General features: G+C 36.7%; 1 protein-coding gene and 1 pseudogene across 2 annotated transcripts; both read right to left on the minus strand.

Moving 5' to 3' along the window:
• Window positions 1-20,218: 20,218 nt before the first annotated feature.
• HMGN5 (high mobility group nucleosome binding domain 5) lies at window positions 20,219-27,742 on the minus strand. Its single transcript, XM_082609925.1, is given in 7 exon segments — window positions 20,219-20,906; window positions 20,909-21,449; window positions 22,772-22,909; window positions 24,933-24,986; window positions 25,235-25,264; window positions 25,809-25,838; window positions 27,566-27,742. Coding segments are annotated over 7 exon segments (957 nt in total). The 5' UTR covers window positions 27,581-27,742; the 3' UTR covers window positions 20,219-20,757.
• A 3,226-nt stretch (window positions 27,743-30,968) lies between these two features.
• LOC309796770 (small ribosomal subunit protein eS26-like) lies at window positions 30,969-31,359 on the minus strand (annotated as a pseudogene). Its single transcript has one exon. The product of its transcript is annotated as a small ribosomal subunit protein eS26-like (transcript).
• Between the last annotated feature and the right edge of the window lie 40,730 nt (window positions 31,360-72,089).

The following is a 72,089-nucleotide window of genomic DNA, read 5'->3' on the forward strand; positions in this document are numbered from 1 at the left end:
TTTCCTTTTATAGAGAAACTAAAGATATTTAGGACTAAATATCTAAAGATATTTAATAAATATGTTTGGGGCTACACTAAGACATTTTTTATAAGAAAGCATGTTTTTGAAAAAAAACATAAATAGTATTTAGAAGCTTGCCAATCTACAGAATGCTAATATAAAAAACAGTTCATAATTGCTTACCTCTTAGTTTTTGCTAGAAATTAAGGCTTTTAAGTGTTGAGAATTGTAATTAAAACCACAAATATTAATAAGGAAAACATATTTGTATGTAAAGAAAATGAAGGTATAAAGAATGTAAACACAGGTAAGGGAAGAGAAAGTAATTTTTTCCTAAAGAAAGGTTAAAAAGAGGGAGAGAGAAAAAGGGGAAACATAGGACAAAATCTAAAGGTAAAAAAAAAGTGAGTTATAGAAGGTTTGTGGATAACAAACCCTGAGAAAAAAGTTCTGTACATGATCAAGACTGGCTAAGATTAGAGCAATTTTAACTGAGTAAATGAATTTTAGTATTAAAGGTAAGATGGTGCAAAATCTGAATTTGGTTTTCCCAGTTAAGAGAACAAAGTTTTCATTAGTTACCTTTTTATAACACAGGGAACTCCATTTCTCTGTACAGTAGAAATGAACACAACATCGTAAAACAACTATACCCCAATTAAAAAAAAAAGGGAACAAAGTTTCTTTTTAAAATTTTTTTAAAAAATAATTAATTAATTTCTTTTTGGCTGCATTGGGTCTTCATTGCTGCCTGCAGGCTTTCTCTAGTTGCTGCAAGTGGGGGCTACTCTTTGTTGTGGTGCACAGTCTTCTCATTGCAGTGGCTCCTTTTGTTGTGGAGCACGAGCTCTAGGCGCGAGGGCTTCAGTAGTTGTGGCGCACGAGCTTAGTTACTCCACAGCATGTGGAATATTCCCGGACCAGGGCTCAAACCCGTGTCCTCTGCATTGGCAGGCAGATTCTTAACCACTTCACCACCAGGGAAGTCCAAGAACAAAGTTTTAATGGAATATTGATATGCTCTTGACAACAGATTTTAAAGTTTCTTTACCTTTTAAGTTATGTGTTGTAACATTCTGTATTTGCCTTTAAAATCTTTTGTCACTTTACTTGGGTAGATAACTAAGTATTGGTTCACAGTGGACTATGATCTTGTTTGACCAAGTGTTTTTAAACTTTGATATCTTTGATTATCTTTCCAAATCAAATTCTAAGTGAAGTTCTTTTGACCTCTAGCTAATTTTGGGATGCTACAGAGGGCCCTGGAAACATCTGAAAGAGAGATACTAAACTAATTAGGCATATTTGTTGTGTCAAATTACATGGGAAACATTAAATGAATGATGATAAACCTTCTTAGGTTATGTTGTATGGATAAATGTCATTAATATAAATGTTCTAGAAATTATATGAAATTTCTAAAATTTAAATGTGTCCTGGCATAATGTCATCAGTCATAATTCTAGTTATTATTTTAATATTGTGTGTCACAAAAATTACTGAATTTTTTTGGCACTTGCATTGTAATCAGATCTTTAATGGTGTGTTTTTAAGTATTTTGTCATTTATAGACAGTTACTGTTTTACCTCTGATGCTTTTACAAAACGTTCAAGAAAGGACTCTTTGACAAGAACAGGTTTCTGATAACTTTTGGATCATACCACTGAACTGGGTAAGAAATTAAAGAATTCTAATGAAAAATCTGATGGCAAGTCCTTGGTGTGGCTTTCCCGGCCTTGTGAGGCATTTTAAAAGTTCAGTCTGAGATTCCTTATGAGAAGTTCCAGCACAGCCAATTCAAAAGAGCCTATATGATCAATTATATTTATAAAAACTATCAGACCAAGTTTATTGAAACCAGACATTTTGAAAACAAAATAGTCATAATTTGGCTACATTTAATAGAAATGAGGGTAACTTTAGAAAAAGTACTTATGTTTCAGTAAATATTAAGTTCTAGTGTTCTTAATTTCTTTGACATTTTTTATTTACTTCCTAAGACTCACTTCTAAGATGGCTCTATGTTGCCGTGTAACATTATTGTAAAGTTTCATTGAATTATTAAAAGAACACTCTAAGTTTCTGAAGCTTATCACAGTAAACTATTTTTTGGATGAAGATCAGGTGTTCCATGTCCTGCAACCAGGAGATTATGCATACTGGAAAATACATCATTTAAAGTGCTCTCTCCAACCTAGATTGAAGGACCATTATCAGGTACTCTTGACTAAGTCATGCACAGCAAACATGAAGGGAACTGAGTCTTGCATTCATATTTCTCACTTAAAAGGGCCCCTGAACTGTACTGGTCTATAGAGAGGACTTCTGACATCAAAATAACCTTAAAACAATGGTCAAACAGAGGAGAAATTATACCCACCCTAGGACGAGAGGAAGACAACATCAGAAGCAGACAACTATCCCAAGATTCCAGACATGACCTATATAGTTATTTATAGTATTTTTTTTATACTTTGGACGATTGCACATGAATCAAATGTTTTTCTATTATGGGCACAATCCTATGCAAATTTTAGAAATTAATCCAATTGTTGGCTTTATGGTCAATTACCTACATCCAGCACTTCAGTGTTACCTTGGTGAATTTCTACTCTCAAAGGTTGTAACTGAACGGCACTTAGGAAGTTTGTTCTAGAAGAAAGAAGTTACAGTTCTGTTCAGGCAACTATTGACATTACTAGATGGGATCCCCCCCCTCACCTGACTAAACAATCATACTTTCCTTGACCATGGTAATATATATGAATTATCTTTAAAGATTACTCAAGCTCAAGAATATAACTTCTTGATTATGGAAGGACTGTCTCTCAGTTATGAGATGGATTTATATGGCTAAAACCATGCTATGGCTATTTAAGCCTCCCCCCCCCACATGTTAGGAACAATTAAATCATACTAAAGATAATCAATCCATTAACACTAGAAAATTAAGCTGAGTGCCTTATGAACAATGCCAGTATAGTTGATTTACAATATTGTGTTAGTTTCAGGTGTAGAGCAAAGTAATTGGTATATATAGATAGACATATTTTTCACATTATTTTCAATTATAGGTTATGACAAGACATTGAATATATTTCCTTGTGCTACACAGTGAATCCTTGTTGCTTATCTATTTCATGTATAACAGTTTGTATCTGTTAATCTCATACTCCTAATTTACACCCCCATTTCTCTTTGGTAACCATAAGTTTGTTTCCTATGTCTGTGAGTCTGTTTCTGTTTTGTATATAGATTCATTTGTATTATTGTTTTAGATTCCACATACAAGTGATATCATATAACACTTGTCTTTGTCTGACTTACTTCACTGAGAATGCACTCTCTAGGTCCATGCAGGTTGCTGCAAATGGCAATATTACATTCTTTTTTACAGCAGAGAAATATTCTATTGTATGATCGTCTTAAACCAATTGTCTGTTATTGGGCACTTGGGTTATTTCCGTGTCTTGGCCATTGTAAATTGTGCTGCAATGAACACTGGAGTGCATGTATCTTTTTGAATTAGAGTTTTCATCTTTTTTGGATATATGCCCAGAAGTGGGATTGCTGAATCTTATGGTAGCTCTATTTTTAATTTTTAAAGGAATCTCCATACTTCTTTCCATAGTGGTTGCACCAATTTACATTCCCAGCAACAGGGTAGGAGGGTTCCCTTTTCTCCACACCTTTTCAAGCATTTATTATTTGTAGACTTTTTTGATGATATCCATTCTGATAAGTGTGAGGTGATACCTCATTGTGGTTTTGATTTGCATTTCTCTAATAATTAGTGATGTTGAGCACCTTTTCACATGCTTGTTGACCATCTGTATGTCTTCTCTGGAGAAACGTCTATTTAGGTCTTATGTTCATTTTTTGATTGGTATGCTTTTTGATATTGAGTTGTGTGAGCTGTTTGCATATTTTGGATATTAACCCCTTCTTGGTTACATTGTTTGCAGATATTTTCTCCCTTTCTGTATGTTGTCTTTTCGTTTTGTTTATGGTTTCCTTTGTTGTGCAAAATCTTTTAATTTTAATTAGGTTTCATTTGGGTTTTTTTGCTTTTTTTTCTCTTGCCTTGGGAGACTGATCTAAGAAAGTATTGCTATGATTTATGTCTGAGAATGTTTTCCCTATATTCTCTAGGAGTTTTACGGTGTCATGTCTTATATTTAGTTCTTTAAACTGTTTTGAGTTTATTTTTTGTAAAAGGTGTGACAGAGTGTTCTAACTTCATTGATTTACATGTAGTTGCCCACCTTTCCCAACACCACTTGTTGCAGAGATTACCTTTTCTCCATTGTATATCATTGCCTTTAAAGAAAGGGATTGGTATGGGACAGACTGTGTCAGATGACTGGGGATATACTGGGCACACCTGATGGAAGTTCCTGGCTTAAATATTTACTTATGACCTTACGAGTTCTACTAGCTATATTACTTATACACTGTCTATTTTATAAGATTATTGTTTCTTACATTACCCATTGTGCATACAAGTCTCTGACAAAAGTAATGATGTCTGAATGTATATATGATGAACATATATATGAATGTATATATGATGGTGAACATATATAGTTCTATATATAATTAATTGTAATAGTGCAATTCTAGATATGGAAGAATCAACAAGGGGAAAGTTTCTGGGTAACAATAGACTAGTAAGAGAGATGCTCCAGATACTTTTTTTAAGTTATTAACAGGGCTTAATCCAGAAATAGCCCATTGTGTGGACTATCAAATTAATCCTCATCTGACCTAGGAATGAGCTTTCCTAGCACCATGGGAGAAATTAGTCATGAAATGCCTCCCAAATTTCTGACAAATTTATCACAAACAGGGGACACTGTAAACAAAAATGTTACCTGCCATTTCAGTTCTACAAGGATCATATCACTAGCCACTGCGGTCACCCACCAACAGTGTACCCTGAAGGAAATTCAGGATGGAAAAAATAGGATGAAACATTCTGTCCTTTTGGATATACAGGCACCTAAATAGCTAAGATGCATATCTACAGAAGCATTTCAATGACTCCAGATTCTTACATCTTCCCATACATGGAAAAACACTAAAATCATTAACTGAGATATCTGATCTTCATTACTAGCCATGATATTTTACCAAGATGTATTCTTGACCCCAGGTATTTCCCAGCCAAAGAAACTTCTCTATATACTGGCTCTTCGCTTACCTCTTTGAAGCAGTTCCTCAGAGCTATCTCCCATCTATAGTCTTCAGTATGTCCCCCAATAAAACTGAATCTTACAGCTCTCACGTCGTGCATTTTTTCAGTCAATGGAATTTTCTTTCTGGTTCATAGATAGGGTGTTCTTGCTGTGTTCTCACATGGTGGAAGGGAAAGGGATCTCTCTGATGCCTCTTTTATAAAGACACTAATCCCATGCATAAGAGTTCCATTCTTATGACCTGATTACCTTCCAAATGCCCCACTTCCTAATATCATCATATTGGACATTAGGATTTCAACATACGAATTTTGGGAGGATACAAACTTTCCGACCGTAGCATCCTCCACTTTTCTTTATAGCTCTAAAAATCTATCTCTAAATACAAAAATGAAATCAAGTAAATGTGTTCCTGAATTCCTGAAACTTTAAACACTTTTGGATTGTGTATTCTCATGCTTATTTTACTCTAAAAGCTCTTTAAAATAGGATGCCATATTCAGTGAGTTCAAAATTAACATGTAGTATGGGCAGTATGCAGTTGATGTTACTCCCATACCTTCAAGCCTTGGAAAAAATAACATTCCAAAGACAAGCCTACGCCACATTCTCTGTTCCTGCCTATAACAGAGCCAGAGCAAGTGACACGAAAACTCTGTGTTGAGAACAGAGTCCTCATTCGACTATAAAATGTCATTGGGGATCCTTTGTTCTACCTTCTTGACCTTCCCAATGCACGCCTCTTCCTAGCTGGTCCCTGGGATTAGTCAGGTGGGCAGAGGCAAGACTACTTCTTTCCAAAGACAGAATGAACAAGCCCATCAGTCCTCAGGGGCTTGCAGCTAAAGGATGCAGACCCTTTCACTTTTGGCAAGAGGGCAGCTCAGGCTTCTCTGCCTCTCTGGTTCTTTGAAACCTGGGTAAAGCTGTGTTGTGTTATTCTACTTTCCTGGGAAACCTACCCACCTTTCCAGCCAAGCTCCTAGTTTTTAATCACCCAAGCTATATCTCCACTGGGCATCCCTGAATATGACTTAGCTCTGTATGTCTGGACTTAAAGGGTTAAGCTCACACTTTTCTCTCTTAGAATTACACCTCTCACACCACCCCCACAGGAAATAGCATGTGCCAATAAATGGACTCAACCTTTTTCAAAAAACAACAACAACAACAAAAAAACAAAATTAACATGTAGAATAAATGTGTAAGTACACAGAATTTAATGAATATTTTGATGTTTCAAACATAGTAAAGATATTTTTTTCTTTTCTGTTTGGATACTTCAAAACCAATTGTCTCTAAAAGTTTTTACTTTTGAAGTCATATAGTTTGTATTAATTTCAAATTTACTCGTCAGTGTAAACAAATCAATCCATAACTGTGCCTTGTCAAACAAATGACTGAAAATATTTTAAAATTGAATGCCAAACATTAAGAGAACATTGTCTTTATGCACATTTAAGCAAATGTGTTGTATGTATAAACAGTTGTAAAGATGTAAGACTATTTGAGAACAAGTAATACTGTTAGCATGTATCTCATGGAAAATCTGTGGACTTTCAGAACACTTTTATACTTTTAGTAAGAGTAATTTCAATCTTTATTTATTTTCCATTTGTCTCCTGCTTCTTCCTGTCCAAATTGGATGCATTTATCTCTTTCTCTTGTCTGATTACTGAGGCTACAACCTCCAATACTATTTTGAATAAAAGTGGCAAAAGTGGGCATCCTTGTCTTGTTCCTGATCTTAGAGGAAACGCTTTTGGTTTTTCACCATTGAGTGTTATGTTAGCTGTGGGTTTGTCATATATGGCTTTTATTATGTTGGAGTATGTTCCCTCTATACTCATCTTGTTCAGTTTTTTTTTTAATCTTAAATAGATGTAGAGTTTTATCAAATGCTCTTTCTACATCAACTGAGATGATTACATGATTTTACTGAAATTGAAATATAGTTAATTTACAATGATATGTTAGTTTCAGGTGTGCAGCAAAGGAATTCAGTTATATATATATATATATATATATATATATATATATATATATATATATATATATAATTTTTTCAGATTATTTTCCCTTATAGGTTATTACAAAATATTGAGTATAGTTCCATGCATTATATGGTAAGTCCTTGTTGGTTTTCTATTTTATATGTAGTAGTGTGTATATGTTAATCCCAAACTCCTAATTTATCCCTCCCCTTTCCTCTTTGGTAACCATAAGTTTGTTTTCTAAGTCTGTGTGTCTATTTTTGTTTTATATTTAAGATCTTTTGTATCATGTTTTTAAGATTCCACATATAAGCAATATCATATGATATTTGTCTATGTCTGGCTTACTTCACTTAGTATGATAATCTCTAGGTCCATCCATGTTGCTGTCAATGGCACTGTTTCATTCTTTTTTATGACTGAGTATATTCCAGTCATAAAATAATATTCATATATATATATATATATATATATATATATATATATATACCACTCTCTCTGAGAGTGCATTGGTAAAACCAACTTGATTGTAAGTCCAACAAAGTTAGCCTAGGTACCCAACTAACACAATCGGCTATACAGTACTGTAATGTAATAGGTTTACAATACTTTTCACACAAATGATACATAAAAAACAAACACAAAAAATAAAGAAAACATTTTTAATCTTACAGTATAGTACCTAGAAAAGTACAGAGGTACCAGCTACATCACCACTGCTTTTACCCTTGCTTCAGGACATCCTGGGCTTGAAATAAAGATACTGTACTACTGTACTCTATACAGTACTGTACAGTAAAGTACACAAAAGCACAACCACTTGTAGAGGGTACACACACACGACAGTGTAAGCCAGATATATGAACTAGCTTACGTGATTTGACATGTGAACGCAGGTTCACATCTTTGAAAGTTTGAAACTTGAAGGTATGTGTGTAGGGGACTTACTGTATATGGTAGCTCTAGTTTTAGATTTTTTTTTTTTTTTTTTTTTTTTTTTTTTTGCGGTATGCGGGCCTCTCACTGTTGTGGCCTCTCCCGTTGCGGAGCACAGGCTCCGGATGCGCAGGCCCAGCGGCCATGGCTCACGGGCCCAGCCGCTCCGCGGCATATGGGATCCTCCCAGACCGGGGCACGAACCCGTATCCCCTGCATCGGCAGGCGGACTCTCAACCACTGCGCCACCAGGGAGGCCCTAGTTTTAGTTTTTTAAGGAACTGTATACTGTTCTCCATAGTAGCTGCACCAATTTACATTCCTGTCAACAGTATAAGAGGGTTCCTTTTTCTCCACACCCTCTCCAACATTTACTTTTTGTAGACTTTGTGATGATGGTCATTCTGACTGGTGTGAGGTGATACCTCATTGTAGTTTTGATTTGCATTTCTCTAACAATTAGCGATGTTGAGTGTCTTTTCATGTGCCTGTTGACCATCTGTATGTCTTCTTTGGAGAAATGTCTATTTAGGTCTTCTGCCCATTTTTTGATTAGTTTGTGTGTGTTCTTTTTTTTTGGATATTGAGCTATACGAACTCTTTGTATATTTTGGATATTAACCCCTGTCAGTCACATGGTTTGCAAATATTTTCTCCCATTCTGTAGGTTGTCTTTTCATTTTGTGTATGGTTTCCTTTGCTGTGTAAAATCTTTTAAGTTTAATTAGGTCCCATTTATTTATTTTTGTCTTTATTTTCACTACTCTGGGAGGTATATCTAAAACAATATTGCTATGATCTATGTCAAAGAGTGTTTGGCCTATAATTTCCTCTAGGAGTTTTAGAGTATCCGGTCTTACATTTAGATCTTTAATCCATTTTGAGTTTACTTTTGTGTGTGGTGTTAGAAGATATTCTAATTGCATTCTTTTACATGTAGCTGTCCAGTCCCAGCACCACTTATTGAAGAGACTGTCTTCTCCACTGTATATTCTTGCCTCCTTTGTCATAGATTAATCGACCATAGGTGTGTGGTTTTATTCCTGGGCTTTCTATCCAGTTCAATTGATCTGTATTTCTGTTTTTGTGCCAGTACCATACTGTCTTGATGACTGTAGCTTTGTAGTATAGTCTGAAGTTAGGGAGCTTGATTCCTTCTGCTCTGTTTTTCTTTCTCAAGTTTGCTCTTGCTATTTGGCGTCTTTCATATTTCCATTCAAATTGTAAATTCTTTATTTCTAGTTCTGTGAGAAATGCCACTGGTAATTTGATAGGGATTGCACTGAACCTGTAGAGTGCCTTGAGTAGTATATTCATGTTGACAATATTGATTCTTCCAATCCAAGAACATGGTATATCTTTCCATCTGTTGTGTCATCTGCAATTTCTTTCATCAGCATCATATAATTTTTGGAATTGCATGTATTTTACCTCCTTAGGTAGGTTTATTCCTAGGTATTATATTCTTTTGTATATGACAGTAAATGGGATTGTTTCTTTAATTTCTATTTCTGATCTTTCATGGTTAGTGTATAGAAAGGCAACATATTTCTGTGTATTAATTTTGTATCCTGCAACTTGACCAAATTCATTGATTAGCTCTAATAGGAGGATTTTCTATGTATAGTATCTCATCATACACAAACAGTTACAGTTTTACTTCTTTTCCAATTTGGATTCCTTTTTTTTTCTTTTTTCTTCTCTGATTGCTGTATTTAGGACTTCTAAAACTACATTGAATAAAAGTGGTGAGACTGGACATCCTTGTCTTTTTCCTGGTCTTAAAGGAAATGCTTTCAGCCTTTCACCATTGAGTATAATATTAGCTGTGGGCTTGTCATTTATGGCTTCTATTATGTTGAGTTATATTCTCTCTCTGCCCACTTTCTGGAAAGGTTTTGCATCATAAATGAATGTTGAATTTTAGCAAATACTTTTTCTGCATTTATTAAGATGATCATACGGTTTTTATTCTTCAATTTGTTAATGTGGTGTGTCACACTAACTGAATTGTAGATATTAAAAAATCCTTGCATCCCTGGGATAAATCCCTCTTGATCATGTCATATGATCCTTTTACTGTATTGTTTGGTTCAGGTTGCTAGTAATTTGTTGAGGATAGGTGTTAAGTATTCACTAAATATTTGGTAGAATTTGTGTGTGAAGCCATCTGGTCCTGGACATTTGCTTTTTTGGAGTTTTACCTCAGGAAACAAGAAAAATGTCAAATAAACAACCTAACCTTTTACACCTAAAGTAATTAGAGAAAAAAGAACAAACAAAATCCAAAGTTAGTAAAAGGAAAGAAATCATAAACATCAGAGCAGAAATAAATGAAATAGAGGTGAAGAAAACAATAGAAAAGATCAATGAAACAAAAAGCTGGGTCTTTGAAAAGATAAAAATATTGCTAAACTCTTAGTCAGACTCATCAAGAAAAAAAGGGAGAGCTCAAATCAATAAAATTAGAAATGGAAAAAGAGTAGATACAACCGACACCACAGAAATACTAAGGATCATAAAAGACTACTACAAATAACTATATGCCAATAAATTGGACAACCTAAAAGAAATGGATAAATTCTTAGAAAGGTACAATCTTCCAAACCTGAACTAGGAAGAAATAGAAAATATGAATAGACTAATTACAAGTACTGAAGTTGAATCTGTTATTACAAACTTGATATAATTATCTCCCTTATATTAGATTTCTGAAAGAGTGCACAGGAGATTAAATTTTTCACTTTTCACATATGGAAGCATGCTTATTTTACTCCCATACTTGATTGATAAATTGTCTAGATATAGACTTCTAGGTTGTAAATTAATAATTCTGAAATCATGATTCATTGTTTTCCAGCTTCCAGTGCTGTTGTTCAGAAGTCCTTTGCCATTCTTATTCCTTCTCTTTTGTATGTGAACTGGTTTTTTTATGTGTGTGTGTGTGTGTACACACATGTACGTGTGCTCATGCAAACAGGCATGCATGCATGTATGCATGCACCTGCACAAAAGACAGAAAAGGGGTAAGGAGAGAAGGAAAGGAGAGAGAATGAGAATTGTAAGTTTGAAGGTGTCCTTTTAATCCATAATATACTAACACTTCCAGATGATGTCCTTTGACATTTTTCTTTTTTAATTCATTATAATGGGCACTTGATAGATCATTTAAATCCAGAAATTTAGTCCTAAAATGTTCTTGCATTGTTTCTTTGATAATTCATGTTCCATTTCTTTTTTAACAAAGCATCCCCAAATTTAATAGCATAAAGTAAATATTTATTATTATTTCTGAAGTTTTTGTGAGTTTGCAGAGATCACTTGAGTGGTTCTCATTAGGAGTCTTTCATGTGGTTACAGTCAAATGGTCATAGGGGTTGGAGTCATCTGAAAACTTGACTGGCTTACTGTCCATGATGACTTCTTCATATATGTGTCTGGCAACTTAGCTGAGATGGCTGAAATATCTGAGGGTCAGGCAGTCATTTCCTTCCATACACAGGCTTCTTCAAAACATGGTTATATCAGGGTAGTTAGATCTCTCACATGGAGGCTGGATTTCCCCAGAGCACACATTCCAAAGGTGAGTGTTCCAAGAATTAGGAAGCAAAAGCCACTCATCTTTTTAAATCAGTTGTTCTCAGCTGGAGGTTATTTTGCCCCTACCCCAGGGGATCTTTGGCTATGTCTGAAGATATATTTATTTGTCACAAGAGTAGGGGGGAGGGAGGGTACAACTGGCTTCTGGCTAGCAGAGGCAAAGGATGCTGTTAAACAGCCTATGGTGTACAGGACAGCGTCATACAACAAAGACTTATTCAACCTCAAATGTCAAAAGTGCCAAATTTGAGAAACTTCATCTTAAAGTTTAGGGTCAGAACTGGCACAGCATCACTTCTGCCACATTCTGTTGGTTAAAGCGTCCATAGGCTAGAAGTTTGGTCACTGGAGACTTTGGCACAAAAGGGGTCTGAATTCAGTGATACCAGGTACAACTAAGGATAAAGGTAAGGTGCTTCTTGAAAACATCACAGTGAATTAATTGAAAGGATACATAATAATCAATGAGACCATTATATTTAATTTTATCTGTCAAATTGGAGAGTATTTTGGATGAGTTTAACATTAAACCCATGAACTTTGAGTTAGCAGATTGCCCTCCATAATGTGAGTGGGCTCATTGCAATCAGCTGAAGAAAAAAAAAAAAAGACCATCTTCCCTGGGGAAAAGGGAATTCTCTAACTGACTGCCTTCATCTGAACCATTGGTTTCCCTGGTTTTCCAAGCCTCTGGTCTTCAGGCTGAAACTGCAATGTCGACTCAGATCTTGAGCCTATCAGCCCATATGACAGATTTAGACTTGCCAGTTTCCATAGTCATGTAATCATGTGAATCAATTCCTTATCTCTCATTCCCCTCCTTCTCTCTCTCTCACTCTCTCTCTTTCTCTCTCTCTGTATATATATATATATATATATTTCCTTGCTGTTGGTTTTGTTTCTCTGGAGAATCCTGACTAATACAGAAACACACAGCACCCCTTTTTCTTGGGTTTTCAGAATATCTGTAGTCAAACTTACACATCCATAGAGGAGTTTGAATGATTTCTCTCCAGAGAAACTCATTAGCTGCAGAGAGAAGGCTCGTAGAGAATGACATTGGTAGATCTTGCTCATGAAATGGGTAGACTCCTACAAATCATACCATAGTGCCATTAATTGACAAACTCCACTTAACCAGCTTTTTTAGCACTCATTGTTAAATTTGAATGTTACATATTTTAAATCACCAGGAATTTGAGGAAAGATTCTAACATTAAAGGCAGATACTAAAATAAGGCAAAAATGAGGAGGGGAGGACCTTGGAGGAAATATAGCAATCCAAAAAGAAGAAGAAAACTTAAACAAAAGAAAACCCAGAAACAAATGGTTGTAAAATTGATACCAGAAGACAGAAGAGAGAAAATGTTACATCAAGAAATAAGGAGACAGCGTGATATGAAAAAAAAGAAAGAACAAGGAAATAAAAGAGTATAAAATTCAATAGACATTTTGATGAAAATATAAAGACATATCCAAGAAAGAAGAAAAAGACAAAGAGAAGAAAAATAGGAGAGAAAAGGTTTGCTTTTTTAAAAAAATAGGGGATCAATCCAGAAGATCCAACATCCATGTAGTGGGAATTCTGAAAACAGAGAATGAGGAAATGGAGAATTATGGTAGCTAATCTGCAAAAATGGCTCCCCCATGAGCCATGCCCCCCTGTATTCATGTTCTTGCTTATATTCGTTCTCTTGGATTTGGGCTGATTTTTTCATTTTCTTTTTGACTAATAAAATGGGGAAGTAATACATGGCTTCCCAGGCTAGGTCATTAGAAAACTTGCAACTGGTGTCTGGGTTTCTTGCAACACACATTTTGGGGGTAGCCAGCTACCAGCCACCTTATAAGAAATTAGACCACCCTGAGACTACCATGCTGCCTAGGTTAAAAAAAAAATCCCAATAAGTTAGCCATGTGAAAAACCATCCAAGTGGTATCCAAGCTGAAGTGTAGACAGGTGATTGAAAACCATCCTAAATGTCTGCTCAATTAACCTTTTGGTTCACTCCAACCCCAAACACTATGTGTCTATAATTACATGGGAAATCTTAAGTGAGAACCTCCCAGCTGAGTTCAATAAACCTTTGTGTCTAGGTAAGTGGATTGGCACCTCTAATCACCTACAAGTACTAGCTTCTCCCAGGTCTCTGTCATTCCATCTTTTAGCCACCTTACTATTCTTCTATAGCATTATAATTATAGGGCTTCCATGGTGGCGCAGTGGTTGAGGGTCTGCCTGCCAATGCAGGGGACACGGGTTTGTGCCCCCGGTCCGGGAAGATCCCACATGCCATGGAGCGGCTGGGCCCGTGAGCCATGGCCGCTGAGCCTGCACATCCTGAGCCTGTGCTCCACAATGGGGGAGGCCACAACAGTGAGAGGCCCGCGTACTGCAATATATATATATATATATATATATATATATATATATATATATATATATATATATATATATATATAATTATATAATTATTTATGTGATTAAAAAATATATTGGTTTCTTCTGGTGAACTGTAAGATCTATGAGGGCAAGGAAGATCCCTATTTTCTTCACAGATATAACCCCCCTGTAACCTAATTGACACATAGTAGGTACTCAACAAATATTTATTGACTAAATGAATTAAAGAATCTAAGTTGTAACACTGGTAAGTGACGTCATTTCTCATTGAATTTCTAAGATTATTTTTACAAAACAAACAAAAAATCCTACTGTGTGGAAAATGCTTGCGGATTAAGCCTATTTGAGAGATGGTATAACTTAGTTCAAATCCTGGAAACCATGGATTTTCCACAAATAAAGCAAATTGATTAGCCTTTGTGCTTAGTTTCCTTATCTATGAAAATGAGGATAATAATAGTACCTGTCTCATAAGGTTGTTATATGTAAATATGTTTCTTTACATATATGTGTAACATATGTAACATGCTTAAGAAAGTGCCTGGCACATAGTAAACACTTTTATATGTGTTAAATATTTGAAGAAGTTATTTCACCTTTGGTCAGAATTCCTAATCTATGTGAAAAAATAGACTTTTAAGCCACTGATACTAAAATATTTTGAAATCATTCATCTCACTTTGTGATTTCCCCTTCCTCTCTTCTCTAGAAAACACACACATGTGCGCACACACACACACACACCCTCCCCCATTATCTGATCTGGAACTCAATTTCTATAACCACTGGAGTTCATTTATATTATTTAGTAAATTACACCAAGCCTGGACTGCAGATTACAGTTACTAAGGAATTAAATGCATATGTTGTCAAGTAACATAGTAAATCATAGTTTAGGTTTTTAAGGAATATTTAATTTTTGTGAATTTAACTTTTAACTTCTAAAGAAAGGAAAACCATTTTGATCTACACTATTATGTGGTATTTGATGTAAATATGTAAAGATAATGTTCATGGGAAAAACAACATTTAGAAAAAGAGAGTTTATAAAATATGTAATAAACAACCAGAATGAACTGTAGTTACAGAGAAAATATGTGAAAGAAAATGATTGTTACTCCATATAAAGCTAGACTTTTGCCTACTTACAATTTTCCAACCTAAGAAAGTCAACATAATCTGAAAGACTATTCATGTCAGGCAAATAAATTGATAGGTAATAATATTAAATCCATGTATTTTAAGAAAAAAGCAATCATACCTAGTGTGTAAATATCACATTAAAAAGCCTCTTCTGTATTCTAGAAAAATACCTTCATACAAGTCATTTACCTACTGCATGGTTTAGATTTAACTTAATTTTAGCACAGGAGGTCCTAAACTGCAGCTGATTTGGTGGGCTTTTTCTCCGTTCCTTATATGCTAAGCAACTTGTTCCAACAGTTCTGTTTTTTAATTTTGGACAATTGCCACAATAGTATCTTGAAGGCAATTAAATTTTTAGGACCAAAACATTATTATTTGATGATTTTCAAAACCCGATTTTTAAAGATAATATCAAGATTTATCTGTGTGATCTCAGTAGGTAATTAATAACACCTATGGTTTATGAGATTAGACTCCAGCTCTGACATGCCTGTGTTCTATGTCTCCCTTTCTTCATACCACCCTAAACATGGAATTTTTATAAGGATTAATAATGTTCAGCATGAAACATTTTAAATATTAAGGGGAAGCATTAAGGGCAGTCCTTATACAGCAGATATTCCCCTGAAGAATTGTGTATAAATACTCAGTTTCTTTTCATGCTATATCAATAAACTGAATCAGTTTCCCATCTAATTACAATATAATTTCAAAGTTTATTCCCATTAAAATTTTTTATTCTGAGACATGCCCTCAAGCTTATGAATGGGGCAAACCCTTTAAAGTAACAACAGAAAAGTTTAGATGAAAACTTCAGCACTACATACTCAGAAAATCAATTATTGTGTTGAATCAATCATATGCTACCAAAAACTTGTGTTGCCAATCAGATACTTAACAAAAGATGCTTCATATTACTGGAGAAACTCCAAGTGTACTTCTTGAACACCATTTCTCTGTGGGGTTCCCTGAAAATTTTTTACACCCTTATTTATTTCTCCCCATCTTTAGTGAAGATTGTTCTGTTTTGTAGATTTATAATTTATATTCGCTTTCACTTATAGTCATGGTGTGCTGTGTCTATAAATTAACACTCTCCTACTCCACTCCTCCCCTCACACCTTACTATCGTTGAGTCTTTTAGAAGAGAAATTGTGTGAAGCAAAATTTTGATGATAAAGGGAAAGTAGGATCCAATTAAAGCATCAAGAAATAAAACAATACAAGACCCGAGGAAGAAAATTCACTTTAGTATCATAGTGTGAAACAATGATCCTCCTATAGTATACCATGGCATTTTGTCATATGAGCACTTTATTAGAGTTAAGATAATGTTGTAAGGTGAAGGTGCCTACCTTCTTTATGTAGAGGGTATAATTTCACAGGAAAAATAAGATTACTCATTACCACAGTTCTGCCAGTCACCTGGGATGTATTTTTAAAGAGGAATGAAGGACTGTTACTTTTATTTTAGCCTTAGCAGTGAAAAGGATCAAGGTGCTTAAAACAACACATTTATGTGCTGGAAGTTGAGTACAATTTTTGTGGTTGCAGAATATGGCTAGAAATTGGGGGATCCAGGCAAGTTACCTAGATATTTAACCAGCCCATTTAAGTTGTTTTTTTATTACTGTAACATTGTAGTAAGTTCTGAGAGAGTAGGAAATGGTGCAGGGCCTTCCAGCCTTGGGAAAGAGGTAGAAGCAGAAATCTATGCTTTGAAAACTGGACTTCTGAACTTGTGTATTTCCTTTTTTTATTCTTAATATTTGTGAAGCCAGGGAAATTAGGCAGAAAGAAAGAAATAAAGGCATCCAAGTTGGAAAGAAAGAGGTAAAACAATCTCTATATGCAGATGACATGATCTTATAAATAGGAAAAACTCTGAAGAATCCACAAAATACCTGTTAAATCTAATACACAAGTTCAGGAAAATTGTAGGATATAAGATCAATATTCAAAAATCAGTTGTATTCTGCACACTAATAATGAACAATGCTAAATTAAAATCAAGAAAACAATTCCAGTTACAGCTTCAAAATGGATATACTACTTGGGAATAAATTTGATCAACGAAGTGCAAGACGTGTACATGAAGAGCTACAAAATATTGTGGAAAGAAATTAAAGGCACCCTAAATAAATGGAAAGACATCCTGTGTTCATGGATTGGAAGACAATTTTGTTAATATGGCAATGTTCCCCAAATTTATCTGCATATTTATTATGACCCTTATCAAATGTCAAATGCCTTTTTACTTTTTTCGTAGAAATGAACAAGCTGGTCCTAAAACTCATAAGGAATTGTAAAGGACTGGGAACAAACTTGGAGGACACATACTTTCTGATGTCAAAACTTACTCTAATGCTATGGTAGTCAAAAGTGTGGTACTGACATGAAGAAAGACCTATAGATCAGTGGTATAGAATTGAGAGTCCAGAAATAAACACATACATTTGTGGTCCATTGATTTCTGAACAGTGCCAACACCATCAAATGGGGAAATAGTCTTTTCAAGAAATGGTGCTTGTAAATGAATGAATTTGAGACCCTACTTCATACCATACACAAAATTTAACACAGGATGGATCAAAAGCTTAAATGCAAGAGATAAAATTATAAAACTCTTCATATGGGTCTATATCCTTGTGACCTGGGGTTTGGTAACAGATTCTTAGCTATGTCACCAAAAACACAAACAGCAAAAGAAAAAGTAGATAAATTGGATTTAATCAAAATAAAAAAAATTCTCTGCATCAAAGGATACTATCAAGAAAGTTAAAAGACAGCCCATAGAATGGGAAAATATTTTGCAAATTATTACAATTATTATTATAAGGGACTTATATCTAAAATATATACATGTCTTACAACTCTGTACTAAAAAGACAATACAAGTAAAAAATGTGTTAAGGCTTTGTTAGACATTTCTCCAAATAAGTTATCCAAATCACTAATAAGCACATGAGAAGATGCTCAACATCACTAATTATTAGAGAAATGCAAATCAAAACTACAATGAGGTATCACCTCACACTGGTCAGAATGGCCATCATCAAAAAAATCTACAAACAATAAATGTTGTAGACGGTGTGGAGAAAAGGGAAAGCTCTTGCACTGTTGGTGGCAATGTAAACTGATACAGCCAATATGGAGAACAGTATGGAGGGTCCTTAAAAAACTAAAAATAAAATTACCATATAACCCAGCAATCCCACTACTGGGCAAATACCCAGAGTAAACCATAATTCAAAAAGATACATGCACACCAATGTTCATTGCAGCACTATTGTCAATAACCAGGTCATGGAAGCAACCTAAATGCCCACTGACAGATGGATAAAGAAGACGTGGTATATACATACAATGAAATATTACTCAGCCATAAAAAGGAACTAAATTGGGTCATTTGTAGAGACATGAATGGACCTAGAGACTGTCATACAGAGTGAAGTAAGTCAGAAAGAGAAAAACAAATATCATATATTAACACATATATGTGGAATCTAGAAATATGGTACAGACGAACCTGCTTGCAGGGCAGAAATAGAGACACAGACGTAGAGAACAAACATATGAACACTAAGAGGGAAAAGGAGGTGGGATGAATTGGGAGATTTGGATTATACACTAATATGTATAAAATAGATAACTGATGAGAACCTGCTGTATGGCACCAGGAACTCTACTCAATGCTCTCTGGTGACCTAAATGGGAAGGAAATCCAAAAAAGAGGGGATATATGTATACATATAGCTGATTCACTTCGATGTACAGCAGAAACTAACACAACATTGTAAAACAACTATACCCCAATAAAACATTTAAAAATAATAAATAAAAGACAATCCATAGAATGGGAAAAAAAATTTGCAAATTATTACTTCTGATAAGGGACTTGCATCTAAAATATATACATGTCTTACAACTCGGCACTGAAAAGACAGTCCAAGTAAAAAAATGGGTTATGGCTTTGTTAGATACTTCTCCAAAGAAGTTATCCAAATCACCAATAAACACATGAGAAGATGCTTAACATCATTAGGGAAATGCAAACAAAAATTACCATGATTTTCATCACCCCCGAATCACCCCAGTAGGATTTCTATAATAGAAAAGAGAGACAATAACAAGTGTTGGCAAGGATGTGGAGAAATTAGAACACTCACACATTGCTGGTGAGAATACAAAACGCTGAAGCCACTTTGGAAAACTGGAAGTTCCTCAAAAAGTTAAACATAGAATTACTAAAATAATCCAGTGGTTCTCCTCCTAGGTATATAACCAGGAGAAATGAAAACATACATGTACACAAAAAATTGTACATAAATGTTCATAACATTATTCATAATTGACAAAGCATAGAAACAACTCAAATATTCTTCAACAAACAATGTAGTGCAATATATTATTCAGCCACAAAAAAGAAATGAAATACTGATACATGCTACAACATGGGTGAACATGAAAAATTATGCTAAGTGAAAGAAGACAGACACAAAAGGCCACATGTCACATGATTCCATTTATATGAAGTGTCCAGAATATGCAAACCCATAGAGACAGAAAATAAATTAACAGTTGCCAGAGACCAGTGGTGGGGCCGGTTGGGGGGAATGGACAGAGACAGCTAATTGGTAATTTGTTTCTTATTTTGGTGATGAAAATATTCTGTAACTGGATAGTGGATAGTGATAGTGGTTGCACAATATTGTGAATATAGTAAAACCACTGAATTGTATATTTTGAAATGGCTAAAATGGTGAATTTTATGTTATGTTTATTTTATATCAGTGCAAAAATTTTTTTAATGTTTTTGTGAACATCACAATAGAAAAAATGAAGCATTATAATATTTCACTAATTACATTTTTGTAGTTATAACAAACTAAAATAATCTTTGAAGAGAATTTTTATTAAGATACATCCAGTAAAATTTTGTGAATACACATATTGTCAGAACTGCCCTTCTGAAATAAACATTTGTATTTCTTTTAAAAATGGAATTACAATTTTATTTTTTCCCAAGCTAATATCAAAGTTACATTTGGGAAAGATAATTCTAATTCTTAGCATCACATGAAAATAGTTCACCTTCTTTATAAAAGTAACCTAGAGAACCACAAGAATGTTTGAGGAAACTCTTTTGGGATCTCTCCATTTTGTGAAATTATCACATATAGGAGTAAAATTAAAATTCAAAGAATTAACACACAACTTACAGAAAAAGTGTATTCACTTACAAAGTTGAAAACATATTTTTCTATATATTCCACTATTATAATTACAAAATTTATAGATAAATGTTTCATGTTAGGAACTTTGTGACTAATAACCAGTATGAAGATGTTATGAAATTAAATTAGTGCTAAAGAAAAGCTGTGTTTATAAAATATTTGATAAAAATATTCATCTCTCTTAATGTTACAACATGAAGGTACATATTACCAAATTATGAAACCATATAGGGCAGCTTTAAACAATACTCAGAGACTCTACATTTTTTCCATCTTCTTTTTTGACCTCTTTTCTTTCGGCTATTTCTTTTCCAATTTCAGCCTTGCTTTCGTCTTCTTTTCCATCTCCTCCATCTTTCCTGTCTCCTTTTCTTCCCCTTTTCCTTCTTCATTTTTTCCATCTTCTCCTTTCTCTTTTTCATCTTCCTTCTCATTTATACCTTCATCCCCCTTTCCATCTTCATTCTCTTTTCCATTTCCTTTCTCTTTTCTATCATCTCCTTTTTTTTCATCTTCTCCTTTATCTTTTTCATCTTCTGATTCTTTGCCATTTTCTCCTTTCCCCTTTCCATTTTCATTCTCTTTTTCATCTCCTTTCTCTTTTTTATTTTCTCCCTCTTTGCCCTCTTCTCCTTTCCCTTTTCCATTTTCACCCTCTTTTTCATCTCCTGTGTCTTTCTTGTCTTCTTCCTCTTTTCCATCTTCTTCTTTCTCTTTTCCACCTTCATCTTCTTTTTCATATTCTTTCCCTCTTCCATCTTCTCCTTTCTCTTCTTCCTTGTTTTGATCTTCTCCATCTCCTTTCTGACCTTCTTTTTCATCTTCTTTTCCTTCTGCTGTCACTGTTTCTTTCTTTTCTCCTCTTTCTTCTTTGATATCTTCAATTTTTTCTTCTTCTATTTCCTCTATTTCTTTTTTAGGAGCTGGTGTCTATATGTATAGAGAAAAAACCCAAGATTATATTTGTAAATTTGGAACCATTTCCCCTAAATACTTAGGATTATATCTGTTTTATGCAAAAAATAATACTTCATTCATAAGAAAGTAATTTTCCTGTGGAAAAGGCCTCCTAAACAACACATCATAAGGAAACCTTATAAGAAATAGGATTAATTAAAATATCTCCACACAAACATGCACAAATAGATATTTGGAACAATAAATTCGGGGAAACTTATTCATATAAATAATTTTCATTACAAATATGAGGAAACAGAGTAAATACAGAAAAAAATATGAGTAGCATGCATGTAAACAAAATATATTCCTTGAAGAAATAATATATTTTATTTCTATAATAGTGAGATTTAGGTTTATTTTTTAAAAAGTTACTTGAAAAGTCTTCTACCATATATCATAGAATCACTTACAAAAGATTTTCCATACATGCATAGGTCTAGTTTATAGATTTGGCACTAAATCCCATTTTCATTTTTTTTTAACTACAATACCTAGAAACATGGTATGCTATATATGTAAAGCAAGACCTATTGGAAACATACATAATGATTTGTTTTGCAATCTGAAGAGGAAATAAGAATCATATACGATCTTGAAAAGGTATTTACAAATAGCCCATGTGCTGACAAAAGCAATAAAGGATTGGTCTGTATTTAATAAGACAGTCATTAGATTATTAATAAGTCATAATCTCTGGCATTGTTCTATTAATATCAATGCTAACCCACTGCTCCCACTACCCATACCTGTAAATTCTCAAATTTTAAATTTGTTTTCTTTCTTTTCCCCTTAGAAACCATTATACTAGATGCTATAAACAGAATGTTTGTGTCCTCCAAAATTCATATGATGAAACCTAATGTCCAATGTGATGATATTTGGAGGTGGGGCCTTTGGGAGGTGATTAGGTCATCAGAGTAGAGTCCTCATGAAAGGGATTTATGTCCTTATAAAAGAGACCTCAGAGATCTCTCTCACCCTTTCTATCATGTCAGGACACAGTGAGAAAACTGCCATCCATAAACCAGAAAGCACGTCCTCATCAGACACCTAAAATGCTGGTGCCTTGATCTTGGATTTCCCAGCCTTCAGAACTGTGAGAAATAAATTTCTGTTGTTTATAAGCCACCCATCTGTGGTATTTTGTTACAGCAGCCTGGACAGACTGACACTATGGAGCCATACTCATTTAATATTTCTCAATGTTTAAACTACAAGACAAACAAGATTTCTTTCAGTGGCACCCACTGTTAAACTTTCAAATGAACAAAACTGTTAATATTGGAAGATACCTCTATAATGTTGGCTTCTCCATTTTCAGCAGTTTCACTGTTGTATTCTTCTTTAACATCTTCTTTCTTGGTTTCAGCTATGGCTTTGGCACTTGCATCTGTGTTTTTTTCCATCATATCATTTTTTATCTTCAATTTCTGTCCAGCAACACAAAACAATAAAAAAATAAATACACAATTTAACTGGTGTGTTGATTAAAAGGCCTGTTATTTTACCAGCTATTGTAATAATTTACGGAAAACCTTTAAAATATCCATATAAACTTAATATCAACAAAATTGTCACTTGAAATTTTCAGTGTCATTATAAACCTGAAATGGTATTAAAATGAATAATATTCCTGATATAAATCAAAGAAAGTTTCTTTTAGGTGAGAAACAACAAGTTAGAATGCTGATCAGTGGCTACACAGGGCCAATTGCAAGCATCAGGTTACACTTTGATAAATTAACTTTCTTTGACTAGAGGGGACCAGTTTACCCCTGTCATGTCTAATAATTAGCAACAAGGTTTTTGACTGCTGAGCCTCCATTGGTAATAATTAAGAGAAATACTATGTTAGGGAGAGCAGCAATTTAGATATATTTGAAAGAGGTCACCTGGGGACATTAGTGATTCAATGTTTGGGTCTACAAGTTTCTGAATGACTTGAATCATAATTTCTTTACCAAGAAAGCTCTTTGCCTAAGTGTGTATGTAGTAGAAAGAGCACTGGGTTCAGGGTCCAGCAAACATGTGTTTTAAATCTGGATCTGTTTCTTACTTGATGTGATCCTGAGCAAAAGCAGATATCTCTTTGTGTTTATTTCTTCATATGTAAAAGAGAGTAATACCACCTACCTACAGAGATGTAATAAGGGGCAAATGATAAAATATATGTGAAATTACTTTAGAAACTGTAAAATGCAATATAGATATGTTATTATTCTTTTAATACATGAGAAACTGAGAGCCAAGGAGGGTAAAGTGTTTTAAAGTCCATGATTATATATTATCTGTTTTATGCTATCACTGTCTTTTATTTTGAAAGGAAATAAACAGTGTTTATTATTTTAACAACTTATAAATTGAGTACTTAATTTTATAAATAGTGACGAGGAAATGCAAAATAGAAAAAAACCCAAAAAGAACCTTTCTCTTCAGTTGTCACTTACTATGATTACTAAACCTATGGCTTAGCAATATCTTTTAATGAAGTATTTCAAAACATCTTATGAATACAACTGTAATGTAGTTTCTTCAACCACAAAATTATGGGATTAGATGATCTCTAACGTTCCTCCTAGCTTTTGTGTGTGTGTGTGTGTGTGTGTGTGTGTGTGTGTGTTACGCGGGCCTCTCACTGCTATGTCCTCTCCCGCTGCGGAGCACAGGCTCCGGATTCGCAGGCCCAGGGGCCACGGCTCACAGGCCCAGCTGCTCTGCGGCACGCGGGATCCTCCCGGACTGGGGCAGAAACCTGCGTCCGCTGCAACGGCAGGCGGACTCTCAACCACCGTTCCACCAGGGAAGCCCCCTCCTACTTTTAACATTTTATGATGTTAAGAATTCAACTTATCCTTAAAACATCAATCATACCTCAATAAACCAGTTCTAAAAAAGAAATATGATCATATTATATTCACACATATTTACACATAAATAAATAAATATTGGGGAAAAAGTGAACTTAATATTGAGGCTATTTCTAATGTCTTTAACCACAACATTAGAGCACAGAATCCTGTATGAGATCAACTGTGTGAATTTGAAAATAATGTATGTGAAAGCACTTTGCAAACTGTAAAGTATTATCAAATGTTAGTTAGTATTATTCTCACAAAGCATTACTTTGGTTACTAGAGTTTACACCTTTTGTTTCCCCAGGAGTACTGGTATTATGACTATATGACATCAAAAGCACGCATGTTTTATGGGTCTAGCCAACTAATATTTTGTTTTGTCTCTTCCTAATGAAAATGCCGAACCAGCAGACAACCACAGAACACAAACAAATATTTCTGACTCAAAGGGCTGACATGTACCATATGGTGTAATGTATAATGTAATATATCACTAACTGTAAAGAAAATAAAGCAAAATGAGCAACTGTATGCCTTTCCAAAAAACTATTTCTGAAGAAAAGCAAGTTTCTCTCAACAATGCATGCTGAATATTTACCCTTGGAGTTGATTTTCTTTTGGACTTCAACTCTGGTGTAATGGGCACAGGTAACTGGGGGAAAAGAAGGAAGAAATCATAAATGAAGACAGATCACTAACAATGAAATTCAGCCTCGTAATTAAAATAAATGGGCATAGTTCAAACTGAACACTAAGATAAAAACATTTCCTTGGTGAGAAAGTTTTTCTTAAAACATCAAAAACAAATCTTGTATTAAATAACTAGTATTGTCTAGGATTCTCTGAATTTTAAAATTACATTTTACAATACACGGGCAGCTTTTTAAAAAGGCTACTTACAGCAGACAGTCTGGCTGATCTTCTCTTTGGCTATAAGTTAAAAATAATTATCAGTTAAGAGAATTATGGATACACGAAACTAGAAATATTTATATTGTGGTGAAAATATTTAGTGTACCACTACGTATATATTGTCATTAAGAAGCATTGTGCACTTGGTTTAAAAATATCATAGTAAAAATATGTTTTGATTTTTCCCTCCTCTGGACCCTTCATACAGCTAAGGAAAAAAGAATCCCAAATTACATTTCAATTGCTAGGCTAAATGAACACAAATCACTAGTAACAAGGAGTATATTTAGAAATGTAAATACAGCCCCTTCTTGCAAAATGACAAAGCAATTCTTTGGCTTAAAAGGAAGAAGCTCTCTCCAGATCTTAAGCACAAGGTCCTAAGTTCCATGGAGTTTGGAGTTTTCAATACCTACTATACTTCTGAGAGAGCTCACTGGCATACCATATTGGTACTCATATGGTACAAATATACTAACCAACATTTAGTTTTTAGCTGCTTATGTGTCAAGTTTATAAACCCAGTGAATTTTTTTCAGATTCTAAAACTAAAGAAACTCACCTCCTGCCTCATATCACCTTGATCTGCAACCTATACAGGGGAGAAAACCACACAGAAATAAGGTCATCGATATAAACATATACTGATAGATCCGAAAATATTGCCTATAGATTGCAGTTGCAATATAACAGCTTGACTTTTTCCTGGATTCCTGCTCAAGTAGCCATGTGTTAGTACCTAGTAGCATGCTGTCTACTAAAGTACAAATTTGCACCAAGATGCAAATGAATTCCCAAGACATAAGTTTATACAACTGATAGTCAATTTCATCCTTTTGTGTAAATTGCATCTCCTAAAAACAAACCTTTTTAATTTTAAAATCCACCTGTTGTAGCCAGGGTTAAAGCCAAAAGGTGTGGGAGTGGGCAGAATGAAGGAGGAGCTTCATGCAATCTCCCTGTCCGTTTAGCTTTATGCTCGAGATGCAATTGTACTTATCTGACCCTCTCTTCTAAATGGACTATTCTCCCCTCCAAGTTGTGCATACAACAACTACAACCCCCACAATGCCCTGGTGTGGGGGAACCCTCTTTGTTACAACGTCAATGCGTTATTCTGAGAAGCCGGCTGCGGATTTTAAAACTTCCCGCCACTACCTGCTACAAGGTTGCTGTCAGCTCTGTAAAATAGCAAGACCCATTGCACAAGCCTAGAAAAGCGCAGCGGCGGGAATCTCAGGCAGGGGGATGTTGATTAGAAACCATTGCTTTCCGTATCTGAGCAGCCCTTTAGCCTGGGAATTATCGAGCTATTGCACGAGTCATGCAGCCCCAGAGGACCGGGGAACTTCAGTCTTATTCCTATGTTCTAAAAATATGGAAGGCGGACGAATAGATAGGAATAATACCAAAACAATCATAACGCCTTACTTAGCACAGTGTTTTACAATTTTATCAAGCAACGAAACAGCGATCGATTTCACTTCTAAGGGAACCCCCCCAAAAAAAAACAACACCGAGCGTGAATTTATTTCCCGTCCAAGAGAGAAGCCACGATCTTTTAAGTGAGGGTTTGCAGGAGACTTGTAGCCCTTGAATAGCTCATATCAATTCTGCGCGTCTAAAGTAAACAAATCCATGCTACCCTAACATCAGCAATAGTTTATCTGCCGCATTTCTCTTATCATCCTTCCATCTTTAGACAGTGAGTTAGCTTGGAGAGTCCCAGATCTCTCAGATCCAAAGTTGCTAATTACAGCTGTGAATCTCTCCCTTCTCTAGGACAGTTTGAAGTCTGCGCCGCCTAATGGCACAGGATTACCATTACATAGCCATCTGGCATGACAAGAAGCGGAGGAGGGAAAAAAAGGAAAAAGAAAACGGGAAGAACAAAGGCAAATACGGGAGAAAGCCATGGCTTTCGTTCCCCCAAACTGGACGGTTCCCGGAGAAAAGCTGGAGGCTGAGGAGGAAACTAGTGCCTGGAAGTGTGGTTGGGAGAAGTCTTCCAATAGGGTAAGCGGAGGAAGGGGGTGGGGTAGGAAGCGACAGCACAGCGCTATGACTGTTTGTAATTCAGCATGGAGACACCTCTCAAGTGATTCTTACCCTTAAACAAAACAAGCCAAAAGTGAACTACTAGTTGCGTGAGAGACCATCCTCAACCTTACACCAGCCGATATTTGCCCTTCCCTCCCCTTCCATTCAGCACATCACAAAATCGAACTAGAAGCCAAAATGCTTTAAAAAATACATCTGCCGATTAGGAAATACGTATTTCAGTCTCTAATCCCCCTTCTATCTTCCTATTTCACTTACCTTTCTTTTGGGCATTGTTGCAGCTCTCTAGAGGAGATCTTAACAGCAGGAAAAAAGCCGAAAGCAGTCTCTACCCGACCGCTCAGAGAGCAACTGAGTTTTCAATGAATGAACTAATTGCAGCACGACCTGTGCTCGCCTCCAAAAAAAAAAAAAAATCCCTTGTTATTGGCAACATTAAACGCACCAGACGCAACCAGACTACGTGAATGGTTAGCAGGAGTGGGAGCCAAATTGGAGTGACAGGCTGTCAGGCCAATAAGGGGAGGTGACCAGCCCAGGGGGCGAGGCCCACGGATTTGCCCGAAGCCCTCGTACGCTGCCAGCTCCGACCGCTGGTGGGGTAGAGGAGCCCCCAGACTTCGTGGATGCAAAGTGCTGAAGCATAAAACCGGCGGGAAAGCTGGAATTGTCTTGATCGTTTTTTGTTGTTGTTGTTGTTTGTTTTTTCCTTTTATGTAGTAATGACAGGCGAAAGTCATTGCCCTTGCTTTCTCCACGGTCTCTAAAAGCCTCACTTTACTTCCTGGAGACAAAGTGCTTTAGAGACATTATTGAGCCTAGGCTCCAGTCTTTCCATTCTATCTTTGGCAGAAGGATGTAGATGAACTGAGAGGAGCACTCATTCAGAAAGTAGAAAAGAGTGGAGCTGTTTCTCAGGTTGTGGGAACTTTCCGCCAAAGCAGAATTGTAGTCCTGGCAGGATCAGGGTGCCAAACGGCGCGTCTCCCGCAGATGGAGAGCAACAAACTGGGAGCTGTAAGAGCAGGAGGAACCTGAAGGTGGGGACATTTGATAGATACCATTATCCCACTTGGTGGTAGTCCACCAGGAATTCAAAGGGACCCCACGTGAGGTTTGTAATACCAGGGGTCTATCCCGAGGAAAAGTGCTGATACAATGGATTATGAATCCAAAGGTGGTATTTAGTGAAGGGACTAGGGAAGTTGCCATACATGAAAGTGTTTGGGACTCAAGATAAAGCAATTAAAGCACTCACCTCTGGTGCAAATTTAAGGATATGCCCCAAACTCAGGAGATTAGGATGAGGCAATTGAAGTGAATCATGCAAGTGCAGGGCAGGATCTTGATTTTATTTAAAATTGATATTTTGTTCATCATGGACTTTTTTTGCATTAGTTAGGTCTTTAAAATAGTACTTTAAAAATGTATCTTCATTATCGAGTTTTGGGGTGCCTCTTATAACTTGTGCCTAAGGAGAGTGCCCCCTAACATCACCCTAGTCCTAGCCATCATTAGGTGGCTTTCTACTCTAAAAGAGGCTTCTATCTGCATTCCCAAGTTAGTTCCTGAGACCTAAAGTTTGTGAGAGTGGGGGTGGGGATTCGTGAATTAGGTACTTGAGGATACTTATGAGTAAAAATGTAGGATCCTGAAGCACCTTTTTAGAATGCCTTACTTTGGATTTTGTAACAGCTAATTGGGTTTAAACTTGTTTCAGCCACAGCTGAAATTAGGGCTTCCCTGGTGGCGCAGTGGTTGAGCGTCTGCCTGCTGATGCAGGGGACACGGGTTCGTGCCCCTGTCCAGGAAGATCCCACATGCCATGGAGCGGCTGGGCCCGTGAGCCATGGCCGCTGAGCCTGTGCATCTGGAGGCTGTTCTCCGCAAGGGGAGAGGCCACAACAGTGAGAGACCCGCGCGTAAAGCAAAAAAAAAAAAAAAAAAAGGAAATTAACCCTTTGAACAGTTACTTAAAGGAATAAATCTATTTGTGTTCATGTGGATTAAAACATTGCAATCATCAGTTTTTAAAATATTCATAGCTACTTTAGAATACCAAACCATCCCTTCAAACTAAAATATAGCCTAACAGAAGAACCCATTATTTTTTACCTTTACACATTCTTCCCCAGCATGTGTGGAATTAAACAGATCGGGTAGTAAACACTGTTTGCAGCTCAATTTCCCTCCTCCAACCCCATATTACATTCTGATTCAAGTAGGTAAATCAGAAAAAAAACATTTAAATTGCTTCCTTTTCCCACAGTTATTGGGATCATCCCTAGATTCTCTAGATGCCTCTTTAACTCTTATGATGAAGGCATTACTGGGTGAGCCTAGATAGGTTTCAATCATTTTATTTTCCAAGAGTTAGAAAGTAAACATAAAATTTGGGTTCAATATAAGGATTGCTTCATAAGGATAAGGAGAAACATGAAGAGAATGAAAAATGTGTCAACACTGGAACACACTCAACAAATTTGTATTTAGCATTATTTTGTGAGTTGGATTTTGTTATCATAGACTAGCCTACGAAACTGCTGTGGTATGCAAAGTAGCATTACATGGTTTCTGCCCTTAAGAATTTTTATAATTGTGTAGGAGAAAGCAAGCAGATGCAAACATTTGTAAATCAAGGTTGCTTGTATCATGTGAGTGGTACAATCTAAGTTCAATAATAAAACAGATGAGAACTATGGTTTAGGACTGAGATCACTGGAGAAGGTTTTTGTTGAGGAGGTAGTATTTGACTTGGCTCTGAACTGTTGGATAGACTGTTATAGCAAATGCAGAGGCAGGAAAACTTTGTACTTGCTCAGGGAACAGAATGACTAGTCCAGGTGGATTGAAATAAATGATCGTGAGGAGTCTTGGGAGGTAAGGCTTAGTTTGGAGGCAAAGAAGAAACGTGCAGGTCAGTGGGGTCTAAGATTCCTCTTAAGTTTGTGAGCAATTTCCTTTTTTGGTCCGTTTCCCTTCCTTGCAGTCTAACCTGTTGCATCTGTGATTTATGTCCTATCAGATTGAAACAATAGTCATGCATGCATACAAAAATTTTCTAAGGTTGAAACATTTCTCTAATTCCTGACCCCCCACCACCATGTTCTTTTTTCCAACCATTAACCAGGGTAGTCTTTCGTAGAAACCAACCTGCCCTAGGCTTTTTGCCTTTGCTATATTTTTACCTCCGATTTCAGCCCCATTGTCTTATATCTCTGCTTATCAAATGTCTATCAAACTGTTCAGACCCAAGTCAAATATCACTTCTTTGACAAAAGCCTTATCCAATCATTTCAGCCCTAAAATATTCTACCTTCTTGTTACACTACATAATTTAAATTGTACCACTCATATGACACAAGCAGGCTTTGATATTTTCTATTTTCTCCCCAACCATTCAGTCGTATAACTTCACGTTGATTTAAAATTTTATATACTTATTTCTCCTTACCTAAATATATTCTTAGCACAATACACTCTATATATCTCCTGTAGACTTTACTAAATTTAAAAACTATTTTTCTAAAATTGATAAATTATTCCTTAAGTATTTTTTTTTTTGTATAATTGTCAAGGTGAGAATTTTTTTTGGCTCATTAAAAAAATGCATTGGCTTATTTCTCTCTTTTTTTTAAGTATAATTTCCACTTTGTTGTCTTTCCAGGGAACAGTATTTCTTTAGTCTTTAAGGACTTAGCTCCTTACATGGGCTTTGGTGGATGTCGTGGGGCTGCACCAGCAGGTCTAAATCGGGATGGATGTGTTCGGTCCTTCCGGGCTTTCTGAGAACGATTCCTGACTACCTTGCTGTGAATGGCACAACTCACGCAGCAATGCAGTTTCACATACAGCTTGGGAAGCACATAGGCGTCGAAAACACTCGCTTCGGAAATATCCCTAAAGGCTGCGGCCTCTACGATGTTCTGAATGACGAACTTCTTAATAGCCTTATCCTTGGGCACGCAACAGGCACAATTGGTGCAGCGAATAGACTACACGTGGCCACGGCTCTTTTTGGCACGACCATTGTTCCTTCTTTTCTTGGTCATCTTGGAAGCGAGGAGGCAAAAGAGGAGCTATTTCTCTTTTTAAAATTATTTATTCATGACTATGAAGGTTAATTGCTGGCCAGTTCTCTACAGAGCTCTCTAATTTCTCCTGGGCATTAAGAATGCCTACTGCCATCCTCAAAACTTACAGGAACTGTAGCATGCCCATTTAGTAACCACTGGGAAATGACACAGGAAAATATGAACAGTTATAAAGGAAAGACACCAACATTAAATTGTTTGAGACAGAGAATCCAAAAGAAAATATTAAGTATCTATGAGAAAAGGGATGTTAGGCAGTTAAGGTAAAAGAGGTCATCAAATGTTCTATATATTCTAGCTTAAAATGATATATATGTGCATAATTCAAAGTATTTCTCCAAATAAAGCTTTGCATCAATGGCATCTCAAAAAAACGGATTGATTAGTAATGAATATCTTCTTTTCCATATTAAATTATGTTTAATTTTGGCCACATCCATTACCATTATTATTATTATATTTCTGAAAAATGAAAAAAGTCAGAAAACTACCTATTATTGTTTGAAAATAATGAGGTAAAACTTCCATTATATAATTAAAATCTGTGTTTTAAATACATTGTCACTTGGTATTTTCACAGGGCAAAATAAATAGTAAGACTACAGTGAGCCAAAATACATAAATACACTTATTTTGAGCCTTATATAAGATTGATCTGAGGAATTTGCTTAGATTGATGACAGCACTTACCTGAGACTCTGGAAAAATTATAATCCTGAAGACCCAAAGCTTCCCATATCCTATGTTTATTCACAGCAGGCCAGAGATTAATAAAATAGTGAATTAATGAGCTACGCCCGATATGAAGGATCTGGAAAGCATGTTTCCAAAGGTAAAAATAAATGAGGCTGCTTTCTAGGGGGAAAAGGAATATAATACAATTTTATGTTTTTAATTGCAAAATGTCTACCTATTTTTAAAGTAATTATTTGAAGAAATCCTATTTTTAGGCTCTCAGACCTTAAAGCTTAAAGGAGGCTGTTGAAGATTTTTTAGTTTAATCCCCTTGGAATACAGATGAATAAACTGTAGTCCAGGGAGTTAAATGACATGACGAATATCATCTATTGAATGCACAGCAGGCTTTTTTGGTTTTGTACTAAAAAATGTATCTATGGTTGTGATATTGACAAATGTACAACATATACAGAAATGTTAGTAACTATGTGGCATATTTAGTAAATAGAAATTTTGTTCAATTGCTGGCCATCAGCCTACTTCAGATACTTTTTTAATGCATATTCACTGGATCCTCCATTCATCTATAATCTTAAACTTGAATTCTCTAGTCAGTTTCAATTACCTCAAGAAAGTAGAAAACTTAGGGAAGAGAACTTCTACTTTCACGTTTTCTTCTTTTTCCTTTTTGGTCTTGGGTAGTTCCAAGGAATGTGGGTTTTTATCCTAGAACTTGACAAATACTTGCCTATGCTGTCCTCTTTCTTTTGCCAGCAAAGAAATTTTCAAATAAAATTGCAGATGAGCTTTCACTTTGGTTAAAATTATTCAAAGATTTCCAACTTCCAGTAGGTATCCTCATTTATTTGAAGAGTTTAAAAGTTTCTCACTTTAGGGATAAAGGATTCTGGTTCCCTTAAATTTACTAAATTCTATCTATTGAACTTTAAAAAAAATAAATTTAGTTATTTAGTTAGTTTTGACTGTGTTGTATCTTCGTTGCTGTGCACGGGCTTTCTCTAGTTGCAGCGAGCGGGAACTAATCTTCATTGTGGTGTACAGTGGCTTCTCTTGTTGTGGAGCATGGGCTCTAGGCACGCGGGCTTCAGTAGTTGTGATGTGTGGGCTCCAGAGAGCAGGCTCAGCAGTTGTGGCACAGGGGCTTAGTTGCTCCGCAGCATGTGGGATCTTCCCTGTCCAGGGATCGAGCCCTTGTCCTCTGCATTGGCAGGAGGACTCTTAACCACTTCCCACCAGGGAAGTCCTATCTATTGAACTTAATTTGTGTTTTGGTATGATTCATATCTGTTTTTGCATCAAATATGAGACTTTTAAAATCTTAATTTTTAAAAAATATTTTACCATCAGCTTTATATTACAGAAGCATAGATGTTGGTCCATAGCTTATAAACTACTAAATGTATATTGGGACACTTCTACAAGTTGTGTGAATATCATGGTATGCTAACACAGTGGCACCTTTAGTTTAAAACAATTATCTTTTGGCTTTTTGTATTTTAATTTATCTTAATGCTCCAGGCTTCTTCTATCTCATTAGAAAGCTAACTAATGCTGGTTATCCTTGTAAGAATAATTTATTAAAAAAGAATTAACAGGGAATCCCCGGAAGTCCTATGGTTAAGACTTGGTGCTTTCACTGCCGTGGGCTAGGGTTGGATCCCTCGTTGGGGAACTAAGATCCCAGAAGCCATGCAGTGTGGCCAAAATATATATATATATATAATAAAAAAATTGATAAATACCCCATGCTGCCCATATGAGACTGCAGCCTATTTTCAAGAAAAGATAGATTAGTTTTTTGGTGTAGTCCAACTGTCCATCAATGGGGGTTGATTAGAAACAATCACCTTTCACAGAGAAAATATCAGTGAACTGTCAAATAGGTTGTACATCGAAAACCAATGTATTCACTGCTAAAAAATTCAATTTGTATACTGATACCATTTTAATCAGAGGTTAAAGTTAAATGCTGGATTTTTAAGATGCTCATAGAAATGATTCTCTTAACTTTGTGTCATGCTAGGTTTTTTTTCCTCCCCTTTCTGTTTCTGGCCTTATATATCAGATTGCTCTATAATAAGCACCATGCAACCCTCCAAATTGTTTTATTTTATTGTAAATTACTTGAAGCCATCAACTAAAATTCATTTAAATTTAGACATATTTAAAGTGTGATAACATAAAGTTAAAACTAGTTTTCTTCAATTTTCAAACTGTAGATATAAATGTTCTGATGAAGTAGTAAACATAAAGTCAATTTTTATTTTGGGAAATTGGCAACTATATTATTTTACTCACTAAATGTATATGCCTTCAAGAGGATAAATGAACAAATAGCTGTACAACAAAGGTGCTAAAATGCTTTACAGTGTACAGAAAAGAAAGAAAGAGTGCAGGGAGGAAGAGAGAAAAGAAGATCCACTGGAGAAGAACCATTAAGAAATGATCTCATAAGAGTCATTTTGGGAGAATTATTTATATACATCTCTGTGTTCTTAAATTCTAAGGACATGGTGGAAAACATTTAATGCAAGGTTTTTCCTATTATTTTTAAAGGAATCATTCTTTTTTTGGTTTGTTTGTTGCTATCTTGTTTTTATTGTCAGTCTATGTTCAACTAGTTTGTTAAACAATAGCTGACATGCTTCATTCATTTCCCATTTACTTAAAATCTAGGAAATTATAATTTATATTGAAGTGAGTAACCATTCAAGCAAATGGGCATGCTCAATTTTTACACATTTTAGTGACAATAGTATGTTTACATATATTAATTATTTTAAATAAACTAAACATATCTTTGGAATTTCTTCCCTTTGTTTCAGGGTTAAATTGTCTAAATGCAAATAAGAAGATAGTTTTAAAAATATGCCCATAGTTATTTGTTGGATTATATATTGTTTAGTCTATTTCATGTATGGATTCATTGCTGATTCAAATTGAAGGAAAAATAGAATTGTTTCTTCAGTCTCCTTTTTTTTAATGTTCTAGTCCACTTTTAAATATATTGTAACATTAATTGCCATTCAGCACTTGATTTCTCCTCTATAAGGCCCACACTGGAGATTTTTAGAAAGTAATAAAATACATGCTATTTTTGTTCATGAGGTATGTTTTGTTCTGTGAAAAATATTATTTGTGTAACTCTTAAAAAAGGAAACATTGGGCTTCCCTGGTGGCACAGTGGTTGAGAGTCCGCCTGCCGATGCAGGAGACACGGGTTCGTGCCCCGGTCTGGGAAGAAGCCACGTGCCGTGAATCGGCTGGGCCCGTGAGCCATGGCTGCTGAGCCTGCGCGTCCGGAGCCTGTACTCCGCGACGGGAGAGGCCACAACAGTGAGAGGTCCACGTACTGAAAAAACAAACAAACAAACAAAAAACATTATTTTTTGAGTTTATGCTAACTTTTGCCCATAAAAGTAGTATCCTGTTATATTTAATCATATTAATTTCATATTTAAAATAACTGTGGCAGGATAATTTCTTTAAATATTAATTTGTATTTTGTTTCCATTTCAAGAATTTAGCAAAATCTTTGTGTTTCCTCCCCTCAGTCAGTTCCTGATGGCTATGCTTTGAGAATTACACTGGCTGAGATCTCAGAATTTGTGGAACTTGTCTATCAAAGGGAAGAAGGGGTCCCAAAGAATAGAAGAGAGAGAAAGAACCATAGTGTAGGAGACTTTGAATTTTCCTCAAAGCAGAGGCGCTGACAGGGGATGGAATACTGAGACCAGACACTACTTGCACATAGTGTCCCAGATTAAAATGTGGCTGTGGGATGCCAAATTAGGTAGTAGGAATACTGTAAGAGGGGTATTTCTTAGAATGATTGGAACAGAAGCTCTTCAGAGACAGGCAGCAAGAATCAGCACTGGAGAGCAGCACCACATTATACTCCTACCAACAGAGACGCATGACCACTTCTTTTACCTTGGCCAGCATTTAGTGTCTTAAAATGTATTAATTTCACGTCTTTAATTATGTGTGAAGTTGAACATCTTTATATAGGTTTGATGGCCATTCGTATTTTTTGTGTGTGAATTATTTGACCATATTCTTTATTTTTCTATTGGATTTTTCTCTTTCATCTTTTGAACATTTTATAGTGGTATGTTTATCCAGACAAGAGATTTAAGTTTTTAGGTAGTCTTATCACCTTTTCTATATGATTTCTTGGTTGTGTTTTTGTTTAGAAGAACTTTGCCATTCCAAAATTATAAACATATCCATTCATACTTCTGCCTAGAAATTATATAGTTTCACTTTTTATGTTTAAATATTTGTTCAGTCCTGTGGACTTTAATTTTTTAGAAGAGTGAGTGGTGATACAGCTTAGTTTTTTTCCAAAATATCAGCCAATTGTCTCAGCACAGAACTTATCTTCTCTAAGTGTAGAAATTAAGGCCTAGAGCAATAAAGCAACTTACCTAAAATTTCTAAGTAAGTTATTAGCAAAGTTGAGAATAGAAATCAGGGTTTCTACATCAACTTTTGGCCTGTAATTTTTCCAACAAAGTACACTGACTCATTGTCACCTCTTCTGCTTAATTAAGTACTTTCCTGGAATGACAGTAGTGTGATTTAATCTAACCCAGTAGAAATTGGACGAAAAACCCTTTTAATTTTAAACAATTATCTGCTTGCCCCCAGGAGTGTGTGAATTAGAAAATGATTTATTTCCTTGTATAGGGAAGATTTATACCAGGAACTTCAGGGAGAGAGACCAGCTGGACTTTAGATTAGCGCTTGGCATAAGTTGGGAAGGTAATGATCACTACACTATCATAAGAGGGATCGGGGTGGGAATGGGAGCAAGATAAAAGAGGGGACTTCTTTATATTTTTCTCTTGGGTCAGAACTTCAAGGGTCACTACTTAGAGATTATTACTAAGATATTTCCTAGTTTCCTCCAGATTAAATTAATTATGACAGCTACCATTTATTGGAAGCTTACTATGTGTCAGGTACTATTTAGGCTTTATATCTCTGGTCCTCAGTTTGCAGGCGATACAGCTAGTAATTGCTGAGCCAGAATTCAAACTCAACATGAGTTTGACTCCAGAGCCTGTTCTCTTTTAATTATATCGTAGCTCTTTCAACCTTTATTTTATCCAGTCATTCTGCTTTTGAATCTTAGTTCAGAAATTCATTTTTATAAGAAAACTCAGCACAAAAAATTTACTAATGTAATTAATTTGATAGAGAATTGTATTTGGTTTCCTGCCTTGCAGTTTTACATTTTCAATTCTCTTTGAGGCACAGTGCCATCTTAACACCAACTGTGAAATACCTACTAGATCAATGCTTGTAGAATGTAATTATCCTGACCACAGCTGTAATTCACATTCATTCATTACACAAATATTCATTGAGTACTTCCCAGGGCCCAGCCACCGCATTAGGCACTGAGGATACAAAGATCTGGCTCTGGTTCTTAAGGGACTCACAATCTAGTACAGAGATAGGTGTGCCTACAAAAATTACAATGTAATCTGAGATGTGATATAATCTGAGATGTGATAATGTGATATAATGTGCAAAATAGGGAATCAGAGTAAAAAGCAAATAACACTAAAAGTGGGGGTGCCAGGAAGGTAAAGACAAAAGAAGAGAGATGGGTATTCCAAGTAAAGAATTACTAATAATTCCATATATATTTACTTACCCTAAAGAAGTAGTATTTGTTAAAATACTGACATGCTAATTATTTATTTTTCATAGCACACTTAAATAAATAACTATTAGAATACTTGCCAATGTATCCCACGAATTATCTTGTGGACTACCTGTGATACCGCGTCTACACTTTGAGAAGCATTCCTCTATTAGAGGCACTGGTGTTGTTCCCAGAGCTCAGTGTAGATGCCTGGGGTTTTATATAACTGGACAATTCAATGACCATTGGGCTATGTATTTTTCAGGCAGCACTGAATGGGGAGTGTTTCTTTTGTCTTGCTTGATTAGAGAGAAGTGGGACTCTGCCTTGAGTACAGCCAGGTAAACCTCTGCAAAGGAACTTGCTGAAATTGAGGAGGACTATATAAGTGCCCAGCCAAAAAAGAAAATGTGATCGTGGTCAGGTACTATTTTAGGGAAGCACAGGGAGGTGTGCAATAATTCAGTTTCCTTGTATAAGATGTGGACTAGATAAGACTGGCAAGCCTATGATGTGTATACCATTATATATATACCACATAATTTCATTGACATGTGAAAAATTAAAACCATTATCTTTTTAACTTAATAATTCTGTGTTTTGTTTTTGTTGCCAATTCACTTCAATATTTCAATTAAAATTTTAAATATAAAAATGGTTGTGATTTTAGTAAATTGGATTTCCATTAAAATTGTTTTATTATCATGAGCATGAAAATATCTGCTTGTTTTCAACGAGTACAAAATATGGATGAACCTACTGATGATGAATCCATGAATAAATTTACATCTGGTAAACAAGAGTTACACTAAAAAAAACACAGTGTTTATGCATATTACAAAACTTTACTATAAACATCAGCTGACTAAATTTTGAAATCTAGCCTGTTTAAAATCATGCTATTAGCTGTAATGCCATTCCTCAATTGTGTTATTGGGCTCTTTGGTTACAAGCACTAATTACAACCAGTTTAGGACCTTCTCATTGAATTTGAACACTATGATTTGGTTTCATACTGAACATTATTTTTAATTGGGGTATAGTTGCTTTACACTGTTGTGAGTTTCTGCTGTACAATGCAGTGAATCAGCTATCTGTATACATATATCCCCTCTCTCTTGGCTCCCTAACAAACCTCCCCAACCCACCCATCTAGGTCACCACAGAGCACTGAGCTGAGCGCTCTATGTTCTACAGCAGGTTCCCACTAGCTACATGTTCTACACATGGTAATGTATGCATGTCAATCCCAGCCTCCCAGTTCATCCCACCCCCTCTTCCCCGCCATGTCCACATGCCTGTTCTCTACATCTCTGACTCTATTCCTGTCCTGCAAATAGGTTTCATCTGTACCATTTTTCTAGATCCAACATATATGTGTTAATATACAATATTTGTTTTTCTCTTTCTGACTTAACTTCACTCTGTATGACAGACTCTAGGTCCATCCACATCTCTACGAATTACACAATTACATTCTTTTTATGGCTGAGTAATATTCCACTGAGTATACATACCACATCTTCTTTATCCATTCATCTGTTGATGGATATTTAGGTTTCCTCCTTGTCCTGGCTATTGTAAATAGTGCTACAACGAACATTGGGGTGCACATGTCTTTTTGAATTATGGCTTTCTCCAGGTATATGTCCAGTAATGGGATTGCTGGGTCATATGGTAGTTCTATTTTCAGTTTTATAAGGAACCTCCATACTGTTCTCCATCGTGGCTGTATCAATTTACATTCCCACCGACAGTGCAAGAGGGTTCCTTTTACTCCACACCCTCTACAGCATTTATTGTTTGTAGACTTTTTCATGATGGCCATTCTGACTGGTGTGAGGTGATACCTCATTGTAGTTTTGATCTGCATTTCTCTACTAACTAGTGATGTTAAGCATCTTTTCATGTGTTTGTTGGCCATCTGTATGTCTTCTTTGGAGACATGTCAATTTAGGTCTTCAGCCCATTTTTTGATTAGGTTGTTATTTTTTTGATATTGAGCTGCTTCAGCTGTTTGTTTATTTTGGAGATTAATCCCTTGTCACTTGTTTCATTTGCAAATATTTTCTCCCATTCTGAGGGTTGCCTTTTTCATCTTGTTTATGGTTTTCTTTGCTGTGCAAAAACTTTTAAGTTTAATTAGGTCCATTTGTTTATTTTTATTTTTATTTCTATTACTCTAGGAGATCAAAAAATATTTTGCTGTGATTTATGTCAAAGAGTGTTCTTTCTATGTTTTCCTTTAAGAGTTTTATAGTGTCTGGTCTTATATTTAGGTCTTTAGTCCATTTGGGATTTATTTTTGTGTATAGTATTAGGGGGTGTTCTAATTTCATTATTTTACATGTAGCTGTCCAGTTTTCCCAGCACAACTTATTGAAGAGATTGTCTTTTCTACTATGAATATTCTTACCTCCTTTGTCATAAATTAGGTGACCAGAAGTGCATGGGTTTATCTTTGGGATTTCTATCATGTTCCAATGATCGATATTTCTGTTTTTGGCCAGTACCATACTGTCTTGATTACTTTAGATTTGTAATATAGTCCGAAGTCAGGGAGCCTGATTCTTCCAGCTCTGTTTTTCTTTATCAGGATTGCTTCGGCTATTTGGGTTTCTTTGTGTTTCCATAAAAATTGTAATTTTTTTTTCTAATTCTGTGAAAAATGCTGCTGGTAATTTGATAGGGATTGCATTGAATCTGTAGATTGATTTGGGTAGTACAGTCATTTTGACAGTATTGATTTTCCCAAGAACATGGTGCATTCCTCCATTTCTGTCATCTTTGATTTCTTTCATCAGTATCTTATAGTTTTCTGAGTACAGGTCTTTTACCTCCTTACATAGGTTTATTCCAGGTATTTTATTCTTTTTGTTGCAATGGTAAATCGGAGTGTTTCTTTAATTTCTCTTTCTGATATTTTGTTTTTAGCGTATAGGAATGCAAGAGATTTCTGTGCATTAATTTTGTAAACTGCAACTTTACCAAATTCACTGACTAGCTCTAGTAGTTTTCTGGTGGCACCTTTAGGCTTTTCTATGTATAGTACCATGTCATCTGCAAACAGTGACAGTTTTACTTCTTCTTTTCCAAGTTGGATTCCTTTTACTTCTTTTTCTGCTCTGATTGCTGTGGATAGGACTTTCAAAACCATGTTGAACAAAAGGGGTGAGACTGGACATCCTTGTCTTTTTCCTGATCTTAGAGGAAATGCTTTCAGTTTTTCACCATTGAGAATGATATTTGCTGTTGGGTTCTTTTATATGACATGCATTATGTTGAGGTAGATTCCCTCTATGCCCACTTTCTGGAGATTTTTTATCATAAATGGGTGTTGAATTTTGTCAAAAGATTTTTCTGCATCTATTGAGATGATCATTTGTTTTTACTCTTTAATTTGTAAATATGGTGTATCACATTGATTGATTTACATATATTGAAGAATCCTTTCATCACTGGGATAAATCCCACTTGACCATATTGTATGATCCTTTTAATGTGTTGATAGATTCTGTTTGCTAGTATTTTGTTGAGGATTTTGCATCTATGTTCATCAGTGATATTGATCTGTTATTTTCTTTTTTGTGTGTGATATCTTTGTCTGGCTTGTTTGTATGAGGGGGATGGTAGCCTCGTAGAGTGAGCTTGGGAGTATTGCTTCTTCTGTGATTTTTTGGAAGAGTTTGAGAAGGATGGGTGTTAGCTCATCTGTAAATGTTTGATAGAATTCACCTGTGAAGCCATCTGGTCCTGGGTTTTTGTTTGTTGGAAGATATTTAATCGCACTTTCAGTTTCACTACTTGTGATTTGTCTGTTTATATTTTCTATTTCTTCATGGTTAAGTCTTGGAAGGTCGTACTTTTATAAGAATTTGTCCATTTCTTCCAGGTTGTCCATTTTATTGACATGGAGCTGCTTGTAGTAATCTCTTATGATCCTTTGTATTTTTGTGGTGTCAGTTGTAATTTCTCTTTTTTGATTTCTTATTTTATTGATTTGAATCCTCTCCCTTTTTTTCTTGATGAGTCTGGCTAAGGTTTATCAATACTGTTTATCTTCTCAAAGAAACAGCTTTTAGTTTCATGTATTTTTGTTATCATTTTCTTCATTTGTTTTTCATTTATTTCTGTTCTGATCTTTATGATTTCTTTCCTTCTACTAAATTTGGGTTTTGTTTATTCTTCTTTCTCTAGTTGCTTTAGGTGTAAGCTTAGGTTATTTGAGATTTTCTTATTTCTTGAGGTAGGATTGAATTGCTGTAAGCTTTCCACTTAGGACTGCTTTCTCTGCATCCCATAAGTTTTGGGTCATTGTGTTTTCGTTATTGTTTTTTTTCTGTGTAGTTTTTATTTCCTTTTGATTTTTCAGTGATCTCTTGGATATTTAGTAGTGTATTGTTTCATCTCTATGTGTTTTTATTTTTTTCAGTTTTTTTTCTTGTAAATTGATTTCTAATCACATAGCCTTGTGGTCAGAAATTGATCAAGGCTTGATTTGTGACCCAAGATGTGATCTATCCTGGAGAATGTTCCATGCGCACTTGAGAAGAAAGTGTATTCTGCTGCTTTCAGATGGAATGTTCTATAAATAACAATTAAGTCTATCTGGTCTACTGTGTCATTTAAAACCTGTGTTTCCTTGTATATTTTCTGTCTGGATGATCTGTCCACTGGTGTAATTCGGGTGTTAAATCCCACATTATTATGGTGTTACTGTCAATTTCCCCTTTTGTGTCTATTAGAATTTGCCTTATATGTTGAGTTTCGTCTATGATGGGTGCATAAATATTTATAAGAGTTATGTCTCCTTCTTGGATTCATCCCTTGGTCATTATGTAGGGTCCTTCCTTGTCCCTTGTAGCAGTCTTTATTTTAATGTCTAGTTTATCTGATATGAGTATTGCTACTGCATCTTTCTTTTGATTTCTATTTGCATGGAATATCATTTTCCATCCTCTAACTTTCAGACTGTATGTGTCTCTGTGTCTGAAGTGGGTCTCTTGTAGACAGCATATATATGGGTCTGGTTCTTGGATCCATTCAGCCAATCTGTATCTTTTGGTTGGAGCATTAAACCATTTATATTTAAGGTAATTATCAATAAGCACACTCCTATTAGCATTATATTTATTGTTTTTTAGCATGTTTATTGGAGTATAATTGTTTACAATTGTGTGTTAGATTCTGCCTTATAACAAAGTGAATCAGCTATACATGTACCTATATCCCCATATCACCTCCCTCTTGCATATCCCTCAGACCCTCCCTATACCACCCCTCTCGGTGGTCATAGAAAACCAAGTTGATCTCCCTGCACTATGCAGCTGCTTCCCACTAGCCATCTATTTTATATTTGGTAGTGTTTATATATCCATGTCACTCTCTCACTTCATCCCAGCTTAACCTGCCCCCTCCCAATATCCTCAATCCATTCTCTACATCTGCGTCTTTATTCTTGTCCTGCTCCTACATTGTTTAGAACCTTGTTTTTTTTTGTTTGTTTGTTTGTTTGTTTTTAGATTCCATATGCATGTGTTACCATACAGTATTTGTTTTTCTCTTTCTGACTTACTTCACTCTGTATGACAGACTCCAGGTCCATCCAACTCACTACAAATAACTCAATTTTGTTTATTTTTATGGATGAGTAATATTCCATTTGATATATGTGCCACAACTTCTTTAGCCATTCATCTGTTGATGGACACTTAGGTTGCTTCCATGTACTGGCTACTGTAAATAGAGTTGCAATGAACATTGTAATACATGACTTTTTGAATTATATTTTTCTCAGGCTATATGCCCAGTAGTAGGATTGCTGGGTCATATGATAACTCTATTTTTAGTTTTTTTAAGGAACCTCCATACTGTTCTCCATAGTGGCTGTATCAATTTACTTTCCCACCAACAGTGCAAGAGGATGCCCTTTTCTCCACACCCTCTCCAGGATTTATAGTTTGTAGATATTTTGATGATAGCCATTCTGACTGGTGTGAGATGATACCTCATTGCAGTTTTGATTTGCATTTCTCAAATGATTAGTGATGTGGAGCATCCTTTCATGTGTTTCTTGGCAATCTGTATATCTTCTTTGGAGAATGTCTGTTTAGGTCTTATGCCCAATTTTGGATGGCATTGTTTGTTTGTTTTTTTAATATTGAACTGCATGAGTTCCTTGTAAAATTTGAAGATTAATCCTATGTCAGTTGCTTCATTTGCAAAGATTTTCTCCCATTCTGAGGTTTGTCTTTTCCTATTGTTTACGGTTTCATTTGTTGTGACAAAGCTTTTAAATTTCATTAAGTCCCATTTGTTTATTTTTGTTTTTATTTCCATTTCTCTAGGAGGTGGGTCAAAAAAGACCTTGCTGTGATTTATGTCAGAGAGTTTTCTGCCTATGTTTTCCTCTAAGAGTTTTAGAGCGTCTGGACTTACATTTAGGTCTTTAATCCGTTTTGAGTTTATTCTTATGTATGGTGTTGGGGAGTATCCTAATTTCATTCTTTTACATGTAGCTGTCCAGTTTTCCCAGCACCACTTATTGAAGAGGCTGTTTTTTCTCCATTGTATATTCTTGCCTCCTTTATCAAAAATAACATGACCATATGTGCATGGGTTTATCTCTGGGCTTTCTATCCTGTTCCATTGATCTATATTTTGTTTTTATGTCAGTACCATACTGTCCTGATTACTGTAGCTTTGTAGTATTGTTGGAAGTCAGGGAGCCTGATTCTTCTACCTCCATATTTCTTTCTCAAGTTTGCTTTGGCTTTTTGGGTCTTTCAAGTTTCCATACAAATTGTGAATTTTTTTGTTCTGGTTCTGTTAAAAATGACTTTGGTAGCTTGATAGGGATTGTATTGAATATGTAGATTGCTTTGGGTAGTATTGTCATTTGCACAATGTTGATTCTTCCAATCCAAGAACATGGTATATCTCTCCATCTATTTATATCATCTTTAATTTCTTTCATCAGTGTCTTATAGTTTTCTGCATAGAGGTCTTTTGTTTCCTTAACTAGGTTTATGCCTAGGTATTTATTATTTTTGTTTCCATGGTAAATGAGAGTCTTTCTGTAATTTCTCTTTCAGATTTTTCATCATTAGTGTATAGGAATGTAAGAGATTTCTGTGCATTAATTTTGTATCCTGCTACTTTCCCAAATTCATTGATTAGCTCTAGTAGTTTTCTGGTAGCATCATTATGATTCTCTATGTATAAGATAATGTCATCTGCAAACAGTGACAGCTTTACGTCTTCTTTTATGATGTGGATTCCCTTTATTTCTTTTTCTTTTGTGATTGCTGTGGCTGAAACTTCCAAAACTGTATTGAAAGAGAGTGGTGAGAGTGTACAAACTTGTCTTGTTTCTGAATTTAGAGGAAATGTTTTCACTTTTTCACCATTAAGAACAAAGTTGGCTCTGGGTTTGTCATATATCGCCTTTATTATGTAGAGGTAACTTCCCTCTATGACTATTTTCTAGAGGGTTTTTATCATAAATATGTGTTCAGTTTTGTCAAAAGCTTTTTCTGCATCTATTGAGATGATCAAATGATTTTTCTCCTTCAATTTTTTAATATGATTGATTTGCATGTATTGAAGAATCCTTGCATTCCTGGGAAAAAACCCACTTGCTCATAAAAGGTGTATGATCCTTTTAATGTGTTGTTGGATTCAGTTTGATAGGAATGAGTTGAGGATTTTTTCATCTATGTTCATCAGTGACATTGGCTTGTAGATTTTTTTTTCTTTGTGGCCTTGTTGACTGAGTTTTGGAGTGTTTCTCCCACTGCTATATTTAAGAAGCATTTGAGAAGGATAGGTGTTAGCTCTTCTATAAATGTATGATAGAATTCGCCTGTGAAGCCATCTGGTCCTGGGCTTTTGTTTGTTGCAAGCTTTATAAACACAGTCTCAATTTCAGGGCTTGTGATTTGTATGTTTATATTTTCTGTTTCTTCCTGGTTCAGTCTCAGAAAGTTGTGCTTTTCTACGAATTTGTCCATTTCTTCCAGGTTCTCAGTTTTATTGGCATATAGTAGCTTGTAGTAATCTCTCAGGATCCTTTGTATTTCTGCAGTGTCAGTTGTTACTTCTCCTTTTTTCATTTCTAAATCTGTTGATTGAGTCTTCTCCCTTTTTTTTTTAGGAGACTGGTTAATGGTTTATCAATTTTGTTTATCTTCTCAAAGAACAAGCTTTTAGTTTTATAGATCTTTGCTACTGTTTCCTTCATTTCTTTTTCATTTACTTCTGATCTCATATTTATCATTTCTTTCTGTCTGCTAACTTTGTTTTTTTTTGTTCTCCTTTTTTTTAAATTTTTGCTTTATAACAAATTTAATCAGTTTTACATATACATATGTACCCATATCCCATCCCTTTTGCATCTCCCTCCCACCCTCCCTATCCCACCCCTCCAGGCGGTCACAAAGCACCGAGCTGATCTCCCTGTGCTATGCGGCTGCTTCCCACTAGCTGTCTACCTTACATTTGGTAGTGTATATATGTCCATGCCGCTCTTTCACTTTGTCACAGCTTACCCTTCCCCCTCCCCATATCCTCAAGTCCATTCTCTAGTAGGTCTGTGTCTTTATTCCTGTCTTACCCCTATGTTCTTCATGACATTTTTTTTCTTGAATTCCATATATATGTGTCAGCATACAGTATTTGTCTTTCTCTTTCTGACTTACTTCACTCTGTATGACAGACTCTAGGTCCATCCACCTCATTACAAATAGCTAAATTTCATTTCTTTTTATGGCTGAGTAATATTCCATTGTATATATGTGCCACATCTTCTTTACCCATTCATCCGATGATGGACACTTAGGTTGTTTCCATCTCCGGGCTATTGTAAATAGGGCGGCTATGAACATTATGGTACATGTCTCTTTTTGAATTATGGTTTTCTCAGGGTATATGCCCAGTAGTGGGATTGCTGGGTCATATGGTAGTTCTATTTGTAGTTTTTTAAGGAACCTCCATACCGTTCTCCATAGTGGCTGTACCAATTCATATTCCCACCAGCAGTGCAATAGTGTTCCCTTTTTTCCACACCCTCTCCAGCATTTATTGTTTCTAGATTTTTTGATGATGGCCATTCTGACTGGTGTGAGATGATATCTCATTGTAGTTTTGATTTGCATTTCTCTAATGATTAAAGATGTTGAGCATCCTTTCATGTGTTTGTTGGCAGTCTGTATATCTTCTGTGGAGAAACGTTTATTTAGGTCTTCTGGCCATTTTTGGATTGGGTTGTTTGTTTTTTTTGTTATTGAGCTGCATGAGCTGTTGATAAATTTTGGAGATTAATCCTTTGTCCGTTGCTTCATTTGCAAATATTTTCTCCCATTCTGAGGGTTGTCTTTTGGTCTTGTTTATGGTTTCCTTTGCTGTGCAAAAGCTTTTAAGTTTCATTAGGTCCCATGTGTATTTTTTTTTTTTTTTTTTTTTTTTTAGCTGTACGCGGGCCTCTCACTGCTGTGGCCTCTCCCGTTGCAGAGCACAGGCTCGGGACACACAGGCTCCGCGGCCATGGCTCGCGGGCCCAGCCGCTCCGCGGCATGTGGGATCTTCCGGGATCGGGGCACGAACCCGTGTCCCCTGCATCGGCAGGCGGACTCTCAACCACTGCGCCACCAGGGAAGCCCCCATGTGTATATTTTTGTCTTTACTTCCATTTCTCTAGGAGGTGGGTCAAAAAGGATCTTGCTGTGATTTATGTCATAGAGTGTTCTGCCTCGGTTTGCCTCTAAGAGTTTGATAGTGTCTGGCCTTACATTTAGGTCTTTAATCCATTTTGAGCTTATTTTTGTGTATGGTGTTAGGGAGTGATCTAATCTCATACTTTTACATGTCCCTATCCAGTTTTCCCAGCACCACTTATTGAAGAGACTGTCCTTTCTCCACTGTACATTCCTGCCTCCTTTATCAAAGATAAGGTGACCATATGTCCGTGAGTTTATCTCTGGGCTTTCTATCCTGTTCCATTGATCTATCTTTCTGTTTTTGTGCCAGTACCACACTGTCTTGATTACTGTAGCTTTGTAGTATAGTCTGAAGTCAGGGAGCCTGATTCCTCCAGTTCCATTTTTCGTTTTCAAGATTGCTTTGGCTATTCGGGGTCTTTTGTGTTTCCATACAAATTGTGAAATTTTTTGTTCTAGTTCTGTGAAAAATGCCAGTGGTAGTTTGATAGGGATTGCATTGAATCTGTAGATTGCTTTGGGTAGTAGAGTCATTTTCACAGTGTTGATTCTTCCAATCCAAGAACATGGTACATCTATTTGTATCATATTTAATTTCTTTCATCAGTGTCTTATAATTTTCTGCATACAGGTCTTTTGTCTCCTTAGGTAGGTTTATTCCTAGATATTTTATTCTTTTTGTTGCAATGGTAAATGGGAGTGTTTTCTTGATTTCACTTTCAGATTTTTCATCATTATATATAGGAATGCCAGAGATTTCTGTGCATTAATTTTGTATCCTGCTACTTTACCAAATTCATTGATTAGCTCTAGTAGTTTTCTGGTAGCATCTTTAGGATTCTCTATGTATAGTATCATGTCATCTGCCAACAGTGACAGCTTTACTTCTTCTTTTCCGATATGGATTCCTTTTATTTCCTTTTCTTCTCTGATTGCTGTGGCTAAAACTTCCAAAACTATGTTGAATAAGAGTGGTGAGAGTGGGCAACCTTGTCTTGTTCCTGACCTTAGTGGAAATGGTTTCAGTTTTTCACCATTGAGGACGATGTTGGCTGTGGGTTTGTCATATATGGCCTTTATTATGTTGAGGAAAGTTCCCTCTATGCCTACTTTCTGCAGGGTTTTTATCATAAATCGGTGTTGAATTTTGTTGAAAGCTTTCTCTGCATCTATTGAGATGATCATATGGTTTTTCTCCTTCAGTTTGTTAATATGGTGTATCACATTGATTGATTTGCGTATATTGAAGAATCCTTGCATTCCTGGAATAAACCTCACTTGATCATGGTGTATGATCCTTTTAATGTGCTGTTGGATTCTGTTTGCTAGTATTTTGTTGAGGATTTTTGCATCTATGTTCATCAGTGATATTGGCCTGTAGTTTTCTTTCTTTGTGACATCCTTGTCTGGTTTTGGTATCAAGGTGATGGTGGCCTCGTAGAATGAGTTTGGGAGTGTTCCTCCCTCTGCTATATTTTGGAAGAGTTTGAGAAGGATAGGTGTTAGCTCTTCTCTAAATGCTTGATAGAATTCGCCTGTGAAGCCATCTGGTCCTGGGCTTTTGTTTGTTGGAAGATTTTTTATCACAGTTTCAATTTCAGTGCTTGTGATTGGTCTGTTCATATTTTCTATTTCTTCCTGATTCAGTCTTGGCAGGTTGTGCATTTCTAAGCATTTGTCCATTTCTTCCAGGTTGTCCATTTTATTGGCATAGAGTTGCTTGTAGTAATCTCTCATGATCTTTTGTATTTCTGCAGTGTCAGTTGTTACTTCTCCTTTTTCATTTCTAATTCTATTGATTTGAATCTTCTCCCTTTTTTTCTTTATGAGTCTGGCTAATGGTTTATCAATTTTGTTTATCTTCTCAAAAGAACCAGGTTTTAGTTTTATTGATCTTTTCTATCATTTCCTTTATTTCTTTTTCATTTATTTCTGATCTGATTTTTATGATTTCTTACCTTCTGCTAACTTTGGGATGTTTTTGTTCTTCTTTCTCTAATTGCTTTAGGTGCAAGGTTAGGTTGTTTATTCGAGATGTTTCCTGTTTCTTATGGTGGGATTGTATTGCTATAAACTTCCCTCTTAGAACTGCTTTTGCTGCATCCCATAGGTTTTGGGTCGTCGTGTCTCCATTGTCATTTGTTTCTAGGTATTCTTTTATTTCCTCTTTGATTTCTTCAGTGATCACTTCGTTATTAAGTAGTGCATTGTTTAGCCTCCATGTGTTTGTATTTTTTACAGCTCTTTTCCTGTAATTGATATCTAGTCTCATAGCATTGTGGTCGGAAAAGATACTTGATACAATTTCAATTTTCTTAAATTTACCAAGGCTTGATTTGTGACCCAAGATATGATCTATCCTGGAGAATGTTCCATGAGCACTTGAGAAAAATGTGTATTCTCTTGTTTTTGGATGGAATGTCCTATAAATATCAATTAAGTCCATCTTGTTTAATGTATCATTTAAAGCTTGTGTTTCCTTATTTATTTTCATTTTGGAGGATCTGTCCATTGGTGAAAGTGGGGTGTTAAAGTCCCCTACTATGATTGTGTTACTGTTGATTTCTCCTTTTATGGCTGTTAGTATTTGCCTTATGTATTGAGGTGCTCCTATGTTGGGTGCATAAATATTTACAATTGTTTTATCTTCTTCTTGGATCGATCCCTTGATCATTATGTAGTGTCCTTCTTTGTCTCTTCTAGTAGTCTTTATTTTAAAGTCTATTTTGTCTGATATGAGAATTGCTACTCCAGCTTTCTTTTGGTTTCCATTTGCATGGAATATCTTTTTCCATCCCCTTACTTTCAGTCTGTATGTGTCTCTAGGTTTTAAGTGGGTCTCTTGTAGACAGCATATATATGGGTCTTTTTTTTTTTTGTATCCATTCAGCCAATCTGTGTCTTTTGGTGGGAGCATTTAGTCCATTTACATTTAAGGTAATTATCGATATGTATGTTCCTATTCCCATTTTCTTAATTGTTTTGGGTTCGTTATTGTAGGTCTTTCCCTTCTCTTGTGTTTCTTGCCTAGAGAAGTTCCTTTAGCATTTGTTGTAAAGCTGGTTTGGTGGTGCTGAACTCTCTCAGCTTTTGCTTGTTTGTAAACGTTTTAATTTCTCCATCAAGTCTGAATGAGATCCTTGCTGGGTAGAGTAATCTTGGTTGCAGATTTTTCTCCTTCATCACTTTAATTATGTCCTGCCACTCCCTTCTGGCTTGTAGAGTTTCTGCTGAGAGATCAGTTGTTATCATGATGGGGATTCCCTTGTGTGTTATTTGTTGTTTATCCCTTGCTGCTTTTAATATGATTTCTTTGTGTTTAATTTTTAACAGTTTGATTAATATGTGTCTTGGCATATTTCTCCTTGGATTTATTCTGTATGGGACTCTCTGTGCCTCCTGGACTTGATTAACTATTTCCTTTCCCATATTAGGGAAGTTTTCAACTATAATCTCTTCAAATATTTTCTCAGTCCCTTTCTTTTTCTCTTCGTCTTCTGGAACCCCTATAATTCGAATGTTGGTGCATTTAATGTTGTCCCAGAGGTCTCTGAGACTATCCTCTGTTCTTTTCATTCTTTTTTCTTTATTTTGCTCTGCAGCAGTTATTTCCACTATTTTATCTTCCACCTCACTTTTTCGTTCTTCTGCCTCAGTTATTCTGCTATTGATCCCATCTAGAGTATTTTTTATTTCATTTATTGTGTTTTCAATCGATGCTTGATTCATCTTTCGTTCTTCTAGGTCCTTGTTAACTGTTTCTTGCATTTTGTCTATTCTATTTCCAAGATTTTGGATCTGGGAAATAGAATCTTGGATCATCTTTACCATCATTATTCTGAATTCTTTTTCAGGTAGACTGCCTATTACCTCTTCATTTGTTAGGTCTGGTGGGTTTTTATCTTGCTCCTTCTCCTGCTGTGTGTTTTTCTGTCTTCTCATTTTGCTTATGTTACTGTGTTTGGGGTCTCCTTTTTGCAGGCTGCAGGTTCGTAGTTCCCGTTGTTTTTGGTGTCTGTCCCCAGTGGCTAAGGTTGGTTTAGTGGGTTGTGTAGGCTTCCTGGTGGAGGGGACTAGTGCCTGTGTTCTGGTGGATGAGGCTGGATCTTGTCTTTCTGGTGGGCAGGTCCACGTCTGGTGGTGTGTTTTGGGGTGTCTGCGGACTTTTTATGATTTTAGGCCACCTCTCTGCTAATGGGTGGCGTTGTGTTCCTGTCTTGCTAGTTGTTTGGCATAGGGTGTCCAGCACTGTAGCTTGCTGGTCGTTGAGTGAAGCTGGGTGCTGGTGTTGAGATGGAGATCTCTGGAAGATTTTCGCTGTTTGATATTATGTGGAGCTGGGAGGTCTCTTGTGGACCAGTGTCCTGAAGTTGGCTCTCCCACCTCAGAGGCACAGCACTGACTCCTGGCACCTCAATTTGGGATGATTTGTTGTCTATTCATGTATTCCACAGATGCAGGGTACATCAAGTTGATTGTGGAGCTTTAATCTGCTGCTTCTGAGGCTGCTGGGAGAGGTTTCCCTTTCTCTTCTTTGTTCTCACAGCTCCTGGGTCTCAGCTTTGTATTTGGCCCCGCCTCTGCGTGTAGGTCGCCAGAGGGCATCTGTTATTCACTCAGACAGGACAGGGTTAAAGGAGCAGCCTCTTCGGGGACACTGGCTCACTCAGGCCAGGCGGGAGGGAGGGGCACGGAGTGCGGTGTGAGCCTGCAGTGGCAGATACCGGCGTGACGTTGCACCAGCCCGAGGCGCGCTGTGCGTTCTCCCAGGGAAGCCGCCCCTGGATCCCGGGACCCCGGCAGTGGCGGGCTGCACAGGCTCCCGGAAGGGCAGTGTGGACAGTGACCTGCGCTCACACACAGGCTTCTTGGCGGCGACAGCAGCAGCCCTAGCGTCCCACGCCCGTCACTGGACTCCGTGCTTTCGGTCGCGACTCTCGCCCGTCTGTGGAGCCCCTTTAAGCAGCGCTCTTAATCCCCTCTCCTCGCGCACCAGGAAACCAAGAGGGAAGAAAAATTCTCTTGCCTCTTCGGCAGTTCCAGAGTTTTCCCGGACTCCCTCCCGGCTAGCTGTGGCACATTAGCCCCCTTCAGGCTGAGTTCTCGCCGCCAGCCCCAGTCCTCTCCCTGCGCTCTGACCGAAGCCCGAGCCTCCTTTTTTGTTCTTCTTTTTCTAACTGCTTTAAGTGTAAGTTTAGCTTATTTATTTGAGATGTTTCTTGTTTCTTGATTAGGGCTGTACTGCTATAAACTTCCCTCTTAGAACTTATTTTGCTGCATCACAAAGGATTTGGGCCATCGTGTTTTCATTGTCATTTGTTTCTAGGTATTTTTTGATTTCCTCTTCGATATCCTCAGTGATCTCTTGGTTATTCAGCACTGTATTGTTTAGCCTTCATGTGTTTGTATTTTTTACAGATTTTTTTGTATAATTGATATCTAGTCTCATAGTGTTGCTGTCTGAAAAGACATTTGATATGATTTCACTTTTCTTAAATTTACCAAGGCTTGATATGTGACCCAAGATATGATCTGTCCTGAAGAATGTACCATGAGCACTTGAGAAGAAAGTGTATTCTGTTGTTTTTGGATGGAGTGCCCTATAAATATCAATTAAGTCAATCTTGTTTAATGTAACATATAAAGCTTGTGTTTCCTTATTTATTTTCATTTTGTATGATCTGTCTATTTGTGAAACTGGGGTGTTAAAGACTCCTAGTATGATTGTGTTATTGCAGATTTCCATTTTATGGCTGTTAGCAATTGTCTTATATATTGAGGTGCTCCTATGTTGGGTGCATAAATATTTGCAATTGTTATATCTTCTTCTTGGATTGATCCCTTGATCATTATGTAGGGTCCTTCTTTGTCTCTTGTAATAGTCTTTATTTTAAAGCCTATTTTGTCTGATATGAGAATTGCTACTCCAGCTCTCTTTTGATTTCCATTTGCATGGAATATCTTTTTCCATACCCTCACTTTCAGTCTGTATGTGTCCCTAGGTTGGTAGTGGGTCTCTTTTAGACAGCATATATATAGATCTTGTTTTTGTATCCATTCAGCCAGTCTATGTCACTTGGTGGAGTATTTAAACCATTTAAATTTAAGGTAGTTATCGATATGTATGTTCCTATTACCATTTTCTTAATTGTTTTGGGTTTGTTACTGTAGGTCTTCTCCTTCTCTTGTGTTTCTAGAACTTTTAGAGAATTTCCTTTAACATTTGTTGTAAAGCTGGTTTAGTGGTGCTGAATTCTCTTAGCTTTTGTTTGTGTGTAATGTTTTTAATTTCTGCATTGAATCTGAATGAGATCCTTGCCTGGTAGAGCAATCTTGGCTGTAGATTTTTCGCTTTCATCACTTTAAACATGTCCTGCCACTCCTTTTTCACTTGCAGAGTTTCTGCTGAAAGATCAGCTTTTAACCTTCTGGAGATTCCCTTCTATATTATTTGTTGTTTTTCCCTTGCTGCTTTTAATATTTTTTCTTTGTATTTAATTTTTGATAGTTTGATTAATATGTGTCTTGGCGTGTTTCCGCTTGATTTTGTTCTGTATGGGACTCTCTGCACTTCCTGGATTTGATTGACTATGTCTTTTCCCACATTAGTGAACTTTTCAACTATAATCTCTTCAAATATTTTCTCCAGTCCCTTTCTTTGTTCTTTTTCTTTGGGACCCCTATAATTTGAATATTGGTGCATTTAATGTTGTCCCAGACGTCTCTGAGACTGTCCTCTATTCTTTTCATTCTTTTTTCTTTATTCTTCTCTGCAGTAGTTATTTCCACTATTTTATCTTCCAGGTCACTTATCCGTTCTTCTGTCTTAGTTATTCTGCTATTGATTACTTCTAGAGAATTTTTAACTTCATTTATTATGCTTGTCATCATTGTTTGTTTGCTCTTTAGTTCTTTTAGGTCCTTGTTAAACGTTTCTTTTATTTTCTACAATCTATTTTCAAGAATTTGGATTATCTTTACTCTCATTACTCTGAATTATTTTTCAGTTCATCTGCCTGTTTCCTCTTATTTTGTTTGGTCTGGTGGGGTTTTACCTTGCTCCTTCATCTGCTGTGTATTTCTCTATCTTCTCACTTTGCAAAACGTACTGTGTTTGGGGTCTCCGTTTTGCTGGCTCCAGATTCGTTTTTCCCGTTGTTTTTCATGTCTGCTTCCAGTGGCTATGGTTGTTTCAGTGGGTTGTGTAGGCTTCTTGGTGAAGGGGACTGATACCTGTTTTCTCTTGGATGAATCTTGATCTTTTCTTTCTGGTGGGCTGGACCACGTTCGGTGGTGTATTTTGCGGTGTCTGTGACCTCATTATGATTTTAGGCAGGCTCTCTTCTAATGGGTGGGCTTTTGTTCCTGTCTTGCTTGCTGTTTGGCATAGCATGTTGAACACTCTAGCATGCTGGTCGTTGAGTGGAGTTGGGTCTTAGTGTTGAGAATGAGATCTCTGGGAGATTTTTGCCATTTGGTATTACATGAGCTGGGAAGTTTCTGGTGGGCCAATGTATTGAACTCAGCTCTCCTACCTCAGAGACACAGGGCTAACAACTGGGTGGAGCACCAAGACCCTGACAGCCACATGGCTCAGAAGAAAAGGGAGAAAAAAAAGAAGAAAGAAATAAAATAATAATAAAATGAAATGACATTATTAAAATAACAAATAGAAACAATGTATTAAAAAAATTGAAAAGTAGTAAAAAAAAGTAAGAAGAATGCAACCAAACCAAAAAACAAATCCACCAGTGATAACAAGCACTAAAAAAACTGTACTAAAAAGAAAAGAAAAATAATGGACAGACAAAACCCTAGGACAAATGGTAAAAGCAAAGCTATACAGAAAAAATCACACAGAGATGCATACACATACAAACTCAGAAAGAGAAAAAGGAAAAAAAATAAATATATGCCAAGTCTACAGTTGTTCCCAAAGTTCACTGCCTCAATTGTGTGTTGATTCCTCGTCTATTCAGGTATTCCAGTGATACAGGGTGGATCAAGTTGATTGTGGAGATTTCATCTGCTCCTCCTGAGGCTGCTGGGAGAAATTTCCCTTTCTGTTTTTGTTCACTCAACTCCTGTGCTTCAGCTTTGAATTTGGCCCCATCTCTCTGTGTAGGCCGCCTGAGGGTATGTTCTTCCCTCAGACCAGACAGGGTTAAACTAGCAGGTGATTAGTGAGCTCTGGCTCACTCAGGCCTGGGAGAGAGGGAGGGGAATGGAATGCAGGGTAAGCCTGTGGCGGCAGAGGCTGGCATGATGTTGAAACAGCCTGAGGTATGTTTTGTGTTCTCCCAGGGAAGTTGTCCCTGGCTCACTGGAACCTGGCAGTGGCAGGCTGCACAGGCTCCCAGGAGGGGAGGTGTTGATAGTGACCTGTGCTTGCACACACTTTTCTTGGTGGCTGCAGCGGCAGTCTTAGCATCTCATGCCTGTCTCTGTTGTCTGTGCTGAGAGCTGCAGCTCGGGCCTGTCTCTGGAGCTCGTTTAGGCAGTACTCTGAATCCCCTCTCCTTGTGCACCCTGAAACAATGTTCTCTTGCCTCTGAGGCAGTTCCATACTTTTTCTCGGACTCCCTCTAGGCTAGCTGTGGCACACTAGCCCCCTTCAGGCTTTGTTCACACAGCCAACCCCAGTCCTCTCCCTGCAATCTGACCTCCGAAGCTGGAGGTTCATCTCCCAGTTCCCACCCACCCCGGCGGGTGAGCAGAGAAGCCTCTCAGGCTCATGAGTGTTGGTAGGCACCAACCCTCTGTGATGGAATCTCTCCACTTTGCCCTCTGCACATCTGCTGCTGTGCTCTCCTCTGTGGCTCCAAAGCTTTCCCCCATCACACTCTGCCTCTGCCAGTGAAGGGGTTCCCTAGTGTGTGGAAACTTTTCCTCCTTCACAGCTCCCTCCCCAAGGTGCAGGTCCCATCCCTATTCTTTTGTCTCTGTTTTTCTTTTTACTTTTGCCCTACCCAGGTATGTGGGGGAGTTTCTTGCCTTTTGGGAAGTCTGAGGTCTTCTGCCAGCATTCACTAGTTGTTCTGTAGGAGTTGTTCCACCTGTAGATGTATTTCTGATGTATCTGTGGGGAGGAAGGTGATCTCCACATCTTACTCCTATGCCATCTTGAAGGTCTCCAGCTTTTTATTGTTTTGTGTTTGTTTTTGTAGTCTTTTTTCTCCTCTTGTTTTCCGTCTAGAGAATTTCCTTTAGCATTTGTTGTAAAGCCCTTTTGGTGGTGCTGAATTCTCTTAGCTTTTGCTTGTCTGTGAAGCTTTTGATTTATCTGTTGAATCGGAATGAAAGCCTTGCTGGGTAGAGTATTCTTGGTTGTAGTTTTTTACCTTTCATTACTTTAAATATATCCTGCCACTCCTTTCTGGCCTGCAGAGTTTCTGCTGAAAAATTGGCTAATAATCTTATGAGGATTCCCTTGTATGTAATTTTTTGCTTTTCCCTTGCTGCATTTAATAGTTTTTCTTTGTATTTAATTTTGTTAGTTTGACTAATATGTGTCTCAGCATGATTCTCCTTGGGTTTATCCTGTATGGGACTCTCTGCCCTTCCTGGACTCAGGTGATCATTTCCTTTCCCATGTTAGGGAAATTTTCCACTATAATCTTTTCATATATTTTCTCAGGCCCTGTTTCTTTGTCTTCTTTTTCTGGGACCCCTATAATTTGAATGTTAGCACAGTTAGTGTTGTCCCAGATATCTCTGAGACTATCTTCATTTCTTTTCATTCTTTTTTTCCTTGTTCTGCTCCGTGGTAGTTATTCCACCATTCTGTCTTCCAGCTCACTTATTCGTTCTTCTGTCTCAGTTATTCTGCTATTGATTCCTTCTAGTGTATTTTCCATTTCACTTATTGTGTCCTTCATTACTGTTTGTTTGTTCTTTTGAACTTCTGCATCTTTGTTAATCATTTCTTGTATTTTCTCGATCCATGCCTCCATTGTATTTCTGAGATTTTGTATCTACTTTTCTGACATTACTCGGAATTCTTTTTTTCAGATAGTTTGCCTATTTCCTCTTCATTTATTTGGTCTTGTAGGCTTTTCCTTGCTCCTTCATCTGTAACATATTTTTTTTTTCATTTCATGTTTTATGATGGGTGGAGCTGTGTTCAAGTCTTGCTGGTGGTTTGGCCTGAGGCATCCAGCACTGGAGTTTGCAGCAGTTTGGAGGAGCCAGGTCTTGGTGCCAAGATGAGCACCTCCAGGAGAAGTTACACCTATTAATACTCACTGGGGCCTGACGTTCTCTGTTAGTCCAGCAGCTTGGATTCAGAGCTCCCAGCACAGAAGCTCAGTTCTGACATCTTGCCTGGGAACCAAGACCCTGTGAGCCACACAGTGTGGCCAAAAAAAAAAAAAAAAAAAAAAGCAACAAAGAGGAAAGAGCAGAACAATAACAAAGAGTGAAAAGCTAAAAAAAAAAATAGAAAAATAAAAAATATATTAAAAATAACAATAATTATGAAACAATAACAAAAAAAGAAAAAGAATCACAACAGCAAAAAAATAAAATAAAGAAAATTAAAAATAAAAAATACAGAAATAAAAGGTAAAAACATAATAAGTAAAAAAATTAAAAAATGAAAATTCCCTGGTTCCTCCTCTAACAGTGTCCTTGCACCCATGGTGAGCTACAGACTACCTCTGTCACGCCAGTAGACCTCCAAGACCTCCAGGTAGGTCTCTGGACACACTATGTCAGATCCACCTCTGCATTTGCTCCTATCACCAGCACCTGTTCCTGGAACTGGCCCAGAGCACACAGGCCCAGGCAGGCCAGCTGAGGCACAGGCCTCCACTGGTGTGCCTGCAGGGGCCGGTGCTGCCAGAGGAGGCCTTAGAGGGTGGTGTTGCTCAGCCTGCCTTGACCTGCATGGTCAGAGGAGACTTTGGCAGGTGGGCTCAGGCCCAGGCCTTGCACAGCTGGAAACGGCCTTGTTTGGGGGGACCTCAGGACCAGAACCTGTACAGCCAAAGTGGGCCCCAGGGAGTGGGGGTTCAGGCTTGGGACCCAAGCAGGCTCACCAGAGCCCAAGTGTGGGGAGAGATGCTGGCTGCATTCCCCTTTGATATTCTGATTCCCTGAAAATCCTTCTCCCTCCCTGCTGATCCCCTCCCCGACAGTGGACCCCTCTGAGCACAGGAAACTCTCCCTTCCCTGAGTCTCCCCTCAGGGGCACCAGCCCCATCCCCCCTCCACTTTTCTTCCCCACCTTCTTCCCTCACACATCCTATCTCTTTATGTGGGCATTCCTCCTGTCCCCTTAAGTGTCTGAGGTCCCCAACCAGCACCTAGTAAGTGCCCTAGTTGTGGGGAGACACAAACTTTGTGTCCTCCTACTTCAACATCTTGACTCCATCCCCCAAAAATAGCTTTTTATTAAAAAAATACTGCTCTCTCTCTTTTGAGTCTCCAACAACAGGACTCATTTGCATCCCTTCCTCAGAGGTCCTCAAATCCTGTTAACGCAACATATTTTTCCAGCTTTTATAGCTCCTCCATTTCAGAAAATATGGCTTGTTCAGCCCAGGGACGTCTACAACTACTGTGGAGGATCTGGGAGGCCATGGCCCTGGGCCCACCACCCCTCATCTCCCTTGGTGGGAGGAAAATAATGCCCTACAGAGGAAAGGCCCATGCAGAGGCCTTGGGGCTGCCTGTCAGCCAGCTCGGTGGACCTCTGGCCTTCATGGCTGCTGTGGTGTGGGAGGGAGGTGGATGCAACCTGTGTTCTTTCAAGTCCTGTGCACTCTTGGGGGGACTGGGAATTGGGAAGTGGGGCCTGCAGGCAGGGCCAGGAAGAAGAAGTTCAGTTCCATATTGGACTTCAATACTTCAATGAATTTTAGATTTAATATTTGGCATCTTTAATATTTTTAATTTGCTATGAGCAAATTCCAAATTTAATCATTAGGTTTATTTTTTTAATTAAGCATCTTTATTGAAATGTAATTCACATACTTTAAAATTCACCCAAAGTAAAGTGTACAATTCAATGTATTTGTATATTAACAATTCTGAAACTATCACCACAATCAATGTTTGAATGTTTATATCACACCCAAAGGAACATCTGTACACATTAGCAGTCACTCTCCATTCTTCCCTAACACCCTCCCAAATTGATCTGCACATTTAACATAATCTTTAAATTCATGTGAAAATTAAAAGGACTCAGTATAGCTAAAGTAATTTAGAAAAGAAGAATAAAGTTTGAAGACTCAGAGTTCCAAAATTCAAAACTTAATATAAAGCAACTTTAATTAAGACAGTGGCATAAAGGTAAATATACAGATAAATGGAATTGATTTGAGAGTGCAGAAAATAACCGTTACATGTGTGATTAACTGATTTTTCAACAAGGGTACAAAGAAGAATCAGTAGGAAAAAAAAGTCTTTTAAACAAATGGCACTAGAAAGAGTGGTTATCTACATGCAAACAAGTTAGAATTCTTCTTCACACCATACACAAAAATTAACTCAAAATGGATCATATACCTGAATGTAAGAGATAAAACAGTAATTCTCTTAGAATAAAACATAGGAGTAAGCATTTGTGACCTTGGGTTAGGCAATGGTTTCCTAGATATGACCCCTCCACCCCCCAAAAAAACAAGCAACAAAAGAGAAACAGATAAATTATAAATTAGACTTCATCAAAATTAAAATATTTTGTACTGTGAACAATACCATCAAGAAAGTGAATAAACAACCCACACAACGAGAGAAAATATTTGAAAGTCATATACCTCATAAGGGACTTTTATCCAGATTATGTAAAGAACATTTAACAGAGCAATAATAAAAAGATAAATAACCCAATTTAAAAATAAGCAAAGAAGAAAGGGACTGGAGAGACCTTTAAGATGGCAGGGGAGTAAGACGTGGAGATCACCTTCCTCCCCACAAATACATCAGAAATACATCTACATGTGGAACGACTCCTACAGAACACCTACTGAATGCTGGCAGAAGGCCTCAGACCTCCCCAAAGGCAAGAAACTCCCCACTTACCTCGTTAGGGCAAAAGAAAAAAGAAAAAACAGAGACAAAAGAATAGGGATGGGACCTGCACTTCTGAGAGGGAGGTGTGAAGGAGGAAAGGTTTCCACACACTAGGAAGCCCCTTCACTGGCAGAGATTGGGGTTTGTGGGGGAGGAAGCTTCGGAGCTATGGAGGAGAGCACAACCATAATGGTGCAGAGGGCAAAGCAGAGAGATTCCCGCACAGGACATCAGTACCGACCAGCACTCACCAGCCTGAGAGGCTTGTCTGCTCACTCGCCAGGGCGGGTGGGAACTTGGAGCTGAGGCTACGGCTTCAGAGGTCAGATCCCAGGGAGAACACTGGGGTTGGCTGATGAACACAACCTGAAGGGGGCTAGTGCACCACAGCTAGTGGGGAGGGTGTCCGGGAAAAATTCTGGAACTGCCTAAGAGGCAAGAGACCATTGTTTCAGGGTGTGACAGGAGAGGGGATTCAGAGCACCACCTAAAAAATCTGCAGAGACAACCACGAGCCGCAGCTATTAGCATGGACACCAGAGACGGGCATGAGATGCTAAGGCTGCTGCTGTAGCCACCAAGAAGCCTGTGGGCAAGCACGTCACTATTCATACCTCCCCTCCTGAGAGCCTGTGCAGCCTGCCACTGCCAGGGTCCTGTGATCCAGAGACAAATTACCCGGGGGAGTACAGGGCATGCCTCAGGCTGTTGCAACATCATGCTGGCCTCTGCCACTGCAGGCTCGCCCCGCATTGTGTACCCCTCCCTCCACCTGGCCTGAGGGAGCCAGAGTCCCTGAATCAGCTCCTACTTTAATGCTGTCCTCTCTGAATGATGAACAGATGCACTCAGGTGACCTACATGGAGAGGCAGGGACAAATCCAAAGCTGAACCCCAGGAGCTGTGTGAACAAAGAAGAGAAAGGGAAATCTCTTCCAGCAGCCTCAGAAGCAGTGCATTAAATCTCCACAATCAACTTGATGTACCCTTCATCTCTGGAATATCTGAATAGACCACAAATCATCCCAAAATTGAGGTGAGGGATTTGGGGACCAATGATATATATATATTTTTTTTACTTTATCTCTTTTAGTGAGTGTTTATGTGTATGCTTCTTTGTGTGATTTTGTCCTTTTTTTTTTTTAGTATACATTTAGTGCTTGTTATCATTGGTGGATTTGTTTTTTGGTTTGTTTGGTCTCTTCTTGCTTTCTTTCTTTCTCCGTTTTTTTTTTTGTCCTATTTTTTAATAACTATTTTTTATTTTAATAACTTTATTTTATTTTTTCTTTCTCTTTTTCTCACTTTTCTTCTGAGCTCTGTGGCTGACAGGGTCTTGGTTCTCTGGAGGGGTTTCAGGCCTGTGCCTCTGAGGTGCAAGAGCTGAGTTCAGGATATTGGTCCACCAGAGACCTCCTGGGCCCTCATAATATCAATCAGTGAGAGCTCTCTGAGAGATCTCCATCTCAATGCTAAGACCCAGCTACACTCAATGACCAGCAAGCTCCAGTGCTGGGCACCCTATGCCAAACAACTAGTAAGACAGGAAAACAGCCCCACCCATTAGCAGAGAGTCTGCCTAAAATCATAATAAGGACACAGACAACCCAAAACACACCACTGGAAGTGGACCTTCCCACCAGAAATATAAGACCCAGCTTCATCCACCGGAACACAGGCACTTATCCCCTCCAAGAGGAAGTCTACAAAACCCACTGAAGCAACATTAGCCACTGGGGGCAGACACCAAAAACGACGGGAACTACGAACTTGCAGCCTGCAAAAAGGAGATACCAAACACAGTAAGTTAAGTAAAATGAGAAGACAGAAACACAGAGCACATAAAGGAGCAAGGTACAAATGCATCAGACCAAACAAATGAAGAGGAAATAGGCAGTCTACCTGAAAAAGAATTCACACAAATGATAATAAAGATGATCCAAATTCTTGGAAATAGATTAGAGAAAATACAAGAAACACTTAACAAGGACCTAGAGAAACTAAAGAGCAAACAAACAATGATGAACAACATAATAAATGAAACTGAAAGTTCTCTAGAAGGAATCAATAGCAGAATAACGTAGGCAGAATGAATAAGTGACCTGGAAGATAAAATAGTGGAAATAATTACTGAAGAGCAGAGTAAAGAAAAAAGAATGAAAAGAATTGAGGTCAACCTCAGAGACATATGGGACAACACTAAACACACCAACATTCGAATTATAGGGGTCCCAGGACAAGAAGAGAAAAAGAAGGGGACGGAGAAAATATTTGAAAAGAGTATAGTTAAAACTTTCCTAATATGGGAAAAGAAATAATCAGTCAAATCCAAGAAGTGCAGAGAGTCCCATACAAGATAAATCCAAGTAGAAATGTACCAAGACACATATTTAACAAACAGTCAAAATTAAATATGATGAAAAAATATTAAAAGAAGCAAGGGAAAAACCACAAATAACATACAAGCGAATCCCCATAAGCTTAAGAGCTGATTTTTCTGGAGAAATTCTGGAAGTCACAAGGGAATGGCAGGACATATTTAACGTCATGAAAGGGAAAAAGCTACAGTCAAGATTAATCTACCCAGCAAAGATCTCATTCAGATTTGTCGGAGAAATTAAAAGCTTTACAGACAAGAAAAAGCTAAGAGAATTCAGCACCAAAAAATCAGTTTTAAAACAAATGCTAAAGGAACTTATCTAGGCAGGAAACACAAGAGAAGGAAAACATATACAATAACAAACCCAAAAAATTAAGAAAATGGTAATAGGAACATACATATTGATCACTAGCTTAGTTGTAAATGGGTTAAATGCTCTAACCAAAAGACATAGACTGGCTGAATGGAAACAAAAACAAGACCAGTATATATGCTGTGTGCAAGAGACCCACTTCAGAGCTAGGGAAACATACAGACTGAAAGTGAGGGGATGGAAAAAGTTATTCCATGTGAATGGAAATTAAAAGAAAGCTGGTGTACCAGTGCTCATATCAGACAAAATAGACTTTAAAATAAAGACTATTACATGAGACAAAGAAGGACACTACATAAAGATCAAGGTCTCAATCCAAGAAGAAGGTATAACAATTGTAACAATTGTGAATATTTATGCACCAATCACAGGAGCACCTCAATCCATAAGGCAAATGCTAACAACCATAAAAGGGGAAATTAACAGTAACACAATCATAGTAGGGGCCTTTAACAGCCCACTTTCACCAATGGACAGATCATCCAAAATGAAAAAAACTAAGGAAACATAAGCTTTAAATGATACATTAAACAAGCTGAACTTAATTGATATTTATAAGGCATTCCATCCAGAAACAACAAAATACACCTTCTTCTCAAGTGCTCATGGAACATTCTTCAGGACAGATCATATCTTCTGTCACAAATCAAGGCTTGATAAATTTAAGAAAACTGAAATCATATCAACTATATTTTCTGACCACAATGCTATGAGACTAGATATCAATTAGAGGAAAAATTCTGTAAAAAATACAAACACATGGAGGCTAAGCAATACACTACTAAATAACCAAGAGATCCCTGAAGAAATCAAAAAGGACATAAAAAAAATGCCTAGAGACAAATAACAATGAAAACACGATGACCCAAAACCTATGTGATGCAGCAAAAGCAGTTCCAAGAGGGAAGTTTATAGCAATACAATCTTACCTAAAGAAAAAATAAACATCTCAAATAAAAAACCTAACTTTACACCTAAAGCAGTTACAGAAAGAAGAACAACCCCCCCCCCAAAGTTAGCAGAACGAAAAATATCATAAAGATCAGATCAGAATTAAATGAAAAAGAAATAAAGGAAAAAATAACAAAAATCAATAAAACTAAAAGCTGGTTCTTTGAGAAGGTGAACAAAATTGATAAACCATTAGCCAGACTCATCAAGAAAAAACGGGAGAAGACTGAAATCAATGAAATTAGAAATAAAAAAGGAGAAGTAACAATTGAAACTTCAAAAATACAAAGGATAATGATAGATTACTAAAAGCAACTCTATGCCAATAAAATGGATAACCTGGAAGAAATGGACAAATTCTTAGAGAATCACAACCTTCCAAGACTGAACCAGGAAGAAATAGAAAATATAAACAGACCAATCATAAGAACTGAAATTGAAACTGTGATTAAAAATCTTCCAACAAACAAAAGCCCAGGAACAGATGGCTTCACAGGAGAATTCTTTCAAACATTTAGAGAAGACCTAAAACCTTTCCTTCTCAAACTCTTCCAATATAGCACAGTCTCAAACTAATTCTACATGGCCACCATCACCCTCATATCAAAACTACACAAAGATGTCACAAAGAAAGAAAACTACAGGCCAATAACACTGATGAATCTACATGCAAAAATCCTAGACAAAATACTAGCAAACAGAATCCAACAGCACATTAAAAGGATCATCCACCATGATCAAGTGGGGTTTATTCCAGGAATGCAAGGATTCTTCAATATATGCAAACCAATCAATGTGATACACCATATTAACAAACTGAAGGAGAAAAGGCAAATGATCATCTCAATAGATGCAGAAAAACCTTTTGACAAAATTCAACACAAATGTGTTATAAAAACCCTCCAGAAAGGAGACATAGAGGGAATTTACCTCAGCTTAATAAAGGCCATATATGACAAACCCACAGCCAACATCATTCTCAATGGTGAAAATCTAAAACCATTTCCAGTAGGATCAGGAGCAAGGCAAGGTTGCCCACTCTTACCACTATTATTCAACATTCTTTTGGAAGCTTTAGTCACAGCAATCAGAGAAGGAAAAGAAATAAAAGGAATCAAAATCGAAAAAGAAGAATTAAAGCTGTCACTGTTTGCAGATGACATGATACTATACATAGAGAATCCTAAAGATGCTACCAGAAAACTACTAGAGCCAATCAATCACTTTGGGAAAGTAGCAGGATACAAAATTAATGCACAGAAATCTCTTTCATTCCTATACACTAATGATGAAAAATCTGAAAGAGAAATTAAGGAAACACTCCCATTTACCATTGGAACAAAAATAATAAAATATCAAGGAATAAACCAACCTAGGGAAACAAAAGACCTGTATGCAGAAAACTCTAAGACACTGAGGAAAAAAAACTAAAGATGATACAAACAGAGGGGGAGATATACTATGTTCTCGTATTTGAAGAATCAGCATTGTGAAAATGACTATACTACACAAAGCAATCTACAGATTCAATGCAATCCCTATCAAACTACCACTGGCATTTTTCACAGAACTAGAACAAAAAAGTTCACGATTTGTATGGAGACACAAAAGACCCCAAATAGCCAAAGCAAACTTGATAAAGAAAAACATAGCTGGAGCAAACAGGTTCCCAGACTTCAGCCTATACTACAAAGCTACAGTAATCAAGGCAGTATGGTACTAGCACAAATACAGAAATATAGATCAATAGAACAGGATAGAAAGCCCAGAGGCTTTCATGCACATATGGCCGGTCACCTTATTTTTGATAAAGGAGCCAGGAATATACAATGGAGAAAAGATAGCCTCTTCAATAAGTGGTACTGGGAAAACTGGGCAGCTACATGTAAAAGAATGAAATTAGAATACTCCCTAACAGCATACACAAAAATAAACTCAAAATTGATTAAAGACCTAAATGTAAGGCCAGACACTATAAAACTCTTAGTGGAAAGCATAGGGAGAACACTCTATGACATCAATCACAGCACAATCCTTTTTGTCCCACCTTCTAGAGAAATAGAAATAAAAACAAAAATAAATAAATGGACCTAATGAAATTTAAAAGCTTTTGCACAGCAAAGGAAACCATAAACAAGACAAAAGACAACCCTTAGGTTGGGAGAAAAATATTTGCAAATGAAGAAACTGACAAAGGATTAATCTGCAAAATTTACAAGCAGCTCTTGCAGCTCAATATCAAAAAAAACAAACAACCCAATCCAAAAATGGGCATAAGTCCTAGATTGACATTTCTCCAAAGAAGATATACAAATTGTCAACAAACACATGAAAGAATGCTCAACATCTCTAACCATTAGATAAATGCAAATCAAAACTACAATGAGGTATCACCTCACACCGGTCAGAATGGCTATCATCAAAAATCTACAAACAATAAATGCTGAAGGGGTTGTGGTGAAAAGGGAACCCTCTTGCATTGTTCGTAGGAATGTAAGTTGATAAAGCCACTATAGAGAGCAGTATGGCAGTGCCTTAAGAAACTAAAAATAGAACTACCATACGACCCAGCAATCCCACTACTGCACATATACCCTGAGAAATACATAATTCAAAAAGTGTCATGTACCACAATGTTTATTTCAGCTCTATTTACAATAGCCAGGACATGGAAGCAACCTAAGTGTCCATCGACAGACAAATGGATAAAGAAAATGTGGCACATATATACAATGGGATATTACTCAGACATTAAAAGAAACAAAATTGAATTATTTGTAGAGAGTTGGATCAACCTAGAGTCTGTCATACAGAATGAAGTAAGTTAGAAAGAGAAAAACAAATATCATGTGATGCATATGTATGGAATCTAAAAAATAAAAATAAAGAAAAAGCTTCTAAAGAACCTAGGGACAAGATAGGAATAAAGACGCAGATGTAGAGAATGGAATTGAGGACATGAGGAGTCAGAAAGGTAAGCTGGGACGAAGTGAGATAGTGGCATGGACTTATATACACTACCAAATGTAAAAGAGATAGCTAGTTGGAAGCAGCTGCATAGCATAGGGAGATCAGCTCGGTGCTTTGTGACCACCCAGAGGAGTGAGATAGGGAGGGTCGGCGGGAGACACAAGAGGGAGGAGATATGGGGATACATGTCTGTGTATAGCTTATTCACTTTGTTATAAAGCAGAAACTAACATACCATTGTAAAGCAACTATACTTCAATAAAGATGTTAAAAAAAGTGAGCAAACAATCTGATATGACTCAGCAATTCCACTTTTAGATATATATCAAAGAGAAATAGCATACATCCACACAAAGTCTTGTACATGAAAATTTATAACAGCATTATCCATTATAGCCAACAAGTCGAAAGAACCTAAATGTCCACTGACTGATAAATGGATAAGTAAAATGTGATATATTCATAAGATGGAATATTTGTCAGCAATAGAAAGGAATCAAGTAGTGATACATTCTACAACATGGATGGACCTTAAAAACATTTCAGGCATACCTCAGCGATATTGTAAGTTCAGTTCCAGACTACTACAGTAAAGTGAATATTGCAATAAAGCAAGTCACACAAGTGTTTATGGTTTCCCAGATCATATAAAAATTATGTTTACTCTATACACTTAAATGTGCAATAGGATTTATGTCTAAAACAGTACATACCTTAATTTTAAAACACTTTATTGTTAAAAAATTCTGTTATCTGAGCCTTCAGTGAGTTGTAAATTTTGTAATAGTAACATTAAAATTCATTGATCACAGATCACCACAACAAATATAATAATAATGAGAAAGTTTGAAATGTTGAGAGAATTGCCAAAATGTGATACAGAGACAAGACGTGAGCAAATGCTGTTGAAAAATGGTGTTGATAGGCTTGCTTAATGCAGAGTTGCTACAAACCTTCAATTTGTAAAAAATACAATATCTGTGAAACACAATAAAGTGAAGCTAAATAAAGCTCAAAGGTATGCCTGTTTATTAAGGGGGGGGAAGCCAGTAACACAAAGGCTGCATATGGTATGATTCCCTTTATGCAAAATGTCCAGATAAAGCAAATCTATACAGACAGAAAATGAATATACTGGTGGTTCCTGGTATTGGTAGTGGTGGCAGGAGTTTTGAGGAATGGAGAGTGTCTGCTAATGGGTATAGGGTTTCCTTCTAGAGGGACAAAAATATTCTAAAATAGGTTGTGATGAGTGTTGCACAACCCTGTTATACTAGCAAACATTGAATTGTACACTTTGAATGAGTGAATTATATGGTATCTGAATGATATCTTAATAAAGGTTTTAAAAATATGAGTACATAGCATAGATTATTCTTTTCCTCATGAGTTTTATAAATCATATTTTATGATTAGAACAAAAATTATAACACTATCAAATATTCAGACAATGACCTTTAAAAAGTGGGGAAATTAAAGGAGGCTCAATGGAAATATGGTTTCCACACTTCAAAGTGTTAAAATGTTGAAACCAGTAGATTTTAAGTCACATATGCATATTGTAATACCCAGAGCAACTTTTATGAAAACTATACAAAGTTATATACTCAGAAAAACTATAAGTAATTTAAGATAGAATCCTGAAAAAATGTTCAAGTAATAATCAGGAAGGGAAGAAAAGAGAAACAGAGGAATGATAGAGTTAGGATGCAACCCACAGGCCTAGAAGGCCTGTACTTGCCCAGCTTCAAGCCCAAAGAAAGAGTCTGGAGCCAGCAACAGAGACATCATTGGTTTAATAGATGGGGGATCTTACATGTCTGAAGGAAAGTCCTGGAGCAACACCTCACTGTGTGCAGCAGACATCAGGCAGGTCATGGTGGGAGTCTTCATTCCCAGGGGCATGAGGAGGTTACCAGATATAGGTGAAATTTATGTCATGTTGGCTCATCAGTTACCAAGGAAACTAGCAGAGGGGCATGCCCCTCACTGCACCTTTGATAAGAACAATCACTAGATGGGGCCTGGAGCAAATATATAGGGAGGTAAGTCATGTGAGTAGGGTGTAGGTGAAGCAGGCACTGGTCAAGCAGGGGATGTACAGAGAGCAAGAAAACAGCCATCTTGAGTGGCCTGACCATAGAGACAGCCAGAGGTAACAAACAGAAAACAAATAATAAAATGGCACACTTAAGCTCTAACATATCCATGATAACAGTAAATGTAAATGGTCTAAATACATCAATCAAAAGACAGAGATTGGCCAAATGGGTTTTAAAAAATGACCGAACTATATGCTGTTAATAAGAGCCTCCCTTCAAATTCAATGACATGAGTTGATTGAAAATAAAAGGGTAGGAAAAGGTATACCATGGAAATATTAATTTTAAAAAGTGGGAGTTATTAGTACATTAGCATCCAATAAAGTTGACCTCGGAACAGAAAACTACTAGAGACAGGGAGACTTTACATAATGATAAAAGGGTCAATCCAACAGGAAGACATAACGATCCTAAATGTCTATTCCCCAAACAATAGAGCCTCAAAACAAATACATGAAGCAAAAACTGATAGAGTTGAAGGAAGAAAGAGACAAACCCACAAACATAGTTAGGGATTTCAATGTGTCCCACTTAGCACCTGACAGAACTGCAAGACAGAAAATCATCAAGGACATAGATCTAAATAGTACAATCAATCAAACGGAGCTAACTGATATATATTGAGCACTCCACTCAACGACATTAGAGAACACATTTTTCCAAGACCCCACTGAACATTCAGCAAGTTAGACTGTATCCAGGGCCATAAAACAAACCTTAACAAATGCAAAAGAATTGAAATGATATAGGTATGTTCTCTGACTATAATGAAATCAAATTAGAAGTGAATAACAGAAAGACAACAGGAGCTTTTCCAAATACTTGAAGATTAAACAACACACCACTACACAATCCATTAGTAAAAGAGAAACTCTCTAGGGAAACTTAAAAAAAATACTTAGAACTAGATGAAAATAAAAATAAACATACCAAAACATAGGGGATGCAACTAAAATAATACTGAGAGAAATGCATATCACTAAATGTTTATAATAAACAAGAGGAGAGGTCTCAAATCGATAATTTAAGTTCTTCAAGAGACTAGATAAAGAAGAACAAGATAAACCTAAAACACATAGAAGGAATGAAATAATAAAGATAAAAATAAAATTGAAAATAGGAAAACATTAAAGAAAAATCAATGAAATAAAAAACTGCTTCCCTAAAAAAATCAATAAAATTGATAAACCTCTAGCAAGACTCTTAAAGATGATAATAGAAAGGACACAAATCATCAATATCAGGAATAAAACAGGTGATATCACTACAGATCCTTCAACTATTGAAAGGGTGGTAAGGGAAGACTACGAACAATTTTACATTCATATATTGCACAACTTAGAAGAAGTAGACCAGTTTCTTGAAAGCCACAAACTACAAAACCTCAATGAAGATGAAATAGTTCTTTCTACAGAATATTTAAAGAATAAATAACATCAATTCTACCCAATTTCTTCCAAAAATTTAAGGAATGGACAGTTCCCAACTTACGTATGAGGCCAGTATTCTGTTGCTATGCAAAACAGACAGAGATGGTATAACATTAAAAAGACACACACAGACAAATATCTCTCATGAACTTAGAGGTAAAAATCCTAAATAAAATATCAGCAAACTGAATCCAACAATGTATAAAAGGAATTACACACCATGACCAAGTGTGCTTTAGTCCAGGTGGGCAAGGCTGGTTCAACATTTGAAAATGGATTAAAGTGAACCATCATAGCAACAGATAAAAGAAGAAATATCATATGATCATATCCATATACCCATAAGACAGTTGACAACATTCAACACTTATTGATGATAAAAACTCTCAACCAGTTAGCAGTGTAAGGAAATTATCTCAACTTGATAAAGAACATCTACAAAAGTTCTTGAGCTAACGGTGAAAGACAGAATGCTTTTCCCCTAAGACTGGGAAGGGTGTCTGCTCTTACCGTTCTTTCTTAATACTTTACAGGAAGTTTTGGTCAGTATAGTAAGGCAAGAAAAAGAAATAAAAGGTACATAGATTGGAAAGGAAGGAATAAAACTGCCCCTATTTGTAGACAACATAATTGTCTACATAGAAAATCCACTGGAGTCTACAAAAATCTCAGAAACTAATGAGTTCAGCAAGATTGGAAGATACAAGATCAACACAGAAAAATCAATAGTAATCTGTATACTAATAATGAACAGGTAGAAACCAAAATTAAAAGCACAATACCATTTATAATTATTGCAAAGAAAATGAAATACTGAGGTATACACTCAGTATATGCAGGTTCTCTATCCTTAAAACTACAAAATGCTGATGAAAGAAATCAAAGAAGACCTAAATAAATGGAAAGATATACAATGCTCATGGAATGGAAAACTCAATATGCGAAAATATCAATTCTCCCCAAATGGATCTACAGATTTAATGTGATTTCCTATTAAAATTCCAAGTATTTTTAAGACATAGACAACTTATTCTAGAATTGATATGGAAATTCACACGCCTAGAATAGCTAAAACAATTTTGAAAAAGAAGAACCACTCCTGCAATTTTAAAGCTTACTATCTAGCCATAGTAATTAAAACAGTGTGGTATCGGCAGAAGAATAAACATAAAGATCACTGTATACAGCTGACTGATTTTTGACAAAAGTACAAAAGAAAGTCAATGAAGGAAGGGTAGTCTTTTCAACAAATGGTACCGGAACAACTGGATATCCATAGCCTATAAAACAAACCTCGATCTTAAACTCACACCTTATTTAAAAAATTAACTCACAATGGATCATGGACTTAAATGTAAAACACAAAACTATAAAAACTATAAAATCTT

The sequence above is a fragment of the Mesoplodon mirus genome, assembly GCF_964341445.2.
Source record: "Mesoplodon mirus genome assembly, chromosome: X".
NCBI classification, from domain to species: Eukaryota; Metazoa; Chordata; class Mammalia; order Artiodactyla; family Ziphiidae; genus Mesoplodon; species Mesoplodon mirus.